This window comes from Salmo salar, chromosome ssa24 (assembly GCF_905237065.1).
Source record: "Salmo salar chromosome ssa24, Ssal_v3.1, whole genome shotgun sequence".
NCBI classification, from domain to species: Eukaryota; Metazoa; Chordata; class Actinopteri; order Salmoniformes; family Salmonidae; genus Salmo; species Salmo salar.
In genome coordinates this window covers 7,353,674-7,406,406 of record NC_059465.1, presented here as the reverse complement: position 1 = coordinate 7,406,406, position 52,733 = coordinate 7,353,674, and the positions used below count along the sequence as shown (strand labels likewise).

General features: G+C 44.6%; 2 protein-coding genes across 2 annotated transcripts; both read right to left on the bottom strand.

Annotated features, from left to right (window-relative positions):
* Positions 1-2,746: 2,746 nt before the first annotated feature.
* Positions 2,747-14,660, bottom strand: npc1l1 (NPC1-like 1). Its single transcript, XM_014171081.2, has 21 exons — positions 14,298-14,660; positions 12,827-12,988; positions 11,434-12,639; positions 11,015-11,238; positions 10,753-10,853; positions 10,255-10,427; positions 9,887-10,015; positions 9,301-9,483; positions 8,943-9,057; positions 8,285-8,550; positions 8,079-8,168; positions 7,718-7,908; positions 6,139-6,266; positions 5,867-5,996; positions 5,711-5,766; positions 5,464-5,614; positions 4,708-4,939; positions 4,354-4,467; positions 4,049-4,211; positions 3,739-3,925; positions 2,747-3,700 (listed from the first exon to the last, which is right to left on the bottom strand). The coding sequence occupies exons 1-21, from the start codon at positions 14,352-14,354 to the stop codon at positions 3,556-3,558; spliced, it is 4,203 nt and encodes a 1,400-aa protein (XP_014026556.2). The 5' UTR covers positions 14,355-14,660; the 3' UTR covers positions 2,747-3,555.
* A 14,380-nt stretch (positions 14,661-29,040) lies between these two features.
* Positions 29,041-52,424, bottom strand: LOC106595896 (adipocyte enhancer-binding protein 1). The gene is given in 24 exon segments (XM_045706734.1): positions 29,041-29,685; positions 29,775-29,941; positions 30,202-30,301; positions 31,263-31,402; positions 31,620-31,750; positions 32,152-32,514; positions 32,617-32,801; positions 33,228-33,404; positions 34,774-34,830; positions 34,832-34,971; positions 35,145-35,268; positions 35,519-35,610; positions 35,715-35,859; positions 36,009-36,093; positions 36,499-36,638; positions 38,530-38,639; positions 38,772-38,849; positions 42,098-42,154; positions 43,023-43,100; positions 44,581-44,664; positions 46,805-46,963; positions 47,178-47,225; positions 47,373-47,654; positions 51,592-52,424. Coding segments are annotated over 24 exon segments (3,468 nt in total). The 5' UTR covers positions 51,833-52,424; the 3' UTR covers positions 29,041-29,400.
* Between the last annotated feature and the right edge of the window lie 309 nt (positions 52,425-52,733).

Genomic DNA, 52,733 nt, shown 5'->3' with positions numbered 1-52,733 from the left:
CTCCAACACCATCATTAAGTTTAACGATGTCACAACAGTGGTAGGCCTGATCACCGACAACGATGAGACAGCCTATAGGGAGGAGGCCAGAGACCTGACCGTGTGGTGCAAGGACAACAATCTCTCCCTCAACGTGATCAAGATAAAGGAGATGATTGTGGACTACAGGAAAAGGAGGGCTGAGCACGCCCCCATTCTCATCGACGGGGCTGTAGTGGAGCAGGTTGAGAACTTCAAGTTCCTTGGCGTCCACATCATCAACAAACTAACATGGTCCAAGCACACCAAGATAGTCGTGAAGAGGGCACGACAAAACCTATTCCCCCTCAGGAGACTGAAAAGATTTGACATGGGTCATCAGATCCTCAAAATGTTTTACAGCTGCACCTTCGACAGCATCCGGACGGGTTGCATCACTGCCTGGTATGGCAACTGCTCGGCCTCCGACCGCAAGGCACTACAGAGGGTAGCGCGTACGGCCCAGTACATCACCGGGGCCAAGCTTCCTGCCATCCAGGACCTCTATACCAGGCGGTGTCAGAGGAATTCCCTAAAAATTGTCAATGACTCCAGCCACCCTAGTCATAGACTGTTCTCAGTCTAAGTCTAGGTCCAAGATGCTTCTAAACAGCTTCTACCCCCAAGCCATAACACTCCTGAACATCTAATGAAATTGCTACCCAGACTATTTGCAATTCCCCCCCCCCCCCCGCCTCCTATGCTGCTGCTACTCTCTGTTATTATCTATGCATATTCACTTTAATAACTCTACCTACATGTACATATTACCTCAATTACCTCGACACCGGTGCCCCCACACATTGACTCAGTACTGGTACCCCCTGTATATAAGCCTCGCTATTGTTATTTTACTGCTGCTCTTTAATTATTTGTTACTTTTATCTTTTACTTATTTAGGTATTTTCTTAAAACTGCATTGTTGGTTAAGGGCTTGTAAGTAAGCATTTCACTGTTGTATTCAGCGCATGTGACAAATAACATTTGATTTGATTTCATGTTGGGGGCGATTCAGACAGCGATTTATGCCTTTAGTGCGCACTTCTCAGTATTTGGTATTTAGACTTAGCCATCTAGATATATGCATATTTGTCTCAGTTTCAGTGTCAATTGGTAGATTTAAAAATCCGCTGATCTTGTAGATTATTTAGGTAAAGTATTTATGAATCATAAAAAACTGGTTTGGAGAGCCTTTAAGCACTAAAGAAAGAAAACGCTGGTTTGCCACATTCAGTTCTTCAACCCATGGTAATGTTGGAAGTTTAGTGTACATAGAATTATTATAGGGAGAGTAGTGTACAATAGTAGGCCAGTTGCCTGCATGGAAGTGTGTGATGACATGGCAAAGTACTGCGCCATGGGTCGGGTTCCAACTGTTACAGCTTGGTCTGCGCTCCACTCCATAACAATTTAACTAGGCTATGGTGCATTCGGAAAGCATCCAAAGCCCTTGACCTTTTCCAGGTTTTGTTACGTTACAGCCTTATTCTGAAATTGACTAAATAAAAAATTGTCCTCATCAATCTACACACAATACCCCATAATGACAAAGCGAAAACAGGTTTTTCGAAATTTGTGCAAATTTATAAAAAATTCTAAACAGAAATACCTTTTGTATGTAAGTATTCAGAGCCTTTGCTATGAAACTCGAAATTGAGCTCAGGTGCATCCTGTTTCCATTGATCATCCTTGAGATGTTTCAACAACTTGATTAGAGTCCACCTTAAGTTGATTGGACATCATTTGGAAAGGCACACTCCTGTCTATTTAAGGTCCCACAGTTGACAGTGCATGTCAGAGCAAAAACCAAGCCATGAGGTTGAAAGAATTGTCCGTAGAAGTCCGAGACAGGATTGCGTCGAAGCACAGATCTGGGGAAGGGTAAAACATTTTTTTGCAGCATTGAAGGTCCCCAAGATCACAGTGGCCTCCATTCTTAAATGGAAAAAGTTTGGAACCACCACGAGTTAAATATGTGTGGTTATTAGGCCTACTGACGGTCGATACTGATAATGGCTAATATTTAACATATTTTAAGTCAGGGGTAGCCTATAATTAAGACACTCAAGAGTGCCCATCCCTGCAAGTTAATAGGCCGTACAATTTAAATTCTGCATAATGGCACAGCGTTTCATTAACTTTACTGTCGGAAAGTGTTAATATGTGTCAGTTTAATGCCATATGACTGGTTTCACATTTGTCTTCAGTGATTTATAAGGTAAAATATATCTAAAACAAGTTTCATTTATATTTACAATTCCCTTATCCAAATGGATTACTCATTCTTACCTAGCGCTTATCAATAGCACTTATCAAGTTGTAAATCACAATGCATGGACAATGGTGTTGTTTCTATTGAGATTTGTTTTTATAGATGCGTGTTCCACTTGGAACCGGTAGGTTCGCTGGTTTCCTCTCGCTTAGAGGTAGTGGAATTATGAGGGGATTAAGTCAAGGTCAGAATACGGCATATCTGTAGACACCTCCGCCTCGCCTTAATTTATTCTACCTCCACCCGAATTAATAGCGGGTGAATAGCATGCTATTCTCATGTTCAAGGTCAGAATATGCATGTAGAGAAAGGTGCGTTAAAAGGAAATTACGTTCGATTTCCACCCGCCTAACTTGGGTTGGAATCGGCCCCATTGTGTTTATGTAATGCATTTATGAAAATCATTACGCCATTTTATTCCTGGGTTTACCACAGCCTACAAAGTCAAGTCACACATACTTTACAGACATGTTTAATATTCATTTCACAATATTTTTTTTACGAACAATACAGAAAATAATCTTCAAGACTATTTACTACCAAGAACTGGAGTGTTTTCTCTTACTATAATTGAGGGCCAGGCAACTAGATTCAGCTGCTGGCTGAATTTTGTCGGAGTGGATGGTAGGGGAACCGAAACACAATTATAATTTGTACACTGCAAATTGACCACAACCAAAAAGAGATAAAATTTGAAAATAACTATAATTTCTTACCTTGATTACATTCAGACATGATCACATATCTCTTTTTTATTCGTGGGAATACTTGATGAACAGATTTTGTAAATTAAACTCATTTTTAGTTGATTTAATTAATAGATACAACATATTTAAATTAAATAAACATACATTTAACTGACACACATAACAATTCTAATAGTATAAAAAACGAATTTTGTTAGCATATTTGTTTGTAATTTCTCACTAGGAACCACTTTGTGCCTGCCTAATTTGCAATGCAGAAATCATCCTGCCGGTTCCTCCTGCCAAGGCAGAAACTGTCACATACAGAATATGGAGATGAGAGACTACATGTCTACATTACACAGTATACTATTATAAGTAATGTCTCTGTTGAACGACCAATAGGTCCCTCAGTTCAGTATGTGGTTATGTATCTCCACTCCACACAGTTCATCTGGTAGTCGATATTGCACGGTCGTGTCTATTGCGGCCTTCACTCCTGCCTTTCCTGAATAAGGGGACATTGATGAAGATCTGCACATATGGCTCAATATAGAATCTCTATTCGATCCTCCTTTGCTACATACATTGTCCTTGCTTCGGGCTCTTGTGGTTCCTATGGTTATGGAGGTATATGTAGATCAACTGGAAACAGTTGGTTATGTGGTGGTGTTCAGAAATGGCCCACTCACACCACTTTATCCAGCTGTTCCTCAGAGATTGTCTCTGGGGGGGGGGGGTTATTGTGTCTTCTATTGCAACCTTTTTGAGGTTCTCAGTGGTGCGGGGTTCGTACGGGGTAATGGGGGGGTGGTGTCTGGGTTGGGGCTGTTCTCCTGGTTTTCATAGCTGATGTTGTCATAGATGTTCTTGGCGTTGCTACTCAGCTCCAGCACCTGGGCCTTGGCCTGCTGTAGCCGTAGCAACACTGCTTTATTCACTCCAGGACCTGAGAGACACACAGGATTGGGAAAAAGGTATCAGTCCAAAAAAGGTCACAGAGTGAAAACCTTCATTCAGTGACTAATCTGTTGGTTGAAACGCGCCCACGCACGCACGCACACACTCTCACCAAAGTAGCTGAGCAGCACGGGCAGGAATATAAGGCCATGGGCCATGCCCAGCAGAGTGATAACCAGGTTTAAACGGAAGAAGAATATCTGGATGAGCTGGGCTTTGGCAAATGCCAACACAACTATGCCAGGCAGGTTCGTCATGGCGACGCCAGCAAACACCTGTAGAACCGCACAGGGACAAACATACATTCAGCATTAAAAAAGAAGGTCCATTAAGGGTCCACATATATCTTTGTGGTTAAAACAAGGCCATATATCTAATGGCTGTACAGGGGTTGTGTGGTCTGGCACTTGGACTCACCGCACTGCCCATAGTAGCAGTAGCCTCCTTGGCTCTCTCTACATGTGTCGGCTGGATGCTCATGGCAAAGGAACGTGTCATGTGAGATACAAACTCCACAGAGATACCCACTGCCTGCGGACCAGAGGGAGAGAGAAGGGGGAGGGTTAGGGTGTAAAACGCATGTTTGCTTATGTCAAGTGCAGCTTGGGTGGGGACGGTGGCTTATAGTCCATTCCAGGATGTAAAGATAGGGGACACTATGTACAGCACGTGTACAAACAGGATTTATGAGGTTTCAAACTGGTGCTGAAGTTGAGACACGTTGGAACAAGTTGCACCCGCACCAACACAAGTAGTGCTCTGGTTCCATACCGTGACCAGGTTGATAAGAGCCACAGCGTTGTAGTCGATGCCCCACAGTGTCATGACGCCCACGGTATCCACGGTGATCATGATGATGGTGAGGAGGTTGAGAGCGCCGGAGCGCAGGTCCATGCCCAGCAGCAGACAGCACACCACGAAGGTTGGCAGTAGGCACAGGGAGATGTTAAACAGTCCCTCAGACACAATGGTCAGGTACTGTTCATAGAACACATAGGTCACCCTGGAGGGAGAGAAGAAGGACAGTCTGATTAACTGATGCTTGTCCACAGCCTCTCCCAGAGGGGAAAGGAGGAATAGATGTATAAGGAAAGACATGTGAGAAGTGGACAAAAAGAAGAGGAGAAAGGAGGAATAGCTGTATAAGGAAAGACGTGAGAAGTGGAGAAAAAGAAGAGAAAGGAGGAATAGATGTATAAGGAAAGACGTGAGAAGTGGAGAAAAAGATGAGAAAGGAGGAATAGATGTATAAGGAAAGACGTGAGAAGTGGAGAAAAAGAAGAGAAAGGAGGAATAGATGTATAAGGAAAGACGTGAGAAGTGGAGAAAAAGAAGAGAAAGGAGGAATAGATGTATAAGGAAAGACGTGAGAAGTGGAGAAAAAGATGAGAAAGGAGGAATAGATGTATAAGGAAAGACGTGAGAAGTGGAGAAAAAGAAGAGAAAGGAGGAATAGATGTATAAGGAAAGACGTGAGAAGTGGAGAAAAAGAAGAGGAGAAAGGAGGAGGACTCTGAGTTAACACACGTGTAGGGGAAGACCTCAAAGTCCTGGGATGTGCCAGGTATGGCTCTCATGCTGAGGGTGATGTTGTGGGCCAGCTCTCTGGCTATTTTTAGAGCTGCAGTGAACTCCTTGGAGGTGGTCAGGGCCGTGTGGTACGCCATGAACCTGGTGGCTAACAACACAGAGACACAGGTCACCTTCGACTTCCGAAGCTTTATTGTCTGTGTATTAGGTTAAAATGTGATAGATAATATCCAGTATTCCTCACCTATAATTTCTCCACTCTCATCTGTGATCACAGCCTTGTCATAGGCTCCTAGACCTCTGTTAGGAAGAGAAACAGACCATTACACACATGCATGTGTGTATGTGTGTGTGTGTGTGTGTGTGTGCATGTGTACGAACGTGTGTGTGTGGCACTCACCCCTTAGGGCACTGCAGGTCGGGCCTGTTGCCTAGGAAGTCTGGTAGGAAGAGGTTGAATTGCTCCATGTCGGGCCTCAGTACCCCGTTAATGGGAGTCTTCATACACTTCTTCCCACACAGGAAGGCCGCTACACACACAACACATCATACATCAGGTTAGATATACACAATGTTTCTTTATGTGTTATTCATGCATAACAAACAGAGAGGATAATGTTCTTTGTTTTTAGTTCCGGTTGTCCGGCTGTCTCTGAGGTACTTGGTACTCACATTCGCTCGCGGGACAGAATTTCCCTTTGTTAGGACCGATGGAATAGAGCCGACAGCATTTGGATCCAGGGTTAAGCCAGTCAATGAAGTCGTCCACCCACGAGTTTGCTGGGATGGCCATGTAAGATCTGTTAATCATATCAATGAGTTGACACTCATTAAAACAAGCACCGTTATGTATCAGAAAGTACCCATCATTCTGGCATCGTTACAAACTTCCCCCTTATTTTATTTCACTTTCATCCACGTTCACACAAACACCCAGAGTCAGCCGAACTTTGACCTTGGAATACTACCTTTTACATTTACAATACCAGCTGCTGATATGGCAAATCGAAAATAAAGGCGCATTAATGAGGTGGTGATACCAGCAGCCCTGAGACCTTATCTCCATGCTAGAGAGGACAGAAATGTGGCGCTTTCTGACCACAAATGCTATTTAACCACTAACCCTAACCTTAAATAGCTTGCTCATCAGATTTGATGATATAGCCTTTCTATTCTCTTAAACATCTAGTCCCTGATCTATTCTTGAATGTGTTTTATGTAACTGGGTTGATCATTAAGTGTTGTGATTGGCTGTGTGTGAGGTGGCCTTGTGGATATCAATAAGTTCAAGGTTGAGTGTAGTGGGGAAAAGGGTGAGGGAGGAGTCAGAGAGACAGACTGGAAATGTTTGAATATACACTGAGTGTACAAAACATTAAGAACACCTTCCTAATCTTGAGTTGCATCCCCCCCCCCCCTTTGCCATCAGAACAGCCTCAATTCGTCAGGGCATGGACTCCACAACGTGTCGAAAGCGTTACACAGGGATGCTGGCCCATGTTGACTCCAAAGCCTCCCACAGTTGTGTCTAGTTGGCTGGATGTCTTTTGCAAAAGGGTTCTTCAGCTGTCCCCATAGGACAACCATTTTTGGTTCCAGTTAGAAGTCTTTTGGGTTCCATGTAGAACCCTCTGGGGAAAGGGTTCTAAATTGAACCCAATAGGGTTCTACCTGGAACCAAAAGGGTTCAATCTGGAACCAAAAAGGGTTCTTCAAAGGGTTTTCCTATGGGGACAGCTGAAGAAACCTTTAATGTTTTTTTTCTAAGAGTGTGTGTGGTGAATCATTCTTGATACACTCGGGAAACGGTTGAGCATAAAAATACAGCAGCATTGCAGTTCTTGACACAAACCGGTGTGCCTGGCACCTACTACCATACCCCATTCAAAGGCACTTCAATCTTTTGTCTTGCCCATTCACCCTCTGAATGGCACACACACAATCCATCTCTCAATTGCCTCAAGGCTTAAAAATAAGTTTAACCTGTATCCACCCCTTCATCTACACTGATTGAAGTGGATTAAAGTGACATCAATAAGTAATCATAGCTTTCACCTGGATTCACCTGGTCAGTCTATGTCATGGAAAGAGCATGTGTTCTTAATGTTTTGAACACTTAGTGTATACACGCCAATTTACCCACACCCAATATAAAGTGCTTTGAGACCAGGTGAAAATAACTAGCTTTCTAAATGTAATTATTATTATTATTTTTATCCTCCGTTTAATCTAAAATCGAATGACTACTCACAGGTCAGGGTATTCAGTGGCGTACTGGATCTTCTGAGTGAGAGAGAAAGGGTCACAGCCCACGCTGGAGCAGGTTGCATTCATACCCGTTATGCTGGTGAAGTTAAAGCCCTTTGTTGTGACAAAATAGGTTGGGACGCCCACCTCAAAGTATGCATACAGGTACTTGAAGTACTCCAACATGTAGGAACCCTGAGACAGAGGATGAGAGGAGAAGGTGTCGCGTGGCCAGTACATGGATGAAAATGTACTGTCATTTATACCGTTTCTTGTCGTTCATACTGTATGTTGTTATATGTTATTCATGAATGAATAAAGTGTCATGGGAGATGCATTCAAGCAGATGTCCAGGTGTCACTCACCTGGGGCATAGCCAGCTCCTGATCCAGGCCCACTGTCACATAGAACATCAGGTAGATGGAGGAGATGAACATAAAGATGAACACAACCATCTGGCAGAGGGAGAGAGGAGGAGGACTTCAACCACAACCATAACCACAACCAGCCAACTGAGCTAACTAGAGGGAACATCAATGTATAAAAGGTAAAAAGACAATTGTTTATTTACCACTATGACCCTGGTGACGGGGTGAAGGAGGACGGGGGCATAGTATTTCCTCATGACGGGCAGAAGGAAACCCTCGTTGGGTTTGGAGGGGGCCGTGGTCTTGACGGTGACGCAGCAGGCCAGCTCGCAGCGGTTCCCGTCCTGCCGTCGGGCGTCCAGGGACAGCACCGCCACGAAGGCCGTCATCTGCAGCACGAAGTCCATGAGCACAGCCAGGGCAGCGTACAGAGCGAAGGACTTGACAGCAGGCATGGTGCTCAGAGCGCCTGGGAGACAGAGGTGAGGAACGGGAGCGCTTAGTCATTAACATAGAGTCTGTAAACCCCCTTCACCAACGCCATGTGTATTGAATTGATTAGAGCAAACGGATGGAATGTGGGCTACATCCGGGTATGTATCGACCACTATTGTCATTGCCGTTGACAGTGACTTTTGAAAGAACGCGCTGTTGCTAACCTTGTACCCAGGCTCACTGCTACCACGTAGGTTTGACAGAGCGAGTCAGCTGGTGGACGAGTCTACTTATTTGCACACCTGATGAATTGCTACAGGTTCAGAGGAGTCAATAAGAAACATTGCATCTCTCTGACAAGAAACGCCAGTGTCTTTTCTGTTGTGCTCTGTTCCTGTGTTCTAGAGTGCGCCAATGGGAGCTCACCCAGGAAGAAGCAGACAGACTCGGAGAGAGAGCACAGGAGCATGCTGGGAGCTACATTTCCAAGGACACGTCCGATCTGCTCCTCCCTCTTCTCGCCTGGCCTCCGTGCGTCCCTCTGAGAGAGAGAGTTTTACTATTACCAGAGAGAGAAAATACTACCACCTGATGAAGAGAACATTATGAGCGAACCAACTGAACTATCGATCGTTGTGGAATACATGAACAGTCAAGTGACTTACAGCCACACGCCCACGCACACGCACCCGCACACGCACACACTCAAAGCAGCTAAGCAGTAGGAATATGAGACCGTGGGCCATGCCCAGCAGAGTGATAATCAGGTATAAAACACACACACCTGGTACTCCAGGACGAAGATAAAGATGTTGTCAGCTCCTACGGCCAGCACCAGGAAGGGGACAACCTGGAGGATGACCAGAGAGGAGGGGATACCGATCCAGGCGTAGAAACCCATGGAGGCCAGGACAGAGCAGCCCACCACCAGGATACCACCCAGACCAACCAGGAACTTTGAGTCCACCTGTAGGGACACCACAGAGTTCAGGAGCAGCTCCTGTTTACCACAGTTTCCTGTCTGGCATAGGAAAACCTTTTAGTCCACCCTAGTCATATACAGTACAGTGCTTCATCTATTTTACAAACTAGCGTTACAGTTTTTAACATTACGGAGAATTCCATTTTTGTTCCATCTAGCCCTCCAAAAGGCTAAGCGGGCATAAAAATCTGCAATTTTAGAGAATATGACTGTCTGCATCTGGACATGCTGTATCTATACAGTCATTTCCTCTTTTCTTTCCTTGTATGATGCTAAGGTTATTGGTTTTACTTTCTGCTTAGGGCCAAGTGTTTTCTGTGTGTGTCTGGCTAAAATGGCAGCAGTTGAAATTCAAATTGGCACATTGTATTTCCGGGAGTGGTCTTACCAGTATTCGACTGAAGGAGGTGTACTCCCCCAGAGCCACAGCGATGTACACAAAGATAACAGCATAGCTGATCATGAAGATGGGGATGTCCTCCGCTGTCGTCCTGTTAATCTCATCCTCCAGTGACCTCTACAGAGAGAGAAATAGAGGGGTTCGGGGAAGGGGTGAGAGATGGGAGAGAGCAGTGGCAGAGAAGGATATAAAGAAAAGGAGAGAGGGGAGAGGACAGAGAGAGGTAATTATAGACTAATAAAGCAATGTATTTCAATATTATGACCACGTAAATGTCTTCCAAGGTAAATAGCAGGTAATCAATAAGTAGATTGTCTGTATGGGAGATATCCCTGTCTGTGCGCCTACGTACGTACCTCAGCCATGTACGCAAAGGTGAACGGGTTGCCTGGACTCTTCTGGTACTCTTGGACTATGTCCAGGAACCTCTGCTCCCACTCCAGGGCCACCTTGAACTTAACGTTGTCTCGAGGGTAGTTATTGAGGGAGAATGTCAGGATGAGAGCTTCTGCTGTAGTGTAGCCCTCATCTGAGAGAGGGGAGATTACGAAAGCTGGGTTAATGCACAGGATTCATCTAATATATAATAATAAATGCCATTTAGCAGATGATTTTATCCAAAGCAACTCATGCGTGCATCGAACCCACTATACTGGCATTGCAAGCTCGAAAGCTGTGCTATTCTCTACCAACTGAGCTACAGAGAACCACTAGTCATCTATTCTATGAAGTGTCGTCAAGCTTTTCGATTAGTGTTGGTGTCTGTGCTGCGGGATTGGTAGCAGAGCAAAAGAAGAATGCAATCTATGGATTATTAAAGTATTATTACAAAAGAAAACAACATGATGACTTACTCTCATATCCTCCCACTGCGAGGAAGGGGAAGACTGGTGCTCCATAATCAGCCATGCAGCTCAACTGCAGGTCAGTGATGTCTTTGAACGACAGGGGAGAGCTGCAGGGAATGGGGTATACAAGATCATGTTTAATTTAACTGCCTTACTGTCAATGATAAAACATATTTTGAACAAAGATAATGACTATTTAAAAACCAGCTCTAGAATCTGATTGTGTTTTCACTGATAGAAAGAGAGGTACATCACAAATCAGACTTACTTGACGCAGTAGATGAAGTGGTCTCTCCAGTCCACCTCCTTGGTCACTCCCAGCTCCGTCATGTTGACTTTAGCGTTGAGGTTGTCCACACTGTTCTGGAAGTACTGGGGCAGGCTGTTGACAGCACAGTCGGTCAGGGAGGAGTTGGAGGGGTTGAGAGGCGCGAAGCACACATCCTTCAGACTTGCCGTACGGTTCAGATCATTCGACCAGAACTCAATGTTCTGCAGATAGAGTTGAAACAATAACGGAGTTTAGTATTGCAATACTTTAGTGATTTCTGATTATCACAATCATTATGAATAAATACAATATGTCAATAATCACATGTTCTCTATCGTAGAACTGGTAGAACTACTACTAACACAATTTTCATGATATTTCAGTAATACCAATTATAGTGCCATTGCCTACCCTACCTGAATCTTTTTCTGCAGCTCTAGAAGTTCCAGGATCAGGTCTTTGGCAATGATTCCACTGAAGTTCTGCTTCCCGAACAGCAACGAGTCGTAGAAGTGACCAGGTCGGCCCGGCGCTGTCAGGATCAGCTGGTTGGTTCTAAAGAATGGGTCAAAGTGCTTGTCGTGGAAGTCCTTCTCCATACGGGCGCGGCTGTTTGGGGCGGACCACAGCTGGACCGGGTCGGTGGTCAGTTCGATGTGCATGAGTCCTGTGGCGAAGACAGCTATGACCACAGCCGACGCTAGCAGCACCTTGAGGGGGTGTGAGGCGATGAGGGTGCCCCATGCCTGGAACACAAAGCCCAGGATCTCCTGAGTAGCCAGGCTGTTCTTGTCTGTACACGTCACCTCCCACGGTTCAATCAGCCTCTCATTCACATTGTTCCCATTCTTATCCATCCCTTTCCCCTTTCCTTTCCCTTTCTCAGAGTCCTTGCCCTCTTCCTTCCCCAGGAGGTAGGTGGAGAGCACAAAGAGCAGGAAGGCTAGGATGAGAACGCAGAGGAAGATCACACATAGCACCAGGTAGCCGTCCACCCCCCCAATGGTGAAGGGTTCTGCGGGTGGTGGGGGAGAGGGTATGACCGGGCACGAGGCCTGGCAGTCCTGGCAGGAGCAAACCTCTGCCCCTGTTGGGGTCATCTCGTTACACCCCAGAGCCCTACCAGCATAAGGCACTACCCCATCGGGTATCCCCTCGGTGACCCCTTCTGGAATCAGCCTGAAGTCGATGTCCAGTGGGGCCAGGCCATTACTGGAGTCTCCCTGGAAGTCATACCAGCGCTGAGCAGTACACAGTGCTGAGCCATAGCGTCCACACATGGTAGCGATGGCATACCCCCCCGTGGCGGGTATCCTCACGTTCTTGCAGGACTCAAAGGATTTGTCGGCAAACGAGGTGGACAAGTAGGCCTGGTAACCCACCACGGCCTCTTTGACAATCCCCAAGGTGGTGATGTTCATGGTGCGTGTCACGTTAATGGTTGTGGTCTGGTTAGGGCTGCAGGTGTTGATGCAGTGGAGGTGGGCAAAGTTGTCAGCACAGGAGGGGCAGCGCATGAGCACTGCCTTGGACAACATCAGGCTCATTTCCAGGGACTTGAGCTGCTTTATAGAGCAGCAGGCGGTGGTGCTGCCCTCTCCACGGTCCAGCATGGGGCAGACCTAGAATCATAACAACAGTAAGGTCATTTACCTGAAACTTGACATTGCTCTGTCGCTTTAAAACACTTTCACTGTCAGCTCTGTCTCTCTCTCTCTCTCTCTCTCTCACTGTGTGTCTCTCTCTCTCGTGCTCTCCAGAGCAAACGGACAGAACCACCCAGAGAGTTACTGGGCCAGAACCACTGACCTTTTTGAGTTGTTGGTAGTGCTCCCCCTTGAGGGCTCGAGCGTGGCTGTAGTTGAGGCAGGGGATTATGGGGGGGAGGAGGGATCCCGACACCGTTGGGTTCCTACCACACTCCTCGTAGAAGGCACAGTATCCTGGCTCATGACGGGCCTCTAAGACAACCTGGGGGAGACATACACACGTAGGATCTGAATTTGATCACTATTTGTTGCTGAGAATTGTCCTGCACAGCAGGAAATGCAAACTTGTAGTGTATTTGTGTTTTAAAAAGGCTTCCAAATTTTGTCATTACCACTTTGACTTGATTTGCCCTAACGAAAAGTGTATCAACCCCTACAAAAATGTCCATTAATTATAATCCACATAATAATTCACATTTCCTGTTGCTGGAGGATTATTTCCTGCTGGAGCCAACTGGCTCAAATTAAGATCCTAGTGAATGGACAGAGTTAGTATGGCTGAGGGGAGATAGTGGTCGTGTAACCATAATACACATTTTCACTTTTTCATCCTTCTGGTTGGGATACTCTTCTAAGTTCCACTATCTATTTTTCAACTGATAAAAATTTCTGGCCTACAAATATTCTGTATTCGCCTTCCTGAAACTTCTTATCAATGAGATTATACAGTATGGATTCAATATTATATGCCATGTCAGGTTGTTTTTTACCTTGCTCTTTGCTGTTTGTGCGTAATCATAATAAGAGGGTGGAGAGAGTAAGTTACTGTATGTTCAAGGCTTAATCACCAGCACAGATAGTATTAGTATGTACAGGAATAGAGAGATTAGAGACAGTTTTCAACAGAAGGAAACAAAATGTCGGATCGGCTCACTATTTCTGAGTACCTGACTGTTTCTGCATTCAACATGGCTAAATCCCTGGAATATATTTTTGCCTTGTTTAGTAAGGCGACAATAAATGGGTAGTGAAAGAATATCTTCACTCCCTCAATTAGTCCATTCGTCTGCATCAATACAGTCAAGTTCCCGGCATCTCTGTTTTAGATATCCTAAAACAACACATTAGACAACACTTGAAAAGAATCATAAAAATAGAGGAAGGGTTATTGGACTATGACCACTAAGTAAACTTGACGTTTGCCCCTTAGTGAATAAGTATAAAAACTACAGTCCCTCTATTTTACACTGAATTGTATAATATTACATACACCTAAACTTTGCATTAATATAAACACATCCCAGTAAATATTACAGTTACACTTTCCTTCAAGTGTATTATTATATTCAAAGAAATATAGTCTAATTCAAGTACTGGATTCTTAGTTATTGTGATTCTGTTAGTGTTGAATGGCAACGTAGACACTTGCAAGTTGTTTAACTACCACACCCTGTAACACCAGTGGTGGAAATGGAAACGCCATCAACACAAAATGCCCTCTTGCGACCCAGTTCCAGGGGGTTCCATCTCTACCTGGGTAACAGCCATCAGGGAGAAACAGAAGGACTTACCAGACAGGCCAGGAGTGTGAGCAGGGCAGTGGCACGGCTCATAGTGGGTCTACCCATGCTGCTACACCTCACAGCTAAGAAAGAGCCTGGAACTCCAGGTATAATAGGATGGAGTGTCGGTTTAGTTGCAGTCGTACTATGGCAGGTCTCCCCTTTGAAAAGAGAGTTTTAATCTCAATATGATCACTTGAATAAATAACAAGAATGTGATGTTTTTTCCAGTGAAGGGATGAGATAGTGAGAGAGGCCTCTATGTGTTAGTCCTCTCTCTCTGTCTCTGTCTGTCTGTCTGCCTGTCTGTCAGTCCCAGGGGTGACAGCCAGGTGTAGGAAAAGGCGAAGACATCAGCCACCCCACCCCATGACTAGTGGTGGTGTCATCTGTTTTATCTGGCCTGATGCAGTGAAAGCCAATCAGAACGAGCAAAGAGACATTCATCTGATTGATAATTAACCAGGGAGAATGAGGATGGTGGAATGTTACCAGGAGACAGAGAAACTTGGAAAACAAAACAAAACAACATACATACCGCCACTACGACCCACAACACCCCTGCGCACATCCCCCTCACCCCTATTCCAGCTTTACCCCATTCATTCAAGGTTTGGTTCACTTGTATTTATGTCAATGAACAAGGAGGAAGCGAGAAGGAGACAGCGAAAGAGAAACAGAGGAACAGAAAGGGGGTGGAAGGTTGCGGAAAAGAGTTACAAGAGAGGAAGAGTGAAAAGTTAGGAGAGAGAGAGGGTTGGTGAGAGTGGGAGAAAGAGAGAGTTGCTGTAATTCGTAGGCTGATGTCCATCTCCTGAGCACGTGTGTTTGTTTAACTGAATGTAAATACTTCTGGGTCGATGGGAGGGAATGCCAAGAGTGTGCAAAGCTGTCATCAAGGCAAAGGGTGGCTACTTTGAAGATGTGTTTAACACTTTTTTGTTACTACATGATTCCGTATGTGTTATTTCGTAGTTTTGATGTCGTCATTATTATTCTACAATGTAGAAAATAGTAAAAATAAAGAAAAACCCTGGAATGAGTAGGTGTGTCCAAACTTTTGACTTGTACTTTATAGTGTAGCTAAAGCCTTTCTCATGAATCTTATCAGGGCCTGTTTGGAACACGGTCTCTACTCCAAGAGCGTGAACCTTAGACCATGGCCTGAAGGAGGCTCAAGGTCCCGTTCCTGTTCCCAGCCATGGTGCCCGTTGTGTGGGAGAGGAGGGAGGGACGACACTGGGTGATCACTGATCATTCTCTGGACATACCTTATACAGTCTGACAAACCTTAGTCTGTTATTCTCTCACCCATATATAATCAAGTAATAATGATGGCCAGAGACTGCTTTCTCTGTCCACATGGTTATCATACCCTGGGCTGCTGTAAAAGGGGCAGGGATGTTAGATAGATTGTTATCAGTTAGGGCATTCCTTTCAGGCTCACAGTGTAGCATCAGAACATATCAGCAGAAAGAGACGCATGACATGGCCCAGAAACACAGCAGCAATTGCACTTGTGTTTGCACTTATGTTTCACTATATGGTTTAGTTTACTTAGTGGTTCACATATTTCTTATTAGAAAATACTGGGGTCTGTTCTTTTTCAAAAATGACTTTTGAAAATGTTGGCAAGCCACCTGAAGTGGGTGGTAGGAATCATCACAGTATCAAACCTTGAATTGCAAAGGGTTCAGGGCTATGGGGATGTTGTTGGAACTGGGCGATCACTATCTATCACTCACTTCTCAGGTAGGTAATTAGACCAAAGGACAGTAGCAACCCATCGTGCTATTATAACAGGACAAGAGTCATCTCATCATAAGATCTATACTTATGTTTGGCCTGCCTGGACTGTGTCCATCACTATTACACATCAAGGTAATCTGTAAGGTACAGCCTCTGCAGCTCTATGGCTGAGGCTATGGGGAACAAAAAGGTGCTTCAATCTCTCTGTGATAACATGCAGATATGGGTGATAAGACAAGAGGTGATCTGCCAGAGATAGTTCTGCCTCCACAGTGGATATAGGGGACAGTACACTGGCGATGGCTGGTGCAGTATTTCATAGTAGTGGTCCCTATATTGAATAAGTAAGGGACATTTTTACAAATCGGTGCTCTTAGTCTGGTCTCTTTGGGGTTCATTGACACAAGTGCCACTTGTACCACTGTTGTGCTGAACTACAAATACCAGAAGGCTAGAGAGTCTAATAGAGGGTTTTCGGTTGAAATCCCAAGACGGATTTGTGAAATCTGGCGGTATTGTAGTCTATAGTGCTTTCTTTTCCTTTTCTTATCTCGCTCTATCTTTTCCTCAGCAGGCTTGTCCTTGAGCAGGGTTCAGTGTACTTATATTGTTGTCTTTATGGGGCTCTTTCTCCACACACTCTTTATACTGCATCTATGAAAGCCCTGTCTGGCACTCTCCCCATATGCAAACACACAACAATTTTTGGTAACGTCTTGATGACAATTGGTACTTCCTGGTATTTGATACGAATACTATTATTAAGTATTATCGAGTAATAATTATGTAATCACACTGTTATAGTTTGTAGGTAATTAGCGGGCTGTAAAATGAAGTGTTACCATTATTATGTTTTTACTTTGAAAGTGTGAACTAATTTCATAATAAATCAAATATTTAAGAAAAGTTGAATGGGTAGAAGGGTGACAGAGCAAAAAAGTGATTAAACAGGCTGACTATCCTTTATTGGCAAACACAATATGATGCCAAAGTAATCTTTCGGGTTTTTATACCATTCTCATCAGCAATATAACAATTTCCTCTTCGTCTGCCAGTGTGTGTGCGTGTGTGAGAGAAGGTACAACCCTGGCACATGTCCTTTAGAGCACAAATGTGAAGGCCACTCCTTTCTTTGTCATTCTAAACAGTGTCATGGCTCCTATCATCCCACAGAAATCATGATAGCGTGATACTTTGTAGGCCAACATCTTCAATGGGAAATCATAGACACACGCATGCACGCAGGCCCGCATGCACGCATGCACACACACTCACACACAATTACTCATGCACTTAGCTATAATTTCTATTAAAAAAGTGATGTAATACATAAGTCTCCAAACAAAAATGTGTATATTTGTTTACTTCCCATGATAGGAAAACTCTTTAACATAATAATCGGTTTATTGCTAAAGTACCTATACTGTGGCTGCCCTAAAGCCGTAAACTTTACAGTCTATTGCTCACCTCCTCTGCAGCAGGTAGCCTTTGAGCAGCCTACAGGCCAAACTATAAGTAAACCACCTACAAAATAAAACATCATAATTACAAGAACTTTATTATGGTCAGGCCAGGCTATTCTACACTATGGTTTTTATATGGTTGACAAGTTAACATTCCTCTTGCACTAGGAAATGTTTGTTCCAATTGCATCAACAAAACCAATTGTATCCCAAATAATATTTTATTTCAATGATAACTTTAACCTAACTAATCCTGATTCAAACATGCAATCTTGCAGCACAAGCAGCTGCATGCCTATACTTCTAAATTCCTGGTTATCCAATAATTATTATGATCAAATTGGACAATGTGTAAACCCACTGATATAAGACCCCTGTGGTCTGTGCAGAGATAGACAGAGCCAGGGATCCTTCTATCTGTGTAGTGTAAAGGTCTAATCACTAGATAGCTAGGCAATATCGCTCATCTGATACCTGTCACAGGCACACTTCACCTGTATGGGAGATCTGAAAGTTCTGTGGAGATATTCTGGTGTGATAGAGTGGAAAAGTCATGACCCTACACCAATTAACAGGATAAGGGGAGTACTGTATTGTAAGGTTAGGGGGGGCATTGTATGGTAGATACAGTGCATTCGGAAAGTATTCAGACCCCTTGACTTTTTCCACATTTTGTTACGTTACAGCCTTATTCTAAAATTGATTAAATTGTTTTTTTCCCTCATCAATCTACACACACTAGTGTCGTGTCTTTGGGGTACCATTACACTGAAGATATGTTTATCAATTAGCTCCCTGTAATTATTATCACGCGATTAAACTGATTAATCGTTTAATTGTAATTAACTAGGAGATCGGGGCACCAAGGAGAATATTCAGATTACAAAGCTATAATTTTCCTAATATAACTTTCCTATACTATAATATTATATTCTATTATAGTATAGGCCGATTATCTCCTAGTTTAAATGGTGTATTTACCTCTAGTCCAGTCTCATTCCAAAACGTCGTAAATTGTTGTATCTGCACGAACCCAGTCTTTACTAAAACCATCCATACATCAATTGTCTTAAAATCATTTATTTACTACACTAAGTAATTAACAGAAAAACATACAAACAGTAATTATTGTCACAAAGGATTGGTATCGGAATGTGCCCTACTGGCTAAACAGGCTGGTCGGCCTGTTGAACAATGGGTCATAAATGGTCAGCTGAGAAGTTTACACAGAGTTCATTAACAATTGACAATTGAAGGCTCACTCATTCGGGAACAATTGCAATCAATATATATATTTACGCTCAGTGTGTCATTCTGATTCTTGTTGGAGAGTAGTTCTGTTGGGGAGTTTTGTCCGCGTTCTCTCTCTCTCTCGGTTAGAATGGATCTTTCAGAGCGACATTCATTAATGTCGTCATCGAATGGTTGCTTCGTTGGTCTTCGCGTTCAATGATATAATTTACTTAGCTGCAGACTAATAATTAATATCAAAAACTTGTTCTTATTCTGTCAGTATCGATAGTCTAAAAGTTAACCACGTGGTATGGTTCACTTTCAGTAGAGGAATTAGATGGTAGAACCTATGTGGCCACGGAGTGTAGGCCTGGTCTGAGGAAATGTAAATCCGGGGGTGTTTTATAGTGCCCATAGAATAGCTTGTCAAATGACGCCTGGTCCTGTATGGGTCCCTGGGGGCGTGCCTATGACTGAGTTAGATTTGGTTACAGAAATACAATTCTATTACATTACATCAGTACATAGCATCTTAAAACCTCTTACATCTAGACGTTCCGCTAGCGGAACACCTGCTCCAATATCCAATGATAGGCGTGGCGCGAATTACAAATTCCTCAAAAATACAAAAACTTCCATTTTTCAAACATATGACTATTTCACAGCATTTTAAAGACAAGACTCTCCTTTATCTAACCACACTGTCCGATTTCAAAAAGGCTTTACAGCGAAAGCAAAACATTAGATTATGTCAGCAGAGTACCCAGCCAGAAATAATCAGACACCCATTTTTCAAGCTAGCATATAATGTCACAAAACCCCAGAAGACAGCTAAATGCAGCACTAACCTTTGATGATCTTCATCAGATGACACACCTAGGACATTATGTTATACAATACATGCATGTTTTGTTCAATCAAGTTCATATTTATATCAAAAAACAGCTTTTTACATTAGCATGTGACGTTCAGAACTAGCATACCCCCCGCAAACTTCCGGAGGAATTTGCTAATAATTTACTAAATTACTCACGATAAACGTTCACAAAAAGCATAACAATTATTTTAAGAATTATAGATACAGAACTCCTCTATGCACTCGATATGTCCGATTTTAAAATAGCTTTTTGGTGAAAGCACATTTTGCAATATTCTAAGTACATAGCCCAGCCATCACGGGCTAGCTATTTAGACACCCGGCAAGTTTAGCACTCACCAATATCAGATTTACTATTATAAAAGTTTGATTACCTTTTGTTGTCTTCGTCAGAATGCACTCCCAGGACTGCCACTTCAATAACAAATGTTGGTTTGGTCCAAAATAATCCATCGTTATATCCGAATAGCGGCGTTTTGTTCGTGCGTCCCAGACACTATCCGAAATGGTAAATAAGGGTCGTGCGCATGGCGCAATTCGTGACAAACAAATTCGAAATATTCCATTACCGTACATCGAAGCATGTCAACCGCTGTTTAAAATCAATTTTTATGCCGTTTTTCTCGTAGAAAAGCGATAATATTCCGACCGGGAATCTCCTTTTCGGCAAACAGAGGAAAAAATCACAAAGACGGGGGCGGCCAGGTCACGCGCCTAAGCCCACAGTCCCTTGATCGGCCACTTGAGAAAGGCGATAATGTGTTTCAGCCTGGGGCTGGGATGACGACATTCAGGTTTTTCCCGGGCTCTGAGCGCCCATGGACGACGTATGAAGGGTCACGTTAGAGCAGAGATCCTTAGTAAAAGATAGAGATGGCAAAGAAGTTCCAGAAATGGTCAGACAGGCCACTTCCTGTAAAGGAATCTCTCAGGTTTTGACCTGCCATTTGAGTTCTGTTATACTCACAGACACCATTCAAACAGTTTTAGAAACGTTAGGGTGTTTTCTATCCATATATAATAAGTATATGCATATTCTAGTTACTGGGTAGGATTAGTAACCAGATTAAATCGGGTACGTTTTTTATCCAGCCGTGAAAAAACTGCCCCCTAGCCATAACAGGTTAACACGAGAGTAGTACTCTTTTCAATCGTATATGCTGGCGCAGCAAGACTTCTATGACATGGATGCATACCCCTCACTACATTATCCAATCTGGTAGAATAGTAAGCACAGGGATTATGCTGTCCACTTGATTTTTGAGTAACAATAACTGAGGCAAACACCCCTTTTTCAGCTACAAAGATGACCATTTTTTTGTTATAGTCAGGCAACCCAAGGGCTGGAGCACTAGCCAGTGCTTTCTTCAAATCTTCAAATGCCTTTATTTGATCCGTGCTCCAGGTCAGGAATTCAGATGGCCGTCCACTGCACATCTCTCTCAGTGGTCTTGCACAGATCCAGGGGCCTCTTCATTGCTGTCCCTCAGGTAAGAACACCATACATAAAACCAGTGTCTTCCCTCAGGTAAGAACACCATACATAAATCCAGTGTCTTCCCTCAGGTAAGAACACCATACATAAAACCAGTGTCTTCCCTCAGGTAAGAACACCATACATAAATCCAGTGTCTTCCCTCAGGTAAGAACACCATACATAAAACCAGTGTCTTCCCTCAGGTAAGAACACCATACATAAAACCAGTGTCTTCCCTCAGGTAAGAACACCATACATAAAACCAGTGTCTTCCCTCAGGTAAGAACACCATACATAAAACCAGTGTCTTCCCTCAGGTAAGAACACCATACATAAAACACTTTCAATCACTTGCCACCCAGTACCTCAGTACCGACTTGGTTCATCCTGATGTTTTATGATTGCTTGCATTGTATTCATCTGCTTGTAGGTGTTTGACAGTCCAGAGATGTAGCTGAGCCCTGAAGGCCCATCTACAGGTGGTTCATCACCCCTTGATTCATCATCTCCCCTGCCTGGTTCATCACCTCTCTGGTTCCACTCCCCAACGCACAGGCCCTTCTCGCTGGCTTCCCTTGCATCAATGCTACGGGGGCAACAATGTCATAATCTTATTGACCAGACAGTATAAGATAGATACACAACACATACCTAGACAGAGGGGAGTTGTTTTGTTCGCTCTAATGCTTTCTCAGGTGAGATACATTCAGCCCCCTGCGAATTGAAGAACATTTGTGAAACACAGAGGGATGAAAGAGAAATTATTTAGCTTGTTTTTTCTTGGTCAATTTTTTGGGGAAGCCTGGCTTCCCTTGGCATCCATTAATACACACTTGCTGGCTCGCTAGCTAATGGTATGTGTATGATCTGTGTAGTAATATTATTTAAATCAGAAATTCATTTGGATTGCTAGTTATAGCCTAATGTTAGCTAGCTAATGTTGAACCTAGTTGTTAGCTTTAGCTACCTGCAGATTCATACTATCCCTATGACAATGTTTGTATTGGTAGTAGTATGAGTTGGGATTATGCCAGTTCATTGTTTAGCTAACTTTCTAGTCTAACAAAAGACTCCACTTCGCCAGATGATTACATGACCCATCAAGTTAGCCAGTTGTATCTGTGGGTGATTACGGCCATCTACTGTATTTCATGAACATGTGTACATGTCTAGACAATAGTGACCCATCCATATCCGCTAGATGTGGTTATAGAATTTTCTTCACATGACCCATCAATTTAGACAAGTGTGTCGGTTAAGCGTCATCTAATAATTATACATTTTTTGTCTGGACACTTTCTGTTTTTTCTATTGCTACTATGCTAGTTACCATTTCACTGAGCAGTTTACACCTTCTGTGTCCTGTGCATGTGATAAATAAACGTAGATGTTATTTGATATAGTGTGTGTTTACCAGAGACGGTAATGTGAAGAACAACATTACCTGCACCAAAGTCATGTTAGGATATAGGCCAAGGACGAGATAGTGTATTTTTACCTGGAGTTTTTCCTTATTGTAGGCTACTACTTTGACCACTTTTAGTCTTAATCTCTGGTTGTTTACTAAACTACTCACTCTGTTTAGCACATGACCTCACATGTGAATCCTTAGCCCCACCCACAGAGATGGGTGGGGCTAAGGCTTAAGAGGGTGTTAACAATGCAGAATGGGTGTAGACAGAGCTCTCCAGTAGGTGTACCAAAACATTCAAGGACCAACTTTATCAACTTTCAAAGCAGAATTACTTTCCCATTATTTCTCAACTGCAGTGTATGATATACCAATTTCTAGTTCTGAGTCTCTACTTTTCTCCAATGTAAAAAACACAATTTCAAATTCTGCTACATAAGACCGAATCGAGGCAGTCGGTCACATTTTTGCTCAGTGTGGACATGAAGAACAAAACACAAATGCTGTACGTAAACAAGCCTTTATTATTTGAAAAAATAACTTTCCTCAGCTAAATTATGAGGAACATTTAAGGAAATCTCTTTTGATTTCTCTCCTACTATTCAACAAACATTTTGTAAAGTTACTGTATGTCGATATTATGACTTTGCTGTCAATGTGTGAAAATAATGTAAATTAATCCACACTTTTATAAGAAAAACAGAAACTTTGATTCTTTGTTTTGACTCTTCAAGGGTGGAGGCGATAGTAAAACAAGTGCGTAATCTGCAACCACCACATCTATATGATCTCTGAAGTACATTCTCTAGGAAAGCTTCGCAACAACTTTTTAAATTGGTATAACATTTATTTTCCAGATATCAGTGGTTCTATTTTTCTACTCTAAACTGACATTTTTGTGTGTGTTAACGTTGTATTAAAAGACCTACTCGAGCAGTTATACAGACCACTGACATTAGCTTGTGTACATGACTGTTCTTGCATTCAACACTGCATTGTTTCTTTAATCAGTTTTTGCAGATATACCTAAACACTTCTTGTAGCTCCTTTGTTGATCTGAAAGAATGGATGGCTGGGGGGGGCTACCAGAGTTATTGGAGTTTCAGGCATTTTGCTTAAACCTACCCCTACCTGTCAGTTCTTTAAAGGGATACTTTGGGATTTATCTACTTCCACAGAGTCAGATGAACTCGTGGATACCATTTTTATGTATCTGTGTGCAGTTTCAAGGAAGTTCTTAACTAGCGCTAGCGCAATTGCTAACTAGCTTTAGCGCAATGACTGGAAGTCTATGGGTATCTGCAAGCATCTTTCTAGTCATTGTGTTAATGCTAGTTAGCATTGGCTTGCAAAACTAACTCGAACTTCCTTCATTTGTCACGACAGTGACGGATGGTGGCGCCCCTCCTCGGCCGGGCGGAGCTCGGCGGTCGTCGTCGCCGGCCTACTAGCTGCCATCGATCCCTTTTTGTTTCACTTTCGTTTGGTTAGGTCTAGGTAGGCACACACCTGTTTTGGGTTAGTCATTAGTAAGGGGGGGTTATTTAGGTTAGCGTAGGATGTATGTGGTTGTACGTGATTGTGTTGCTTGTCCGGGTTTTGTGTGTTCGTAAGAACGTGTATTGAGTTTTTTCCTTCTGCCAGTGGTTTCTTTTATTTGTGTACACCACCGCAGAATCGTTCAGGGCTGCGCCCCTATACCTTGTCGACCACGTACAGTGCTTCAAATAAAGAAGTGTGGTCACGAACTCTCTCTGTCTCCTGCGCCTGACTCTACCTCTCCTGTTGTTCCTCGAGCCAGCCCGTGACAGAAATCACGTACCCTAACTAAATGGAGTCAGCAGGAGCTTCAGCGCCAGCCATGTCCATGGAGGAAACCGTCGACCAACACTCCACCCTGCTCCACCGGCTGGGGAACGCCATGGATCAGGTGTTGGCGCGCCTGGAGAGCTGGGACCGACGCGCTCTCGGCCCCCTGAACTCGGCAGGCCAACAGCCTGCGCCCCCACCAGCACCCACAGCACCCAGTACCAGTGGGGTGAAACTCGCTCCCCCAGGGAGTACGATGGAACGGCCGCTGGGTGTAAGGGCTTCTTGCTCCAGTTGGAGTTATACCTGGCGACCGTTCGTCCCTCTCCCTCGGGGAGGAGAGCGTCAGCGTCCTCGTCTCCTGCCTCACGGGTAAGGCCCTGGAATGGGCAAACGCCGTGTGGGACAGTCCGGACTCAGCCAGGGACAACTACCCAGAGTTCACCCGCCGCTTTCGGGCAGTATTCGATCATCCCCGGAGGGGAGAGCGGCGGGTGAGCGGCTGTTTCACCTGAGGCAGGAGACGAGGAGCGCGCAGGACTTCGCTCTCGAGTTCCGGACCCTGGCCGCGGGAGCAGGGTGGAATGAGAGGGCCCTTATAGATCACTACCGTTGTAGTTTGAGGGAGGACGTCCGCCGGGAATTAGCCTGTCGGGACACGACCCACACACTGGACCAACTGGTGGATCTGTCCATCCGACTGGACAATCTGCTGGCCGCCCGCGGACGTCCGACCCGGGCCCTGCTCATTCCACCCTCCAGCCCTCCTGCTCCCACGCCTATGGAGATAGGGGGGCAGCAGCCAGGAAGACTGGAGGGGAGGTCGCTCCTGCACCTCATGTGGTCGCAGAGGGCACACTGTGGACCGGTGCTGGGGAGACTCCCCTAGGAGTCCAGAGGGCAGGCAGAGCGCTCCTTTTACACCTCAGGTGAGTCAGCACCAGCCTCACCCAGAGCCCCCTGTCCGTCACATGTATGTGTCAGTGTCCTTTCCTTGTTTCTCCCCTCACTCCCGGTTTAAGGCGCTAGTCGATTCAGGCGCAGCAGGGAGTTTTATGGACCGTGGGGTCGCGGCTAAGTTAGGGATTCCCCTGGTCCAGTTGGACCAACCCTTCCCCGTGCACGCCCTAGACAGTCGACCACTAGGGTCAGGGCTGGTCAGGGAGGTCACTGTGCCTCTGGTCATGGTAATGCGGGGGGTCATGAGGAATGGATTAGTCTTTTCCTCATCGATTCCCCAGCATTTCCAGTGGTTCTAGGGATTCCCTGGCTAGCCACTCACAACCCTAAGATTTCGTGGGGACAGAGGGCTCTTAAGGGGTGGTCAAATGAGTGCTCGGGCAGGTGCATAGGAGTTTCCATCGGTGCGACTACGGTGGAGAGTCCAGACCAAGTATCCACCGTGCACATTCCCTCAGAGTATGCCGATTTGGCTATCGCCTTCAGTAAAACGAAGGCGACCCAATTACCACCTCATCGACGAGGAGACTGTGCGATAAACCTCCAGGTGGGCGCTGCCCTTCCTCGTAGTCACGTTTATCCCCTGTCTCAGGAGGAAACAGCGGCTATGGAGACATACGTCACTGAGTCCTTGAGGCAGGGATACATTCGGCCATCTCACTCACCCGTCTCCTCGAGCTTCTTTTTCGTGAAGAAGAAGGAGGGAGGTCTGCGCCCGTGCATTGACTATAGAGGTCTAAATGCCATCACAGTGGGTTTCAGTTACCCACTACCTCTCATCGCCTCGGCGATGGAGTCATTTCACGGGGCGCGCTTCTTCACGAAATTGGATCTCAGGAGCGCATATAATCTGGTGCGTATCCGAGGAGGGGACGAGTGGAAAACGGCATTTAGTACCACATCTGGCCATTATGAGTACCTCGTCATGCCGTATGGGTTAAAGAATGCTCCCGCAGTCTTTCAATCCTTTGTGGATGAGATTCTACGGGACCTGCTCGGTCAGGGGTGTAGTGGTGTACATCGATGACATTCTGGTCTACTCCACTACACGCGCCGAGCATGTGTCTCTGGTGCGTAAAGTGCTTGGGCGACTGGTGGAGCATGACCTATACGTCAAGGCTGAGAAATGTGAGTTTTCCAAACCAGCCGTCTCTTTCTTGGGGTATCGCATTTCCTCATCAGGGGTAGTGATGGAATGTGACCGCGTTTCAGCCGTGCGTAATTGGCCGACTCCCACCACGGTGAAGGAGGTGCAGCGGTTTTTGGGATTTGCCAATTACTACCGGAGGTTTATCCGGGGCTTTGGTCAGGTGGCGGCTCCCATTACCTCACTGTTGAAGGGGGGGCCCGGTGCGGTTGCAGTGGTCCGCGGAGGCGGACAGGGCCTTTAGTCGTCTGAAGGTTTTGTTCACCGACGCTCCGGTGCTGGCGCACCCGGACCCCTCTTTGCCCTTCATAGTGGAGGTGGACGCGTCCGAGGCTGGGGTAGGAGCCGTGCTGTCCCAGCGCTCGGGCGCCCCCCAAAGCTCCGCCCCTGCGCCTTCTTCTCTAGGAAGTTGAGTCCGGCGGAGCGTAACTATGATGTGGGGGACAGGGAGCTGTTGGCTGTGGTCAGAGCCCTGAAGGTGTGGAGACATTGGCTTGAGGGGGCACGTCACCCTTTTCTCATCTGGACTGACCACCGCAATCTGGAGTACATCCGGGCGGCGAGGAGACTGAACCCGCGTCAAGCCAGGTGGGCGATGTTCTTTACGAGATTTCGGTTTAACATCTCGTATATCCCAGGTTCCCGGAACACTAAGGCCGACGCACTGTCTCGTCTCCATGACGCCGAGGAACGGTCCACCGATCCCACGCCCATACTTCCAGCCTCCTGCCTGGTGGCACCGGTGGTCTGGGAGGTGGACGCGGACATCGAGCGGGCGTTACGGACGGAGCCTACTCCTCCGCAGTGTCCAGTGGGTCGTAAGTACGTTCCGCTCGATGTTCGCGATCGGCTGATTCGGTGGGCTCACACGCTTCCCTCCTCGGGTCACCCAGGGGTTGAGCGGACAGTGCGTGGTCTTAGTGGGAGATACTGGTGGCCCACCTTGGTGAGGGACGTGAGGCACTATGTCTCCTCCTGTTCGGTGTGCGCTCAGAGTAAGGCTCCCAGGCACCTGCCTAGAGGGAAATTACAACCCCTCCCGGTTCCACAACGACCATGGTCCCACCTGGCGGTGGATTTCTTGACCGATCTCCCGCCGTCTCAGGGCAACACTACGATCCTGGTCGTTGTGGACCGGTTTTCTAAGTCCTGCCGTCTGCTTCCGTTACCCGGTCTTCCTACGGCCCTGCAGACCGCAGAAGCCTTATTCACCCACGTCTTCCGGCACTACGGGGTGCCCGAGGATATCGTCTCAGATCGAGGCCCCCAGTTCACGTCCAGAGTGTGGCGGGCGTTTATGGAGCGACTGGGGGTTTCGGTCAGTCTGACCTCGGGGTTCCACCCCGAAAGTAATGGGCAGGTGGAAAGGGTAAACCAGGAGGTGGGCAGGTTCCTGCGGTCCTACTGCCAGGACCGGCCAGGGGAGTGGGCAAGGTTCGTGCCATGGGCCGAAATGGCTCAGAACTCTTTGCGCCACTCCTCCACCAACATATCACCATTCCAATGTGTGTTGGGTTATCAGCCGGTCCTGGGGCCATGGCATCAGAGCCAGACGGAGGCCCCTGCGGTGGAGGAATGGGTTCAGCGCTCAAGGGAGACCTGGAACGCTGTGCAGGAATCCCTGGAACGAACCAGGGTACGACAAAAAGCGAGCGCTGACCGGCACCGCAGCGAGGCCCCGGTGTTCACCCCAGGGGAGAGAGTCTGGCTCTCGACCCGGAACCTGCCCCTCCGCCTGCCCTGCCGGAAGCTGGGTCCGCGGTTTGTGGGGCCATTTAAAGTCCTGAGGAGAATAAACGAGGTGTGTTACAGATTACAACTTCCTTCTTATTATCGCATTAACCCCTCGTTTCATGTGTCTCTCCTCAGGCCGGTGGTAGCTGGTCCGCTGCAGGAAAATGAGGTACGGGAGGTCCCTCCACCCCCCTGGACATCGGGGGGCCCCCGGCGTACACAGTCCGGTCCATCTTGGACTCCAGACGCCGGGCGAGGGGCCTGCAGTACCTCGTGGACTGGGAGGGGTACGGCCCGGAGGAGAGGTGCTGGGTACCGGTGGAGGACATACTGGACCCAGCGCTCATCCGGGAGTTCCACAGCCTCCATCCGGATCGCCCTGCGCCTCGCCCTCCGGGCGTCCTCGAGGCCGGCGTCGGCGCTGCGGGAGCCGCGCGTCAGGGGGGGAGTACTGTCACGACAGTGACGGATGGTGGCGCCCCTCCTCGGCCGGGCGGAGCTCGGCGGTCGTCGTCGCCGGCCTACTAGCTGCCATCGATCCCTTTTTGTTTCACTTTCGTTTGGTTAGGTCTAGGTAGGCACACACCTGTTTTGGGTTAGTCATTAGTAAGGGGGGGTTATTTAGGTTAGCGTAGGATGTATGTGGTTGTACGTGATTGTGTTGCTTGTCCGGGTTTTGTGTGTTCGTAAGAACGTGTATTGAGTTTTTTCCTTCTGCCAGTGGTTTCTTTTATTTGTGTACACCACCGCAGAATCGTTCAGGGCTGCGCCCCTATACCTTGTCGACCACGTACAGTGCTTCAAATAAAGAAGTGTGGTCACGAACTCTCTCTGTCTCCTGCGCCTGACTCTACCTCTCCTGTTGTTCCTCGAGCCAGCCCGTGACATCATTCTTGACACAGAGACATAAAAATCATATCTACGAGTTCCTCTGACTCTGGGGAAGTAGATAAAGGGCATCATTGCCAAAATCCCAAATATCCCTTTAAGGGGTCACTTAGTTGTCTACTCTAAGAATTGAGTTAACAGCCTGGGCTCAGGACTATGACATCGGTCCTGTTCAAATACCTTAGAATGCATACTTCCTCCCTTCCTACCTTGATTTTTTCAAGGAAGTGGGGAAGAAGGATGTATTGGAAATGTATTGGAACAAGGCCTTGGTGTTTAGTTTAGTAATCGTCGATCTTGTACTCGTATTTGTAATCGAAGATGGAGTCCGTGAAACTTTCCGGTGCCGACGTTTGCCCCTCTCCTATGAACCACGAGTCATACCAAGCAGTGGTGGGCTCCGCCTCTGCTGTCGTGGGAACCGGCGTGGTCGTCGGGGGCAACGTTTTTGTCGTCTCTGTTGACGTCGATGAGGGGGGCGGTCGAGCCCTATCACTTGCCTTTGCATGTGACGCGTCTCAGAAGAAATCATGAGTTGAGATCTGGGTTTCTCCACATGCCTGTTACCATTGGAGACCGTGTTCCGTCTTGTTCCGCCGTTGCCGTGGCTGAGCAGGCGTATGGGCTTGTTGCCGTGCAGGGCCATGATCTGTGGATGAATAGATATCATTTATATAGTGCTTCAATGGCTCTAAAGTGGCTAATAGGCACTCTAATTGTAGATGTAGCAGTACCCACTTGTTTGATGCGGTCCCAGTTGGACTTGGCCAGGTTAAAGCTGCAGGTAGTTGCCCCTGCCTCGTAGCCCACCACACACAGCTTGGTCAGGGGGGCGAAGCCTTCTGCCCGCACCGTCACACGGTACTCACCTGGGTTCAACAAGCGCCAGTAGTCCCCTGTTACAGCTGTGGAGCAAGCAGAGAGGAGAGGGCTTAGACTGCACACTCAGTAAAGATAGCACTGGCAGGCTCTTGGACGTCCACTGCATGTAGGTTTGTTCAGGGGGAAGGGACAACAGGTTGTTACCAATATCTACCCCAGCTGTAGTTTAATGAATATACCAATATAACAGTGCATAGCGACATTCATGTGTTCACAGCAGTCAGAATGCCAAGGGCAGTAGCCTATGGGACATGGTTAACACAAAGCCACACACTGTACCCACCTGTAGAGACATCATGGTTGATCCCCTCTACAGAAACTGTAGCATTAGCGATGGGGTTCCCCTCATTGTCTTTTACCACGCCCCTGATCCCACGCTGCACCTGGGTGGGGTGAAAACCAGGGTTCAAAAGGTCAGTCACTCTACAGCAGTGGTATACAAACTTTTTCAGTGGGGACCCCATTTTTCCCACAATAATTTCTTGCGATCCCAGAGATGGTTGTCCTTCTGGAAGGTTCTCCCATCTCCACAGAGGAACTCTGGAGCTCTGTCAGAGTGACCATTGGGGTCTTGGTCACCTCCCTGATCAAGGCTCTTCTCCCCCGATGGCTTAGTTTGGCTAGGCGGCCAGCTCTAGGAAGAGTGTTGGTGGTTCCAAACTTCTTCCATTTAAGAATGATGGAGGCCACTGTGTTGTTGGGACCTTCAATGCGGCAGACATTTTTTGGTACCCTTCCCCAGATCTGTGCCTCGACACAATCCTGTCTCGGAGCTCTACAGACAAATCCTTCGACCTCATGGCTTAGTTTTTTCTCTGACATACACAGTCAACTGTGGGACCTTATATAAACAGGTGTGTGCCTTTCCAAATCATGTCCAATTTACCACAAGTGGACTCCAATCAAGTAGAAACATCTCAAGGATCATCAATGAAAACAGGATGCACCTAAGCTCAATTTCGAGTCTCATTGAAAAGGGTCTGAATACTTATGTAAATAAGGTATTTTTTTTCTATACATTTGCAAAAAATTATAAAAACCTCTTTTCACTTTGTCATTATGTGGTATTGTGTGTAGATTGAGGATTTTTTAAAAATTAATTCCATTTTAGAATAAGACTATAACATAACAAAATGTGGAAAAATTCAAGGGGTCTGAATACTTTCCGAATGCACTGTGTATATACAGTATATATATATAGTAATATATATATATATTTTGGCGACCCCAGCTTTGAATACCACTGCTCTACAGCCACACTCCAGGACCGTGTGTGTGTTTGGTATACTCTCAAAATGTGTTAATTGTTTCTATGTGTGTGCATACGTGTGTCTGTGTGTGTACCTGCTCCATGAAGGTGAGCATGGCCTCTCTGTTCTTCTCCCACTCAATGACCAACTCACTCTGATGGGGGAACTTATCACAGCCCAGGAACACTGACAGCTCCAGACAGTTAGTGTGCAGGTAGCTGAAGTCATTCATACCTGAGGATGGAGGGAGAGGGGGGGGGGAAGACAGGTGGCAATGAGAACCTGCAATGCAAATGATGAGCCACCAGAGAGCACCATTGCCCCCAAAACTGGGTCCTTTACTCTGATCAATGTTACATTACAGGTTTCAACCTTTTTGAACTACTGTATGTAATGTCTTAATGAACAGCAGATAACAATGGAATAAAAAAGGGATGTTGTCGGTCCTTACTTCCTGTGACGGGCTGCCACTTGGCGCGATTGACGATTCCAATGCCTCCAGTGATGTCATCGCCGTGACAGGAGCCGTGGGAAGTGTATGTCATCGACAGGTGAGTAGAGGCATAAGAGATGGCCAACCACCTATAACACACACAAACACACACACACACACACACACACACACACACACACACACACACACACACACACACACACACACACACACACACACACACACACACACACACACACACACACACAGTCAGATAGGGTAATCTGATCCTAGATCTGTGGTTAACTTGGGCTCCCGAGTGGCACAGCGGTCTAAGGCACTACATCTCAGTGCTAGAGGTGTCACAACAGACAATCTGGTTTGAATCCAGGCTGTATCACAACTGGCTGTGATTTGGAGTCCCATAGGGCGGTGCACAATTGACCCAGCGTCGTCCGGGTTTGGCCGGTGTAGGCCGTCATTGTAAATAATAATTTGTTCTTATCTGACTTGCCTAGTTAAATAAAAACATTTACTTTATGCTACACACCTGAAAAAGGAGGCGTCTGCTGTGGCCCTGGGTTCATCCTCAGGCTCTGCGTACCCCCCTCTCCCTCTGTCATCCTCCTCTTCCTCTTCCCTGTGGCCATAGCCATGTCCCCTCCACTCCTCCTCCGGCTGCTGGTATCTCCTGTTATACTGGTCTTCTTCTCGCTGCTGGTATCCCCTGTTCCACTGGTCTTCTTCTGGCTGCTGGTATCCCCTGTTCCACTGGTCTTCTTCTGGCTGCTGGTATCCCATGATCCACTGATCCTCTTCCGGCTGCTGGTATCCCCTGTTCCACTGGTCTTCTTCTGGCTGCTGGTATCCCCTGTTTCTATGATCTTCCACCGGCTCCTCAAACTCCTCGTACCTAGAAGAATGATTTAAATTGAGTTGATTGTTTATTTGCTTTCATATCATTATTACTCCTGCCAAAAATAGCAAGAGTGCAGGAAGAGAAAGAGCCTCGTACTGTCTCTTCTTGCGGCTCTGTGCCCTCTCTATCTTGCCCTCTCTGGTGCTGGCGCCGGCGGTCTTGGTTAGGCGGTGATTGTCGTAGGGGTACGCCACAAACCTCTCTCCCCCCTGGAAGTTGGCCCCCAGTACGAATGGGTGGCTCTCCATCCACAAGATGATGGCTCGAGTCTCCACAGCAATCTGCAGGACAAGAAGAACAAACAGCAGCCATCTTTTTTTATTTAACTAGGCAAGTCAGTTAAGAACAAATTCTTATTTACAATGATGTTCTTCCCCGGCCAAACCCTAACCCGGAGGACGTTGGTCCAATTGTGCGCTGCCCTATAGGACTCCCAATCACGGCCGGATGTGATACAGCCTGGAATCGAATCAGGGTCTGTAGTGACACCTCTAGCACTGAGATGCAGTGACTTAGACCGCTGTGCCACTCGAGTCCCCTTGTTAAGTTGATAAACAGAGAAATGGACTTCCTTGTACTGTCTCTGCTCTTCACACCATCTACATTTCCTTCCCTCCTGTTTCTCCCCTCCTGTCTTCATCCCCTCCCTTTCTCCCTTACCCTCCCTCCCTCCCTCCCTCCCTCCCTCCCTCCCTCCCTCCACACACCCTGTCATCCCCCTCTTGATCTGCAGGGATCTTGACATGGTGATTGGGGGTCAGTTTGGGCACCATGCCCTTGTCCTCGGCCTCCCACAAAACCCTGTTCAGGTCAGGGAAGTTCTGGAAGATGTCATGGCCGTCCTCCGTCCAGTGGCCTGTTGTCCAACCACTCAGCTCGGAACCCTGTGGTGTCAATGGGACAGGATGTTATGGGTATATGGACTGCATATTTACTATAGTAATATCAACATGTTAAAACCAAACGTCTTAGGATTTACTTGAATGTCTCTAGTCTTGACTTAACATATGAGATATGTTTTCTTCTCTTGAGGAAAATAAAGTTGGGCGCTAGACTGTTCCTGCATACAACAATACGTTCCTACAGGATAACAAGTTGGCTAAATCAGACACTGTCTGGCACCCATTTTCCTTAATAGAAGAAAATAGATTTGCACCCTGGAAGTGTAAAGTATAAATACAGGCTGTATTTCCCTGTAAGGGTCGTTCTTGAATTATGGTAGTATTTTGGAATGGCATTTTGGAAAACAATTACTTGATTTTTTTATTTAAATGTAGTTGGGTACATCTTCCCATTCTAAATCAACTAATATGGTAGCTTAATGATTTAAAATATGTTTTTACCATTATGATAACATTGTGCCACCGGTGGAGTAGTAACACCAATGAGGATTTTCTGAAATGGAGGCCACAAATGCTCAAATCTAAGGTCAATCCTTTAAAAATTATTTACTAAAGTGATTAATTATTTCCATTTATTTAAACTGGCTGACACCAAGTGACGCAAAATGATGAATGAAATTCTCAAATTTATGACATACTGAAAGGTCGTGATAAGCTAATCATTTTCTTTAAGATAGAACCCTCCCTCAATAACAGTTTGCCACGGGAAAAAATGCTCAAGGTCCTTGTATATCTTTGTAATCAGCGATTTTCAAAGTGGTAACACCAATGACATAAAACTGAGGGACACACATTATACTAGTAAAACAATAGGTGTTTTTATTGATCTACAGCAAGAGTATTCAACTCTTACCCTACGAGGTCCAGAGCCTGCTGGTTTTCTGTTCTACCCGATAATTAATTGCACCCACCTGGTGTCTCAGGTCTAAATCAGTCCCTGATTAGAGGGGAACAATGAAACAATACAGTGGAACTGGCTTCAAGGTCCAGAGTTGAGTTTGGGAGGTCTAAAGTAAACAATATTAAATACTTTTGTTTACTGTCTAGCATTCAAAATAATAGATAGATACAGTATCTCTAAACCCCAAAACATGTCACTACACCCCTAAACATCGCCAATGGGGCAAGCCAATTTGCTAGCCCCCAGTAGTTTCAACAATGCATACAAATAGTTGTTTTGCAGTATAAAGGACTTACATATGTTTTCTTATTAAATAACAGTGAAATAAAATTAGAATGTATTCTTTTTAATGTTTTTGTCATTTTCTATTGTTTTTACATGGTGCCAAAGTCAAGGGACAACATTTACCACCGCAATTCAAGAATGAACCGTATAATATCCAGTACTGACCACTGTGAGGGCCTTCTCCTGCCCATCAGGGTTGAGTGAGGGCACCAGGTGGATACGTATTCCCCTCCACCAGGCGGCGCACTCTGGGGTTGCCATCATTGTACTCCTTACACAGGTACTGCAACAGAAGAAGAACCATCTCCCGCCCCGTCGCCTCGTTTCCATGGAGACCGGCCGTGTAGCGGAACTCCGGCTCACCTAAGGAGAAAAACACAGATTGTCATTGTCTTTCCATGCTTGAGCGGACACGAGTACAGAGCTTTCTATGAAAGTTCGCCTGGAATAACAAAGTGGTGCAGTTAGCCTTGAATAACTAATGGGTGCATGTTCTGAAAACTGTGGACACAGACACAATATTGGTTTCATCCCACCTATCTCGTGTTCTGTGGGGTTGCCTGATATCACCATGGCCAGGATGTCCAGTCCGTTGGAGCTGCGACCCAGGCTGTACATACTGGTGATGTTGGGACACTCCTCAGACACAGACTTCATCATCTACCAGAAGAGACACACAGGGGAAAGCAGCAGTTACCAGCCCTGGCCCGGGACACCTTCAGTGAGTCTGTGCAAGTCTTTGTTCAAGCACAACAAATCTTATTAAATGAATCGCCAAAGTGTCAAGACAGAGTTGAAGTCAGTTGTCACAATCCGTCAGACAAAACATTAGACCTGATTCAAGTTCAAACAGGTGGTACTGATGACCTTAAGGTTTGAAGTCCCCTGAAATGGGAATGTTCCGTCTCACCGTGACCATGTCTGAGTAGTTGTGATGTCTGAAGTCCAGGTACTGGACGGGAGTCACCTCATTCTGCAGCCTCTGGTAGGCACTGGTGGGGTCTGAGGAAATGAAAATGCACAGTGTGAATGTTTGCGTGTGTTTTATGTTTTACTATCCTTGTGGGGACCAGAAGTCTAGTAGGGTGGGTGCGTGTGTCACTCACCAGGCAGTGGGCAGCCTAGTACCTCCAGCCTCATACAGCAACTACCATTCCAGCTCTGAGGGATAACTCTGATGTAGCGTGCTAGTATGGGCTCAGCTAACTGATTCAGCACAGGGGTATCCTTATCAGAGTTACCAAAAAACAACTAGAGACAGAGAGAGGGGAGGAGGGGGGTAAAGAGAGAGGGAGAGACAAATATATTTGACATGGTGAACTTTTGTGCCCCATAAAAAGACCTTGAGAGTGAACCCTGGGACCAAAGTACATTTGAAGCAGCGAGGCTGACAGACTCACCCAATCAGAGTAACCGTCATGGATGGTTTTCCATTCTCTGCTGTCATTACTGAATTGCACGTAGTACGATGTCACAAAGTCACTCCTGAAACAGAAAGACGCACACAAATTTTGTCACCATTTTGTCTTTGATATGTCTGAAATTGTCTGTGTGTGTGTGTGTGTGTGTGTGTGTGTGTGTGTGTGTGTGTGTGTGTGTGCGCGCGCGTGTGGTTTGGTTTGGTTTCACTATCCTTGTGGGGACCAGAAGTCCTCACAAGGAGGGTAAAACAAGGAAAAAGGCTATTTTAGGGTTAGAATTAAGATTAAGGTTAGGGATTAGGTTTAGGATTATGTGTGTTAGGGTTAGATTTAGTTTCAGGGTTAGGGGTTAGGGTTAAGGTTAAGGTTTAGGGTTAGGAGTTAGGGAAAATAGGATTTTGATTGGGAACGCATGTTTTGGTCCCCACAAGGATAGTAAAATAAACGTGTGTGTGCTTGTGTGTCTTACTCGTTGCGTGAGTCTCGTCCCTGTGTTATGATCCCAGTAAACTCTGTTGCTCTGCGAGCGTCCATCTCAAACCAGTGAATATTGTCCTCTGGGTTAGGACACCACGCCCCACCATGCATGTCCTCCTCATCATCCGAAGCCTGGAAACCATGGAAACCATACAGTGTTGGAGATGTGGGTAAGGGGGCTTACCGTCAGGTTTGAATTAGTGTGAGGAGTCTACCTGCATGTTGAGTCATGCTCTGTGTTGGCTGGAGCAGTACTGAGACTTAGGGTTAATGTGTGAGGGTTAGTGTATAAGGGTTATGGGTTAGTGTGAGAGGGTTAGACTTAGTGTGTGAGAGTTAGGGTCAGTGTGTGAGGGTTAGTGTGTGAAGCAGGGGCGGAAATCCCGGGGGGGACACGACCCCCCCATCCTGGGAAAAATTTGATTTGTCCCCCCCAATATATCACTGAAACATAACTATGTAATTTAAATAATATTAATAATATGCAATGAAAGCAATTGTGCTTATTATAGACACTTAATAGCGCGTTTTTAAGTTTCAAAAGATTGCGACCCCCCCACCCTTTGCCTCACAATGGTTTGATCCACTGCCAGTTCCTTAGCTTGCTAGGTAACAGAGAGGTCGTATCTACTGTCTGAAAGGCACTCAATGCACGTAACTGACGTGAGGTTAATCCAGTCGATCGCGCACACACACTCTGTGAATATGCAGAGCTAGCGCGCAAATATTAACTATTAAGCTAGCTAGTACCTATTCCATTTATGTGGCGTCGTCAAAGATGGAATCTTTGCTATCGTCAATTTATTCCAAGATCAGCAGGCAGATGATGTAAGTTAGTGCTTCAAAGTCCCTGTGATAAGGTTAGCGATAAACTGAAATCCAAACTGAACAGAACTACACTCTCTTCTACCATTGTCTTAAATATATTTAATGGTCTCGTTGCAAAAGCTAAATTGTCGCAAGGGAACTTTTATTTATTTATTTATTTTATTTCACCTTTATTTAACCCGGGTAGCAAAGATTATAGCAAACACCACTGCAACTGAATTGGTGCTCGCTAGCTTTGCAAATTCAGCTATTGTTGGAAGCCAGCCAATATGAAACAAACTATTAAAATTACAAAAGGTTGCAGCATATGTTGTGTAAATGGTGAACTCATACCGCTGTCAACTCTTGTCATTTTAATCCGTTTCACATTTGCTAGCTACCTTTTCGATCGAAGCCCAAATAGAATGATTGAAGATGATAGAAGCCCATCTCCTACTGTAAATAACCTACACACTGTGTGTGTAGCCAGCCAGGTAGAAAAATGGCAGAAAAATAAAAGACGGACATCAGAGTATTTTTCAATACACCAAAACGCATAGTAAGAACCCTAGTAGCCTAATATCTCAAAGACTAGTTGATAAAATGTTCATAAGAAAGAAATGAAATTCTAATGGAAATGTTTCACAATGATGTCATTAGGCAGAGCAGGCAACAGATGGCACACAGACAGCAGAGTTGGGGACAGATATGCAGGGAGAGAATGGCAGAGACAGGGAGTCTCAGGTAAGTTTGTTGAGTCTTTGTTTGGCAACATTATGAAAGGTTCTCAGTTTTTTTTACTTGTAAAATAGGAACATAATTGGAAAATGAAATGGATAACCCCACTCTCAACTTAAACTGGTGACTGAACTAAGATTTGTTAAAGGCAATGGTATTGCTGTTGTGATTAGTTGTGTAGTTTTGGGTACCGGTAGTTAGGAGTACGGCAAACACCTTATTTCTTTGGTTCCTCAATATACATTTACCATATTACAATGTAGGCTATGTGTTACAGCACTACTTTTGGTGTCCCCCTCAGGAATTGCTCTTGAGAAAATTTCATGTAATTGTCCCCTCCAAAGTTGATATCAGATTTTCGCCCCTGGTGTGAAGTTTAAGGTTAGTGTGTGTGAGGGTTAGTGTGTGTGAAGGTTAAGGTCAGTGTGTGAGGGTTAGTGTGTGAAGGTTAGTGTTAGTGTGTAAGGGTTAGGGTTACCTGTATGTTGAGTCGTGCCCTGGCTTGGCTGTAGCGGTAGTGAGACATGGAGGAGGCCAGCAGCTGGTCTGATTCTATCCTATGAGACTCCATACCCAGGGGAGGACACTCTGCCACCAGGGGAAAACATCTCAGTCACACACATCACAAAAACTTCAAACCACAATGGAAAAGCTCTTAAGCTCTTGCTAAAACTCTTGCTAACCGAGTATTGTATCATTGGATGGTAGCAAGTTACTTACTTTTGGGTTCCTTGAATACGTGTGGTCTCTTCTTGGCTTTGGCCCTCTCTTCCTCTTCCCTCCTCTGCTGAGCTCTCTCTGTCAAACAGCACCATAGTCAATCACTAACTACAATCCCAGTAATAGATTCTCTGTGTGACCGCTTGCGTGCGTGCACGTGTGTGTGTGTGTGTGTGTGTATCGACAAATGCAGTAATGCCTCAGAGGATCCAGATGCCTTCACATTGCAGATAGGAAGGAAACCAGATGTATTCTGTTTCTCCAAATTCAGGAATGTGCTGATTAAATTCAGATTGTTCTTTTTTTCTTCAGTAAATCTAAGACAGGCCGTTATGAAAGTTTGGATACAACAGTGTGCGAATGAGGAACTGTTGTATCCAAACTTTCATAACGACCTGTCTTAGATTTACTGAAGAAAAAAAAATAACAATCTGATTTTAATCAGCACATTCCTGAATTTGTATCCAAACGTTCATAACCACCAGTCACATTTTATGGATAACCCTGCTAAAAGTGTCAATATATCTAACTGGATGAGAAAGCTGTCACATTTTGTATTATATGTGATTTTGTTCTACATACACATGTGAAATCACAGATAGTGGTGGACAGAGTATGCCCCCGTCCCCGTCCCCCACTCTACAAGGTGTCTAAAGCGTTCCACAGGGATGCTGGCCCATGTTGACTCTAATGCTTCCCACAATTGTGTCAAGTTGGCTGGATGTCCTTTGGGTGGCAGACCATTCTTGATACACACGGCAAACTGTTGTGCGTGAAAAACCCAGCAGCGTTGCAGTTCTTGACACAAACCGGTGCGCCTGGCAACCTACTGTAACGGCTGTCTTCTGTAGAAATGGACCAAGGCGCAGCAGGTATGTGAATACTCATCTTTAATAAAATAAAGGAGTAGAGCATCCACTTAACAATTCAAACAATATATAAGACATGAACAGTTTTGCAGGCACACAACACGCAGTGCAAAAACAACTACCCACAAAACCAAGTGACAAACATACTCCTACATATATGACTCCCAATCAGGAACAACGATCCCCAGCTGTTCCTGATCAGGAGTCACAAGACCAACACAGAACAAACACACACACAAGACTGCCACGTCCTGACCCCAAAACTACAACAACAGCTCCATCTGCTGGTCAGGACGTGACACCTACTACCATACCCCATTCAAAGGCACTTAAATATTTTGTCACATATTCAATCCATGTCTCAAGGCTTAAAAATCCTTCTTTAACCTGTGTCCCCCCTTCATCTACACCGATTAAATTGGATTTAACAAGTGACATCAATAAGGGATCATAGCTTTCACCTGGATTCACCTGGTCAGTCTATGTCATGGAAAGAGCAGGTGTCCTTAATGTTTTGTTCACTCAGTGTAATCTCCCATAGACAAAAGTCCCTGGTTCCATTCTGATTATACATTTAGCTGGTTCTACTCTCCTCGCTGTACAGGAGGTACAGTACAGAATGGAACATGTGGCAACAGCTGTTGGTTCTTATCCCGAGTGTTCCGATCTTCATTCTAAGCTCGTGATTTCAACATCTCTCCCCTCCATTACTGTTAGACTCGCTACTCCTCTGTTTCTATCCCTTATGTTGTTTTTCCCTCATCTTTCCTTCCAGCATGTTCTGTAACCTCTCTTTGCTGTCCCATCTCTCCCTTTCTTTCTGCTCCAGCTCAAAGCTTCTTCCATGCACCAATACAGGTTAAATAGGTTTACATTTAAGTCATTTAGCACACTCTGTTATCCAGAGGGACTTACAGAAGAATTAGGCTTACGTGCCTTGCTCAAGGGCACAGTAACAGATTGTTCACCTAATTGACTCAGGGATTCGAACCAGCGACCTTTCCTTCCCTCACAACACATTTCTATGGTTCAGATTTGTCCTATTCTAGATAGAATTAACTTTTGACCCTCGTCTTAGCAAGTGAAGCCATACTGAAGCTTCACAGCTACATGTTTGCAATGCCCAGGTAGAGACTGATATCTGTGTTTCTTTCCTCATTCGCTTTAAGCGGAAACATGAACCATTAGGGACTGATATTCTTCCACTACATTATGAATCTCTGAGTGACGTGTTCATCTGCTTGACTGGGAGCTTTGACAGTGCAAAGTATGACATTGCAGTGTTACTATGTTTTACTTGCAATGACTCCGATATGTGGTTGTTTTACCTACCTTAGTTTAATGGACACAAAAGAATGCTGGCTTGTTTGGCTGACCCACCTGCTGGGTTGCAGACATTGGGTCACTTTGTTGTTTTGTAAAAAAAAAAAAAGGTTTTTTTATTTTTAACCTTCCATTATAGAGTTTTGCTTTGATGTGGATTGAGGCCTATACTGTACATTCATATCAGTTGTGTTCCTCAATTGTAGTCACCTTTCCTATTTCTAATGTGGGATTGTGTTTCTGTGCCTAATTGGAAACTAAAAAACTATGAGCAAACTAACCTATGTAATTGTACATGGAAATGGATTGTGATGACACCCATGAATGAATGCTGCACAATGTGCAATTTTTTAAATTTTTTATCAGGGATAAAATTTGATTTGAAAAGAATTAAATTGTTTGGTGAAATATGCATAAAAGGAGAGTGATTGCCCATAATTCTGCACTTTAGTTTACTTTTGTACTTCCAATTTTGATCATGATTTAGTGAATGCAAAGAAAATGTTTTGATCTACTAGGCTTTTTAAAAGAAAGACTAACTTTCTGTTTTGTCTGTTTGGACAAAAGTATGGTTGAGTTAATGTTTTTGCAGGGCAGTTGTGTTCTTTTGATGAATGTATTTGCAATTTTGATGGTATAATATAGTTTTGATTAATGTATTTATGTTTTGAGAAGGCAACTATATTTTGAAAACGCATTTACTGTTTTGCAAAAGGGAGTTCTGTGTCTTGTGGACTTTGTTTAAAAAAATCAACAACATGATCCTAAAATTGCTCGTCAAACCAGAATGAAAGTTAATAAAAACCCAACTGATCGTTAAATTAATGTTTGGGTAATCCCAACAACCCAACATGTTGAGTTATTCACGCAACCCAATCGGTTGACTGGGTCAAAATAACCCAGTGTGAATTCTATCCAATATTTACACAGCGCTGGGTTACCAAAAACCCCAAATTGGGTTGTTTTTAACCCAGAATTTTTCTGTGAGTGCATTAACTGTAAGTTGCTCTGGATAAGAGTGTCTGTTTAATGACCAACATGTAAATGTTACTGTATAATGTGAAGTATCTACAACTGAAGATAGATAGATCACAGTCCTTCAGATCATAATGGAAAAAAGGCTGTGCACAATACCTCTATCCTCTCTCTCCTTTTCTTTCCTTTGGTTCTCTCTCTCCTCCTGTTTTTTCGCTGTGGTAAACAAAGGAGGGAAAAACAATCATGGATGAACTTGAGGTTACTTTCCCCCACCTCCCCATTACATGTAACAGTATACTGTGTATGCGGGGTGTTTTCAGTGGAGTGAAACATTTAGAACGTTGCAGCTAGAATAACAGATAACGTCATGATTTCCTATTGTACCTGACAGACAATCATAATATACACAAACATTCTATAACGTTTTCCCCTCCTGAACAGGCCCAGGTGTTTCTTAAGGTTTGCCACATGACAAAGTGTTTGAAGGTGTAATAATCTTGATCTGACTGTTGTTTGCTCCAGTTACTTGGCATTTTCTTATTTGGGAGTTTGGAACATCAGCTGCCAAAGTCTTGCTTAACCCAAACTTAGACAACAGACCATATAATTGAAACAGTATACACTTCTTTTTTTTCATTCTTGTGGGAAATGAGAAGTGTAGGCCCATTACTTTTGACTCTGTGGTAAAGGGCCAGTTCTTTATTCTTTATTGTGTCTAATCTTTATTTCACCGCAGGGTCCCATTGAAATGAAAAACATATTTCTAGTGAAGATTTGGCCAAGGGTTTATTTTACAGTGCAGAGTGCATGTGTGTGTGTCAGTGTGTTTTAGGTTTTACCTCACAAGGATAGTAAATCAAGGAAAATACAGACAAGTGGAGACATTTCGCAGTGTTATGTTTAGGGTTGCAATTATGGTTAAGGTTAGAATTAGGTTTAAGTGTTAGGTTTAGGGGTTAGGGTTAGGTTTAGGTTCATGGTTAAGGTTAGGGTTAGGGGTTAGGGAAAATAGGATTTTGAATGGGAATCAATTGTTTGGTCCCCACAAGGACTGTGTGTGTGTGCCCGTGTGTGTACATACTCTGTCCACCACTATGGCCGTAGTCATACTCCTCGTACCATGGGCTTTCATAGGTGGGTGGTGGTGTAACAAGCTCCTCTGTATTGGAAGGAGAAAACACAAACACATCACTCCAGTAGCCTAGACTGAGTAGCACACTGTTTCTGCTTTGATTCAACAGTACATAACTGCCATGGCAAAACCACAACAACCTGGCTCAAGCAGAAACAGACTGGCAGCCTGTCTAGTAGTACTAATCTATTTTTACTAAACAACATAACAGAGAGAGTCTCTTTGGTTTAATGTGTGCCTTCCAAAGCTCTCGGAAGCTAAAATGCAGTATGTAGTTTCAAAACATTAATACAGTAATTTTCTACTACAGTGATGGTGGAACAGAGCCTTTATTTCTGCATCCACAACAGACACTCTCTGTTTGGACCCACATAAAGCTAGCATAACACGCTGCCTGTTATTTGCCTAGTTAAATGTTTAATTTAAGTTTACAAGGAATATAACAGAGCAGCCATCTTGTGAAAGGCTTCTTGCTCAAAAACAAAACCATGAAAAGCCGTTGACTGTTTTGAACTACACTCTCACCCACTCGCTCTCCTCTAAAAAGCAGGGTGATGATCTAGCCTCCTACTCTGATGTCATTCCCTGGACTAAGAGCTCTATTCAATCTGATCCGCTTTAGCCGACATCAGCATAGAGATTGTTTTGGCGATGTTGGAGGTGGAACTGCGTTAGAGCTATCAAATCCACAAGCGTCTCCAGGCATTATGCCTAAAGCAGACATTGGCATTGGCTGCACAGAGTTGCATTAACCTCTACGGGATCGGTGTCCCTAAACCGTGACGGTTGTTGCTAACATGCACTAATGTGACTAGAATGACATTGTAAGTAACAGACAACTTTCCAGGACATAGACATGTCTTATATGGGCAGAAAGCTTAAATTCTTTATAATCTAACTGCTGTGTCCAATTTACAGTAGATATTACAGTGAAAAAATACCATGCTATTGTTTGAGGAGAGTGCACAACAACAAAACACTTTTATCACGGCAACTGGTTTGATACATTCAACTCTGAAGGTAAATAATGTACTTACATTCAGTATTCTTGCTCTGATTTGTCATCCTGAGGGTCCCAGAGATAAAATGTAGCAAAGGTTTGTTTGATAAAATACATTTTTATATTGAAATCTAGAAACTAGGTTCTACAGTTAGACCCCTTGCTGTCTCCGAGTGCCATTATTTCTATATAGCCTACACTTTCTCGTCCTGAAATTCTTATGTGAGTGGGATGGGTGTGGCTTCGTGACAATGATCAAGAGCAGCTGCTCACCGATTTGACAGCTCCAACGCAGTTAAACCTCAGACACCGCCAAAACATCAGCTGATCTGATTGAATCTAGGTCTAAGCATATGGTTTACAGGATCTACTTCCACACTATAAACCCTAAAACAGCGGTTGTTTTTCATTCTTAGGAAGGAGGAATAGCAGCATACAATGTGGCCCTCTAAACGGTGACTGATTGACCGACTGACTGACTGATTGACTAATTGAGATGTAAGTCACCTGTAACAGCGTAGCTCCAGTCATCTTTCTCTGTGGGGACGACCTCTTTACCATCAGGGAAAGGAAGATTCTCGGGCACCTCGTCTGTTATTGGAGAACGGAGAAAACGAGAAAGTGAGAATGGAGATCTCAGAGAATAAAGAGAGCACAAAAGAGAAAAGAGAGAGCAAGATCGAAGAGGCACATGAGAGTAAGGAAGGAGGCAGATGGAGAAGTAAGAGTAGAGAAATCAGAGAAAGGAGAGGATGAGAATGGAGAGAGATGGTGGAGTGGAAACAGAGAGAAATGGAGAGGTGCAGGAGAGTGAGATACTGTAGGAGTGGAAATCTGGTAGGGTGAAACAGTAGTGGAATTATGGACACAGTAAAAGTAATGAAAACCTGTTGCAGCTATAACACAAAGAACAGATGAGCTGAGCTTTGCTGACAAACCTTCACATGAGATGAGATTTTCATCATATAAGGTGGAAAACCTGATTCATTGGTTAAAGAGTCCAGTTGGCAAATATCATAAAGGGTTCCATTTAGAGTGGATCTGGAGGAGAAATCCAGAGATAAAAAGTTGTTTTTGAATTTTAACCCTATCCCAAACCTTAAAATCGGACACCTCGAGTGCATAGAGGAGTTCTGTGTCTATAATTCTTAAAATAATTGTTATGCTTTTTGTGAACGTTTATCGTGAGTAATTTAGTAAATTATTAGCAAATTCCTCCGGAAGTTTGCGGGGGTATGCTAGTTCTGAACGTCACATGCTAATGTAAAAAGCTGTTTTTTGATATAAATATGAACTTGATTGAACAAAACATGCATGTATTGTATAACATAATGTCCTAGGTGTGTCATCTGATGAAGATCATCAAAGGTTAGTGCTGCATTTAGCTGTCTTCTGGGTTTTTGTGACATTATATGCTAGCTTGAAAAATGGGTGTCTGATTATTTCTGGCTTGGTACTCTGCTGACATAATCTAATGTTTTGCTTTCGCTGTAAAGCCTTTTTGAAATCGGACAGTGTGGTTAGATAAAGGAGAGTCTTGTTTTTAAAATGCTGTGAAATAGTCATATGTTTGAAAAATGGAAGTTTTTGTATTTTTGAGGAATTTGTAATTCGCGCCACGCCTATCATTGGATATTGGAGCAGGTGTTCCGCTAGCGGAACGTCTAGATGTAAGAGGTTAATCCTAGACCCTGGGTCTCGACCCCGCCCTGTGCAACTGGGTCCTGGACTTCCTGACGGGACCCAGGTGGTGAGGATAGGTAACAACATCTCCACCCCGCTGATCCTCAACACTGGTGCCCCACAAGGGTGCGTTCTCAGTCCTCTCCTGTACTCCCTGTTCACCCACGACTGCGTGGCCATGCACGCCTCCAACTCAATCATCAAGTTTGCAGACGACACTACAGTGGTAGGCTTGATTGACACTCAATGTCAACAAAACAAAGGAGATGATCGTGGACTTCAGGAAACAGCAGAGGGAGCAGCCCCCTATCCACATAGACGGGACAGTAGTGGAGAGGGTGGAAAGTTTTAAGTTCCTCGACGTACACATCACGGACAAACTGAAATGGTCCACCCACACAGACAGCGTGGTGAAGAAGGCGCAGCAGCAGCATCTAATTCTGATGTGAGACTGTGAGAGCTGGTAGGTTATACACCTATAGTACACGTTTAAACTAATAGCTAGTATTTAAAAAAAAGACTTTGATAATAATTTTGAAGTAGTTAGTAAAGTTAATTGAAATTAGTATTTTTTGTCATTGATGCCTTGGTTCCATTCATTCATTCATTCATTCATTTATTCCATCCATAGACCGTATACATACACTGAGTATACCAAACATTAGGAACACCTTCCTAATATTGAGTTCCGCTAAATTATACTGATATTTCAGTATTATCCTTATTTATACCACAGCGTTGTTGACTACTCGTTTCTGATTGGCTAGAAAGGCATTCTGTGTGTGATTTTAAAATAATCGATTCAAGGACATACTGTACATCTGATGTAATAGCAGCACGAATACTGACCATGAAGATTGCTATTTTCCCATTTCCTATAATGGAGGATCCTGCTTTCTGGCAATAACAGCCTGTAGTACCCTGGTCGACCTTGAACTTCATGACTTCAATGAAAGGGGCAAGTCGTTTCTCCCCTGATTCATTCATTCATTCATTCATTCGGTCAATGAATCATTCATTTTAGGACACAGAGGGGGATGAAACATACATCTGGCGTCCCAGTAGTCCTCGTCTCCCTTGTCCACCTTTCCATCCACCACAGGAGTGGGGGGCGTGGCCATTGGGTCCTCTCCCTTCCAATAGTCATCTTCTGGGTCGACCACTGGGCCTGCGGGCTCCTCCTCATCTGGCTTCCAGTAGTCATCCTCTATCAGAGGGACAGATGGACAGTAGAGGTAACTTTATTAGTGTGGAGATTTTTTTAAGCTAGATATAAAACAAAATCCACATGGTTTTTCAAGGTACAAATAAGATCATAAACAAAGTGGCTCTGCTATAAAGTGTTGAGTGGTATTTGAACACTGAGGCACCGGCTTCAGAGAAATTCTATAATGGTTTGTCATCTGTACACATGGTCTCACCGTTGTCTGGGTAGGGGTAGTCTGGGTATGGGTCAGGTTCTGTGGGAGCTTCAGATGGGACAGAGATCAAAGGATTACAAACAACTTTGTTACTCACACAATGCAAAGCCAATAAAAAAATCTAATCAACCAATTCTAGTCCGTTTTTATTGAAAACGTTGATTACAGTAGTAAAGTGGTGTGTTACTGCATTACCTGCTTCTGTGTACACCTCTGTAGTAGTTGTAGGTGGTGGTGTGGTAGTTGTAGGTGGTAGTGTGGTAGTTGTGGGTGGTGGAGTTGTAGGTGCTTCTGTCCGTGGCTCCTTTTCTTTGCCCTTCTTTGGCTTTTTGTCTGCTTTAGGCTTCTTGGTGGCCTTGGGCACTTTGGGCTCCTTGTTCTTCTTGTCTTTCTTGTCTTTCTTGTCTTTCTTGTCTTTCTTGCCCTTCTTTTTATCCCCTTTGCCCTCCTCTTCCTCTTCGGCTCTCCTGACCCTGGCTTGGTGTCAACGGGGGAAAGGAAAGTTAATAAACTTGGTCATTTTGACATATTGATTCCTGAGGGTCAAATGTCAGGTTTAACAGCACATAACAATCCTATAGCAGTCGGATATGCCAGGATATGACAAGATGGCATTCAAACAAAGGCTATACATCAACACCAACTCTCTGCTACTGAAGTAGACTGATGAGAGATAGAGAGACAGATAAACAAATAGAAATAGAGTGATAGAGTGAGAGGGGGCAGAGAGAGATGGTGACAGAGGAAAAACAGTGGGAAACAAAGACAGACAGACCGAACTCCCGGACCAGACAGGGGATGGGGAAATCTCCCAGACAGAATCACTCTAGCAGGGGGCACAGCTGAGCTAACGGGGGGCGGGGGGGATGTGTGACTGAGAGGAGATGACGGTGTCCTGTGCTGAAGAAAAGCTACTCTGTTCGCATGGTGAAACAACAAGGTCCTCTACTCACACACACACACACACACACACACACACACACACACACACACACACACACACACACACACACACACACACACACACACACACACACACACACACACACACACACACACCAAGGAGAGGGACTGCAGTGATATCACCACACCCAAGGTCAAGGAGATCTCATCTGGGTTTATGTAAATGTTTCTACATTATGTCACATGGCATTAAAACATTCCATAATCACGTGTTTTTTTCTGTCTGATGTGTAAAGGATAAAATATAAAGATTTTCTTCTTTCTGCCACTTCCTCTGAATGTACATATTTACAGTATGCTGCATGCTACGTAAAGGATGTGTATATAATTGTGCTCTTGTGCTACTTACTGATGGTGCTGCTTATATCGCCACGGAGGGCATTGTATTGTATTGTATTGTATTGTTTTGGGGAACTGATAAGAGAATTATCTAATAAAGGTAAATGAATCAATAAACCATGATGAATTATTAGTCATACAGCATGGTTAATGAATAATCAATGTAATGATCAATGTAGTGATCGATTGGTCTGATTAGTCCCAGAAAGTCCAGGAACCACTGGAGAGGGAAAGAAATGTGTGTATGTAATTAGTGTAGGGAGTAGGGGACAGATGGTAAAGGCAGTAAAACTTCAAAGGGTTCCTAACCTTGAGGGAAAGGAACAGGCTGAGCTAGATAGTGATAAACAGTGTGGGAAGTCAATGGGGGATGCAGGTCACCAACAGTTTGTGTGTAAATGCATGTGCATAAGTAAGCAAGAACTATAAAATGACTGTTTTGTTATCCTGACCTCAGAACGTTCTCTGAATAAAGCTACAGAAACCTTTTGCAGAAAGCTGAGTCCTTGCCTAATTATTTAACCCATTGTCTTACAAACCTTGGGCATTAGTCAAGGCGAATTGATTATTGATTATTATCATCAAGATATCAAATTATTCTATCAGGAACAAGAAGTTGTGTAACTACAGAAGTCAGTGGAGTGTATTCATTGGTATTTCCCTCTCTCTATTCGTGGCTGTTTGAATACCTGTGCCAGTGACCTACAGTTGAAGTCGGAAGTTTACATACACTTAGGTTGGAGTCATTAAAACTTGTTTTTCAACCACTCCACAAATGTCTTGTTAACAAACTATAGTTTTGGCAAGTCGGTTAGGACATCTACTTTGTGCATGACACAAGTCATTTTTCACTTATAATTCACTGGATCACAATTCCAGTGGGTCAGAAGTTTACATACACTAAGTTGACTGTGCCTTTAAACAGCTTGGAAAAATCCAGAAAATTAAGTCATGGCTTTAGAAGCTTCTGATAGGCTATTTGACATCATTTGAGTGAATCGGAGGTGTACCTGTGCATGTATTACAAGGCCTACCTTCTAACTCAGGGCCTCTTTGCTTGACATCATGGGAAAATCAAAAGAAATCACTATTTTTTTGACCTCCACAAGTCTGGTTCATCCTTGGGAGGAATTTACAAATGCCTGAAGGTACCACGTTCATCTGCACAAACAATAGTACGCAAGTATAAACACCATGGGACCATGCAGCCGTCATTCCGCTCAGGAAGGAGACGCGTTCTGTCTCCTAGAGATGAACGTACTTTGGTGCGTAAAGTGCAAATCAATCCCAGAACAACAGCAAAGGACCTTGTGAAGATGCTGGAGGGAACATGTACAAAAGTATCTATATCGACAGTAAAACGAGTCCTATATTGACATAACCTGAAAGGCCGCTCAGTAAGGAAGAAGCCACTGCTCCAAAACCACCATAAAAAAGCCAGACTACATTTTTACTAGGATTAAATGTCAGGAATTGTTAAATGTATTTGGCTAAGGTGTACTGTATGTAAACTTCCAACTTCAACTGTATCTGTGGAACAGAGGCTGTGTATTCATGTCATATTCATGTGTATTCAATATTCCTCTCCATTAGTAACCCAGTCAAACTGTAATGGCATGCTGTCAGAGCATCATCAACATTGTCCTGTCCCTGTCCTTAAGAAATATGTAGCCTGTAACAGTAGTAGTAAGTTTTTGTAACGTGTGGGTGCAGGAATCAGGCGCAAAGAGCAGAGGGTAGGACGAATGCAATTTAATACAGGACTGAATACAGTCACGCCAATACACTAGGCGCAAAACCCAGACCGGGCCAAAACAGGACCCACTACAGTACTGCGTAAAAGCAAATAAACACATCCACCAACACTACACTGGAGAAACAAGCCCGCACAACAGCAAGCGGGCATTGCCAGCTTAAATAGCTCCTAATCAAACCCCAACAAGGAACAGGTGAAAACAATAAGACTCAACCAAAAAAAGGGAAAAAGGGATCGGTGGCAGCTAGTAGACCGGTGACGACGACCACCGAGCACCGCCCGAATAGGAAGGGGAACCGCCTTCGGTGGGATTCGTGACAGTTTGTGGTGCACCATGTAACAATGTGTACCCACAAAATAGTTATACAGTACCTACTAGCTAATGTAATTACCATGTAAATACAAGGTTTTAGTGCAATTTAATTGGGAAATTGGACTGATTAAACCAACAGATGTGTGTGCTGAAGTTTACTCCATGTTAAGCTGTGAATCTCAGAAAATATAAGTGGACTGTACAAATCTGTCTCCAAGATGCTGAACTCAGAGCCCAGCCAGGTCTGTTACTGCAGAAGACTGAAACTTCCCCAGTCCCAGGTCTACTCTGCTTTGGGCCAAGAGACAGTCCAGGTATGAGTGAGCTGGAGACAGACAGGTAAGAGTACTGTATGGTAAGAGTACTGTATGGACACTGTTGGACTTGTCATAGTGACTGAAAGGTGTGTGTGGGTAATTCAGGAAACTGCTGGCTTCTTTCAAGACCAACACTCTCCTCCACCTGCCTTGTGCCCTGTCCCCTGTGCCTGCCTGATGATGTCATATAACGTTCTACAATCCTCGTCCTGGAAGGAGGCATCTGTTCCAGCCCAACAACCAGACACTGTTGATGATTCTACTACTAAGGTTTTGATCATTAGCTGATACGATGATAAGATGTGTTATTGCTGGGCTGGAACAAAGGCCTGTACTCCAGCTGAATTGGGTCCCATCTAGTAGGTAAAACCATCCATGTTTCTAGCCACAACTCAGATGGGACCCAATTCTCCACTTAGTAACATATATAGCATTATAATATGAATGTTCCTACTAGGTAAAATCTGGTTGAATCAACGTTTCCATGTCATTTCAACCCAAAACTTCAATGTGATAACTTTGAATCAACGTGGAAAACTGATCGGATTTGCAAAAATTCTTCAACATAAGAGAATTTTGTAGTTTTTTCATCAAACTTTTAACCTCAATGACAGGGTGACATTTTTGGCTGAGTTGAATTCACACTAGTTGACAACTCAACCAAATGTAAATAAAAACTAGACGTTGAACTGACGTCTATGTCCAGTGGGTTGGCTTCGTTCTTACCTGGTAGGGCATCCTCCTCTGTGGCTCTCTTTTCCTTGCTAGTCTGGCTTTGTGTCTCTGTGAGATCCTCTTCTTTAACTGGTTCATCCTGGGACTCCTGTCTATATAGGGCCTCCATCCCTATCTCCTCTACAGCCTGGCCTAAAGAGACAATGCCTCCTGCACTCTCCCCTGCTCTGGGCAGTAGCACACAGAATAGGGCCAGCAGAACCAAACACACCACTGCAGTATGACCTCCCATCCTCCTTACTCTACCTGCCTCAGGATTCTACCTCAATGTTCCACTGAAAAGTTCCAGCTCAGTGTTCCGATTAAGTATTCCAGCTCTGTATTCTAGTTCAGATTTCCCAAAATCTTGCTAGAAGTTCCAGCTCAGAAAGCTACTCAGAAATTCTACCGAAGTGTTCTATATCTGAATTATATCACAGAATTCTACCTCTCAGTTTTCTACTCTAGTGTTCCATGCCTTCTCTCCGGTGAGGAAGATTCTGGAGCTCCAAGCCACAGCCAGACACAGACTCACTCAGAGCATGAGGCAGGGCTGGACACAGAGAGAAGAAAATAGTGAGGGAGGGAGGAAGAGGGAGGCAGAGCAGTCCAATTGTCCTGCAATTTAACTAAATGAGATCCACAGCTCTCCTGGAACGACAGCTGAAAAAGTAATGGCTGAGAGAGATATAATCCCCTTCACCTGGCTGATGAGTTGCAACAGGTGCAGAGATCAAAAGGAGATCTTAGCAGCAGCTCACTGGAGAAGCAAGGAGAGGTGAAAAGAGTTTAGTCCAGGAGCAGAGCACTTCTTCCACTTCTTCCGCCTCCTTTCCCCTCTGCAGACTGCCACAAACAGGCAGGAATGGAAAGGGGGGGAGGAGTCGAGGACAGTGTGTTTGTGCTAACAATATTGAAACCCACAAATATTTAAGGTACAGAGGAAAAGTACAGTATAACTACTGCTATACACACCTTATCTATTCACATACTGCCCATACACACCATTCACATACATATTTATAATTTATACTCCTGACTCAGGTCCAGAAGCTAATTTCCTGCAATTATATCAATTTTGCTTTTGTCACGATTCTCTAAGACAGAACCCAGAAGCAGACCAGGACAAGGTGAGTAAAATGAAGGTGAGTATT

Excerpts from the sequence above, each read along its gene's own strand:
- npc1l1 (XM_014171081.2), bottom strand. The coding sequence starts at position 14,354 with ATGGGTAGACCCACTATGAGCCGTGCCACTGCCCTGCTCACACTCCTG. Across the intron at positions 11,239-11,433 it reads AGCTGCAGAAAAAGATTCAG|AACATTGAGTTCTGGTCGAA; the intron begins GTAGGGTAGGCA and ends CTCTATCTGCAG. Across the intron at positions 5,767-5,866 it reads GACCTGCAGTGCCCTAAGGG|AGGTCTAGGAGCCTATGACA; the intron begins GTGAGTGCCACA and ends TCTTCCTAACAG.